Raw genomic sequence first — 72089 nt, forward strand, 5'->3', positions numbered from 1 at the left:
TTATCCCGAGTCTCAGACTGGGACGACAATGAGTTATGAGATATCCTTAGTCTCGGACTGGGAAGACATTTGTGTTTATCCCCGGGCCAGGAGTTGGCGAGACGATGGTGTAGTGGAGCCTCGGTCAGGGACCGGGACGACTATGTGGTTATGATGGAGAATTGGTAGTGGTATTTTTCCACGTGATTGCATCTGTTAATTTTGTATGTTTAATGTTGTGTGATTATCCTACTCAACCTCGTGGTTGACAGTGTATTCGTGAACAGCTGTGATGAAGCGTAACTGAGGAGCAAACTTGACAGGCACTTGAGTTAGCTGACTTGGGAGCTTATGGAGATGCGTGAGGACTCGACCAGTCTACTTGGAAGTCTAGATCGTATAGTTTTATTATTCACTTTATTTAATTTCCGCTGCGAGTTATAATTAATGTTAATTTAGTATTGGTTAAATTGTAATAAACCTTTATTCGCTAAATTTTAATCTAAAGTACTTTGGTTTGTTGTACTTTATTATTCACTACCTTCGGCAACCGAGATAGTAACGCTCTCATTTACTTGGGAGGCCTAGTTAAAGGCTTCTGAATAAATGTGGGTGTTACAACTTAACTTATTTGCTATCGTTTGTTTATACTATGCTTAAGTAACATGTATATATGACACATAATGTTTATTTATGCTATAAAAGAATGAAATGGTATAGTATATTTCACCAATGGATTGTTACTTGCTTTTTTTCATGGTTTCATCATATTTCAAGTATGAGGGATTTATTTTAAGCAACTACTGGTAATGAGTCGTATTCTTGTGAAAATTCCATAATGCTATGCCTTCTTGCTTGACTTATCTTTACACCATACTTGTGCCGTTTTGCCAAGTGTTGGTTAACTCATGCTCTTCTGCCTCTTTCATGCTGTTTTACCGGTTTCGGGGTGCTCGACTTCCGTTCTGTCGTTCGAGTCTTGGATGCGAAATGTTTATCGCTTTTCGAATCGGGTAAAGTATGGTCAGATTTAGACTAGGACCGTATATATTATAGTCGTCCTACTAGGAGGAATTAAGTCTTGGAGAAGTAAATGTCTTGCTTGGTTATGGTCATTGGCATATGTGTTTCTACACGAGAGTTTACGTCTTATGTGGTTGAATGAAAGAGTCTTGGTCCTATCGGACACTAGAGGTGAGATGCAAGCCTTCTAGTTGCGATATGATCGCCGGGACTGATGCTCCTATCCCTTCTCATGGTGAGATGCAAGCCATGAGTGTGCATGTGACATTAATAGCCACGTCCCGTGCAATGTTTGTTAGAAGATTTCCTAAGTAATGGCTATGATTTTCAACTATATGTATTGCGATGATTGAATACTCGTTTATCTATCTCACATGAATTAAGTACTAGTCTTGCATAATTTGGATATTAGCATATGTCATATTTCATTGGAATTCGTACTTGTGATTAACTAACCATATCTATGTTCTTTCCCTTACTTCACTTATTTAAATATGCCCATGACATGCTCATTTGCTATTTTATCTTGATTTCTCTTATTATTCTAATAAATGATCTCATGCTTATTTGTTCAAGTGAATTATGTCCCGTATTTATTATGCCTTGCCTTATTTGAGTTCTTTGTTATGTTCATTTTGATATAATATGGCTGGGGGAACCTTGAGTTACTCCCCACTGACTATGGCATTCATGTTTACATGAATGACAGGTGATAGTGTTGCTTCTTGGGGGGTGAAGACGTGTGAGCTAGCGAGCGTTTTACTTACAACGATTGACCTCCCTCGTTGTAGTTTAGAATTGTACATAGTTTTTATAATCGAGTTTTATTTAGGGATTAAGATCCCGCTCATCTTGCTAAGTTGTATTCTGTATAAAAGCTTTATTTAAACTCAATTTTTGGTTTATAAAGTGACTCCGTGGTTTTTAATATAAAAAGTTTTAAAACATCGCTTTTTCCGCTGCAAAGTTTGCATTTTCTTTTCGTAGAAATCTGGGGGTGTCACAGTTGGTATCAGAGCCTACGTTGCTCCCAACGCACACACGTGTACCCCAAACTTATTTTGAACTTGACTTTAAATAATAAATAAGAGATGGGTAGAAATAAGGACCTAAGTTGGTAGTCTCTTTGTGTATGCCTTGTGGTAGGTGCTAATATGTCTGTTGATTGTCAATTAATTATTTGTGTGCCATTGGATCAATAACCACGAGCTTACCCTTGTGGTGATCAAGTCTTGGTGCCTATTGACGGAGATTGAATATATGTTCAACCTTTTGAAGAATGCTTCTACCTTCCCGAAGATTCCTTCCTCTCTTAGAGTACCTCATCTTACCCTTTTATCTTTGTGCTTCTTTACTATCCGCAACTCTTCTCTCATATCTTGGAAGCTGCCTTTGTATCTTTTCTTCTTATAAGACCCCTTATGTACACCTTCATTTTTTTGTCTTTTGGAATGTTAACCTTGGTCAGATATTTTGGATTTTGAAGAGATTTTTTGTGGTTGACCCATAACCCTTTTTTGAGAGGTCGTGTTGTTGGAAAAGCTTAGGTAGTGTGGTGAGACATACCTTCGTGATTCTTTTGCCTAGTTGCTTGACATAAAGTGGGTGTGATCGATTGGTGGATTCCTTGTGTAAAATGTGAGTTGCATATGTTAATAAGGTTATGGAACTTGACTTTGTTAATCTTATTTGGGATTTGAAAGCTTAGTAGGTTGAGCGTTGTTACTTCAGGACTAAACATGGAGTAAAGTTTATGATGTGAGCTTGGAAGAAAACCCGTTTAGGATGTTGATAACCATACATAGATTGGTGTTGTCTTTTGAAGTTTGTTGGGTATGAGTATAACTTTGTTAGTAGTTTTGATCTTGTTTTTGTACTTTGTCTCATAGAATAGCTTAGATATAAAGTGGCGTAAGTGTTTTGAGGAAATCCTTGGAGGTAATGTGGTTATGAGATTTATTTCATTAGGAAGTTTTAGGAATCGTTTAAGATGATTTTGTTGTTTGTGATTTGAGTATGTGGCGTTTCCTTGTTGTCCAGTCTCCCTTTCTCTTTGACCATAAGCTTTACCGTTCATACCTCTCTTTATCGCTCGTTGTGCTTCCCTTGGGATTGATACTAGTGGCCTATAAAACTCTATGTTCTTTGACTCCTTGTTGACCTTACCGTGACTTTTTACCCCTAAAAATTCGTCAAAGTCCTTTTGTTGGTTAAGTTTGGGTTCCTTAGCGTGCTTTGTAATTATGGTGTCAAAGTTGTTTTTCATTTTGTGCAATTTGGAACCATTTTGATTTACCGGTTTGACTTCATTGTTAAAATTTTGTGTTACTTTGGCAAAAGTTTACTTTTTTTAAAGGTTTGAAAATGAACGTTTGCTTTCAATTTGGTAGGTTCTTAGAAAAATTTGATTCTTTGTCGAAGTTTAATGTTACATTTTCAAAAACTTGACTTCTTTTGGACTTTGAAAATGGATCTTTTCACTACTACAAATCCAGGCAACTACAACGCCCCTTCAACAACGATTATTCACGAAAATCACAATAGACGTTGTAGAATGTATGGCGCGAATTTTACTAAAATGAATTACAACGGGTATGGTTATAAAACCCGTTGTTATAAGTTTTAACAACGGGTTACACATGCACAACCGTTGTTAATAATTTGACGCAAAATTGACGCAAAGTTAGTGAAAAGTAATCACAACGGTTACTTTTGGAACCCGTTGTTAAAACTTATTTGACAACGGTTGTTGATTTACAACCGTTGTTAAAACTTATTTGACAACGGTTGTTCTTTATAACCGTTGTCAATACCTTCCATACTATAAACCACACAAACACAAGTCTGATACAGCCACAAAACACAAACCTTAATACACAAACACAAACCCAGCAGACAAACACAAACACAAACACAAACACAAACACAAAACACACTTTCTCATCGTCTCTTTCTCTCTTTCTCATCGTCTCTTTCTCTCTTTCTCATCGTCTCTTTATCTTCTCGCCGTCACTGTTGATTTCATCGTCTAATTATCAGGTAAATCTCTCTGTCACTGTTGGTTTCATCGTCTTTCATCGTCATTATTTTCTTTTTCTAAATATTTCATTTGCATGTGTATGTGTTAGTTTTTATCGACCATTATGTTATTTGTTTAAGTATTATTCGCTTAATTCGTCTTTCATCGTCATTATTCGCTTAATTAACAAAGATGAAGCAAGATGATAGAGAGGAATGCCGATAAACATAATTAATATATATATATATATATATATATATATATATATATATATATATATATATATATACATATACATATACATATACATATATATATACATACATATACATACATATATATATATATACATACATACATATATATATATACATATATACATATATATATATACATATATATATATATATACATATATATATATATATAATAAATACATAAATTAAAAAAAAATTACATTAATAAAAATACAATTCTTATATTTTCATAGAGGGTCTTATTCTCCTCTATGATATCCGTCCTCTCCTCCTTGGCTATTTGGAGGTTCCGTTCAGCAGTTGCTATATCGTCATATAGCTGCAACTGCTGCTGCTCCGTCAAGCCATCTTCTTTGGCGTCCTTCAGAATGGATCGAGCATCCGCAAGGTAGCTCCTGAAACTTTCCTCAATGCGGAGCAACCGGCGGATGAAACTGTTCTTGTTCTCGATCATAGTAAGAGTCTTAAGGATGATATCATTCATTTTGTTGGAGTTTGGGGTTTGTTTTGAAAGATTAAGTAGGGTTAATTTATTTGGAGTTTGTTTTAGCAGTTAGGGTTTAGAGATGTATATTGATGTGACCATAATTAGCGCATATTTAGCCCCCAAATTAGCCTTGTTCCCATGCATTTTAGTGCATATTTGGGTCATTTCTTATCTTTAGTTCTTTGTTTTGCATATTCTTTGAGATTTTGATCCCTTGGTAGGAAAGGAGTAAGAATCTTGCATTTTCATGGCAAAACGAGACTAAATTGATCGAATCCAATGACCAAGCATCAAGGAGAGACAAGATTAGAAGGCCTTTGTACATATTATAGTAGATGAGCAATGTTGAGAAAGGATCCTTGAGTCCCCAAGGAAATCCCCAAGGAATTTATGAAGAAAAGGGAGGAAAAGAAGAAGAAATCTTGCTGGAGAACAATCCGTGCGGATTGACTACAATCCGGCCGTCCTCCACCTGCACAATCCGTGCGGTTTTATCACAAGACGCTCGGGTTAGCTCTGCCACAATCCGCCCGGATTCATCCAAAGCCGCTCGTGTTCCACCGCCAGAATCCGCCCGTCCCGACACTAATCCGCTCGGATTCCTCTACAGCGCAATTTCGTCTTCTACAAGCTACAAAGAAAGAAGCCCTTCCTTCGAAAAATACCGACTCCTCCCTGCTCAATCTAAAAAGTGTAATTACTAGTTTAGCCCTTAGTTAACCCTAATGCATCCCCCTAATCTTCACTATAAATACCCCATTAGTCTAATTAGAAGAGCATGTTCTTCTTATCAATTTTTAGAGTAGTTAATACCAATCAAATCTCTCTTTAATTTTGTAATCAACAATTAATCAAGTTCTAATACAAGTTTTATTTCCTTAATCTCTCTTTTGTTCATCCTTTATTTTGGGTAATTGAAGATTATTTGGGTTATTATTGGGAGATTGACAACCTCTCAATCAAGCATCAAGTACTTCTTTTATCTTTGCTTTATTATTGGAATCATTAGTAGGTATAATTCTCTTAATCCCTTTTTAATTATTGTTAATTACTTTCATTTATTCATCATGTTTCATTTTGTTGGTATGATTGACAACCTTGCTAGCATGATCAACATGATAATGAGTGAGTAGTCTCTTAGCTAGGGTTAATGGGTGATTAGGGGAAACCAACATAGGGAATGATTCATGCTTAAATTAATATGCTTTCATGTTTTATTTGCTTGCTTGTTTTGATCTCAACTCATGCACATGTTATATTTGATGAAATGCTAAGCTTATAAATCCTTGCATTTACCACCATCTCCTATCTTTTCAATGAGACTTGTAAGACATAACCCAACTCGAGTCTCATTAGACCATGCATGTTGTTGAGTAGGGAAGACTAAGTCGACTTGTAGGTGTTGTACAATCTAATCGATTCAGCTCCAGGACCCAAACTTTCCTAGGATTGTAAGATATAACCCAACTCAATCCATCACAACAATAATTGCTTGCTTATAATTTGAGAACATGTTTGTATGATCAATTCCCATGATTCCCCTATGACCCCATGACACCCTAGTGCTTTTTAATCAATTGTTTACAACCCTTTAATTCATCTTGCTTGTTTATTTCCATTGATATTTTAGTTTAGTGACCTTCTACATCAACCCAATTTGTGACACCCCTAAGACACCACTAGTTGCAATAGAAATCTCGTTTCAATACCCGTCCATTGGGATCCGACCTTTACTTGCCTCGTTACTAATTGTAGAGTTGTTTGTGAAGCTATAAATTGTGTTTTGATTCGGACGTGACCCAACGACCACACCTTAAATTGTGAACACGAAACAGACCGATCAAAAATGGCGCCGTTGCCGGGGACGGTGTTTACTTGATTTAGATTTCCTTTTATTGTTATTAGTCGTGTCTTTCTTCGCCTTGGGGAAGTAAAACTCCTCAAGGTTTGTTCTAATTGTTTTCGAGTTATTTGATATTTTGCATGTCTAGAAGGTCAAAAGGTGATTTGTTACCTTTTGACCGTGAAATTGAAAGAACCTTGACGAACAATAGGAGATTTGCTAGGAGGAATTTGAGAGGTATTAGTGAGGTTGTTCAACCAACTATTGAGTTCAACAACCCTTTCGCAATAGAAGGAGAGGAGAACCCATTACACAATACCCCACAAAATCAACCTACAATGCCTAAATTCTCATCACATTCCGTACCCACCGAGGAGAACCTACCCAATGGTACTCCTACAACACAACATCTAACCGGAAATTTTATTGCCAAATCCGCCTTTATCCAATTAGTCGAAAGGAGCCAATTTGGGGGGATGCCTAGTGAAGACCCTCATTCTCATATGGAAACCTTTTGCGACTATTGTGATGCAATATCTCAAACCGGTGTGACTCAAGACCAAATTCGATGGGTCTTATTTCCTTTTTCTCTAATCGGCACCGCGAAACAATGGTTGAAGGGCTTTGACAAGGCCACTCTCGGAATAGATTCTTGGAAGAAGTTGGCTCTAGCTTTCTACAAAAAATTCTACCCACCGGAAAAGACTAACATGCTAACAGCTCAAATTACGGGTTTTAAGCAAAGGGATGAAGAATCTTTGTATGAAGCTTGGGAGCGGTTCAAGGGAATTTGTCGCTCATGTCCTCACCATGGACTTAGCGAATGGTTCTTGGTACAACAATTTTGGAACGGTTTATATGAAGATTCAAGGAACATTCTCAACATGGGATCAAATGGAATGTTCACCGAAGTTGATGACAATCAAACATGGAACAAAATTGAGGAATTGGCACAATCAATTTGACACAATCAATTTGAAGTTTGAAAAAGCTATGGCTAGACTTGAAGAAGTCTCAAAATCACCAAAGCATCATGTTAATGCCATGACGGCATCCTCATCAATCCCAAGTGGGATATGTGAGAATTGTGGAACTTTGGGACATGACCAAAGTGAATGTAGGGGAACAAATGAACAAGTGAATGCTTTCTAAGCATACAAGAGTGGTACCCCTTATTCCAACTATTACAATGAAAACACCAAATTCCATCCAAATCTCTCATACAAAAGCCAAAATGTTCAAAACCCTCAAACAACATACACTCCACCACCCATGAGAAACCAAAATCAAAGACCCTTTTACAATCAAAACCAAGGTTACCAAAATCAAAATCCATACAATCACCAAAATGACCAAAGTTTTGATGTCCAAAAAGTGGTCCTCCAAATGCAAAAGAATCAATAAGAATTTTTCACTCAAATGCAAAAACATAGTCAAGCAAAGAAAACCACCATCAACAACATTCTAGCTCACACCAAGATGTTGGAAACACAATTGACTCAACTAGCATCTTCAAGCTCACAAAGACAAAAGGGGCAATTACCACCTCAAAGTAATCCCCCAAGACATGAAACGGTTAGTGCCATTCACTTGAGAAGTGATACAAGGTATGAAGCACCGAAGAAGCAAGTTGAGGATGAAGTTGTGGAAGCTAGTGATAAGGAAGAAATTGTGCAAAACTCCAAAGATGGAGAATCATCAAAAGAAGAAATTTCAAAGAAAAATGAAGACAAGGTCAAGGAGAAGGAGCCCATTGTGATTAGACTTCCTTTTCCAAGTCGTCAAGCCAAGCCCAAATTTGATGACCAACATGGAAAGTTCATGGAAATTGTGAAGAATTTGGAAGTCTCAATTCCTTTCACGGAATTAATAAATCACGTGCCGACCTATGCGAAATACATGAAAGATATCCTCACAAAGAAGAAGTCAATCCGGAAACTTCAGACTATCGCCTTCACTAAGGTGAGTAGTGCAATACTTCAAGGGAGTTCACCTCCAAAACTAAAGGATCCGGGAAGCTTCTCGATACCGTGTACCATTGGCGACACAACGATCAACAAAGCCTTATGTGATCTAGGGGCTAGTGTGAGTGTTATGCCGTACTCGGTGAGTAAAAGGTTGGGGATGGGAGAGCTTAAATGCACCAACATCACACTCCAAATGGTCGATAGATCGACGAAGACACCATTAGGGATATGAGAAGATGTCCCCGTGCGAATTGGGAAGTTTTTCATCCCGGTGGACTTTGTCATTGTTGATATGGAGGAAGATTCCAACATTCCAATCATTCTAGGAAGACCTTTCCTACACACCGCGGGTGCGGTGATTGATGTGAAACATGGTGAGCTCACTCTAGAAGTGGGAGATGAAAGTATAACCTTTAATCTTGACAAGACTATGAGAGCTCCTCGTTTGCATGAACCGTGTTTCATGATCGATCATTATAGCCGAAAGGATGAGAGGAAGAAATCGGAACTCCAATGGAAGAAGAAAATTGAAGATGCTCCATTCAAAGAGCAAGTGAATTGTGACAAAGAGAGCTTGCAAAGCTTATCAAAATCAATCAAAGAAAAAGAGGATGGCCTCATTGGCCAAGAGAGGAATTTGGGAGAGTTGTCTCCATCAAATCAAGAGATTTTCAATGATCAACTTAATGAAGTTTGTGGTCTTTGAGACGACGAATTTGAAGGGATTTTTAATCCCTACATTGGTAATGCCATCAATCAAGACCGACAACAAGGGCCAAAGTCTATTGAAGAGCTCTATAACAATAATGAACAAGCTTTTGATTAGTTTTTCAAGGTGTTGAGCAACATCAACAACACCTTGAACATGCCCCCTTGACATCTCATCAAGAATGAGAGTTTGGTGGAGTCCTCCCTAAACCACCGTTTGTAAATATTTCTAACTCCCTAACTCGCATTTCAATTCTTGTATTGCATTTTTGTCGTCTTTGGATTTTTATTTACTTTGATCAAGATAATTGTCATGTTTGAGAGAAGTGAGAGAGGGACTAATAATTTCAATTGATGTGTAGTGCTTTAGCTTAGTGTGGGGATAGCAATTGCCTAGGCTATTCATGCCTTAGTAGTGCCCCCACAATGAAGAACACAAGATATAAAGAAGAACGGAAGAATGATAAGGGATATGCATTGTAGACGGATAGAACTGAATCCGGGTACAAAGGGGCCGAATCCGAGCAGATTCAGGAGAATCCGCCCGTCTACAGACAATCCGAGCGTATTGGGTAGAAGACGCACGTCCCTATGAGCTGGATTTTTGAAAGATTTTTGACTGTAAGAGAATCCGGGCGTCCTGAACTGCAATCCGCTCGTCTCTGAAAATCCGCCCGTCTTGTGAGGAAGACGCCCGTCTTCTCTGCTGAGGAAAACAAGAAAAATTCCTGGACTGAAATCCGTCCGTCTTCTGAAGAATCCGCCCGTCCCGTGTCAGCGAATCCGAGCGTCTTCTCTTAAAGACGCCCGTCTTTAGGCGAGTTTTTCTCAACCCAAAAAGTGCAGAATCCGCCCGTTTTGAATAGAAACCGCACGGATTGCCCCTGCAGTTCGAAGTTTTTCGGGCTTTATAAAACCCCTCCCACCTTCATTCATTCATTCATTCATTCATTCATAACACTAGTCAAAAACATCAAAACCCTCATCCTCTCCATCACAAAAACAAAATTCCTCAACTACATTCACCAAAATCAAATCAAATCATCCTTTTAATAACAAATCAATCACTCCTTTTTCAATAAAAATCAAAACCAAGCACAAAATCATCAACCTTTGAGTCGATTTTTGAATTCATAAAGGCAAAGCCTTTCACCTTTAAATCGATTTGGGTACACTACAAATTGAAGATTTTTCATTCTTTTCTTGGTTAATTCATCAATGGCAAGGACTAAGGGAGCAACAAAGGCAACAAAGGCACCAAAGGCTAAGACACTTTCACAAAGGCAAAAAGCTCTTCAAGCAAAGAAAGCATTGGCTATGGTGGTAGCATCCCCAAACTTGGAAGTGCAACAACAACAACAACCTTCTATGGGAGCAACAACATCTACGACTCCGGAAATTGATCAACTTTTGCATTATCCGGAGGTAACTTTTATTTCCGAAACCCATAGAGATACTTTTGCCAAGTTTGCTAGGAAATCATTTCAATCCACCAAGTTTATTTGTGAAGATACCTTAGATAATTTGGGTGTTCTTGAGCAAACTAGAGCCTTTTTCAAAGCAATGGGGTTGAAGAAATTGTTTGAATCAAAAGAATTGACATACCCCTTCCTTACCTTGGAATTTTTGAGTTCTTTGAAAGTCACCAAAGTTGAGACTAGGGAGAACCTCGTGTTTCGTCTAGCTAATGTTAGTAGACGCATTTCCTTTAGGGAATTGGGTGAAATTTTGGGTCTTAGTGATGAACCGAGTTATTTGAAGAATTATGGAAAGTATGACCTCGACCCTCTTTGGGAGGCAATTTCCGGAAGGAAATTTGAGGATTTTCATGCGAGTCGTGCTCTTTTAGTCCACCATTCGGGCATAAGGGTATGACACAAGGTCATAGGAAACACCATTATTTCAAGGAAAGATACCAACCATTTCACCAAACTTGATTTTATTCTTCTTGAATGGGCTTTGAACATTGGAAGAGTACACACCAAGCCTTTCAACTCTTTAAGGCTTTTGGTAGATAGATGGCTCAACATTGATTGTGGGAAGAAAGGCACTACCGTTATTGTCAATGGCGGCCTAGTCACTATCCTAGCTAAATACTTTCATCCTAACTTCAACAAGGATAACAAGTATAAAGCAAAGGAGGGTGGTCATCTTGTTGATATGCATACTATGATACACAAGTACAAGTGGGTTGCCCATAACCCTCTAGACACCGAGTATGGATGGCTCACTAGTGAGGCTAGATCGTTTACTTTGCCTTCAAAGATTTGTCGTCTAAGCGTCCACCGGACCAATTATCTACTTCCCCTTTCAAAAGAGGCCGAGTATATTATCCGACAACAAAAGGGTGAACTTGAAATGCCCTCCTCTTCCATTGTCACACCACCTTACCCTTTTGAGTACCAAGAGTTCAAGCCGGAAGGTGTTGAAGCAAGAAATGATTATTTGACTCTTCTCATGCAAGCAATGCACAAGCAAGCCTTTGAGGATCGGAAAAATGCTTACTTGGCTCAATATCCACCCCTCCTACACTTAGCTAGGCAAGGACTACTTGATCCATCATGTCCTTTGCCTAGTTGGGCGGATAGAGAAGTCCTATTTCCGGGTGCATCTAGGGTCGTTTCGGGTGACAATGAGGTTGTCGGTAATGAAGAGGTTGATGATAACATTGATGAGGAAGCAAGTTAAGAAGGAGAAGAGGATGGTGAGCAAGATGATGAGCAAGGTGAAGAAGAAAGTGAAGAAGCAAATGAAGAGGGAAGTGGCAATGTGACCACTTCTAATGAGGAAAGTGATGATGATGATGATATGATGGAAGATTAGCAAGCCTTGGAGGCTCCTATTCTCTCATGGTTTGTCTGTTTCTCTCTTTGTTTTAATTATTTTCTTGATCATTGGTGGAGTAGTCCTAGCACCATAGAGGACTCACACCTCGGTACCATTGAGGTGTTCACCTTTTATTGTTCCCACTTTCAAAATCCAAAATGACAAATTAGTTTCATGCATTGCATAGTGTGTGCATGAACTACACCCATCCTTGGACATTAGCAATAGTGTCTAACTCGGTTTGGGGAAGTTAATGCATACACAATGGGAGGTAATCTAAATTATCCTCTCCGTCATAACAAAAACCATGCATCATGTAGTGTAGACTAGTGTAGATTGCATTTAGTATAGAAATCATGCATCATCTTTGCATAATTTCCCATCATTTTGGCCATTGAGGACAATGCCCATATTAGTGTGGGGATGGGGAATTCTAACTTAATTTTATATTCCAAAATGATAAAAATTGAAATTTTTTGAAAATCATAAAAATTGAAAAAAAAAATTAAAAAGCCAAAAACATGTTTATTTCCTTTTGTAGTGTAGTCTTGTTTATATTATTGTATATATTGTGTTTGTTCTATCCTTGTTCACATTTATTGACTACGCCACATCCGAGACATGAGGATCATGAAGACCGCATGGTATGATCTTTCCAATCTCCTTTTTCCTCTTTATGTTAATGACTATGTGGCTTTATTTTGTTTGATGCGGTATAACAATGTGAACTTAGGACTTTCATTTAGTTTATATGTCATATTAGCTGATAGAATCACTTGCATTAGGATGTTTATATTAGTTGCATCATAGCATATAGTTGCATTTAGATAAAAGTTTTGAAAAATGCCTAATTAGGAACTTTGACAAGAGCAACTAAGCCATTACAAATACTTGTTCAACTTAAGACTTTGCCTACTAGAATGGTTGTAAAACACCCTAGATAGTGTCATACTAGTGTCTTTTGACCCATGACCCAAAGCCTAGTCAAGGGTTTGCATGTGAGTCACCTATCCAACCCCGTGATGCGATGTGGACTTGGTTAACTTGTCTAGGTGACCTTGATTGACCTTGTGGTAAGGCAACCCAAAAATATTTTCTATCAATAAGCTTGAAGTGCTCATTTCAAAGAATTTTGTCATGTGGAAGTAATTTAATGCCAAGGAAACCTCAAAAGTTATGAATTGTTGAATGTTGAAAAATTTAAATTGTTTTGATGGAGGCGTACCACTTCGATGTGCTTTGGAGCGGGATCCATTGAATTGGGCCCCCACACGGTTGTGAATTCGGCCGCCCAGAGACAGAGTGACTATCACCCCGAAAAGCTATTGTCTAGAGGTTAACCGGTTGCCTAATAAGCGATTGGCGAAAGCAAAGGACACTAGCCCGGAAGGGACAAACCCCATCTAAAATTTTTGAAATGTGAAAGTGAAATGAGGACAATTTTGAATACTAGTCATATCCACCCGTTGTGTATAAATATTTGAGCATTTCATTCCCAAAAAGCCTTTTTGTCAAGCCACTTTGTCGAGCTTGGGACGATCCATGACCTTTACTTTTGTAGAGAATTCGAGACTTGTCATGTCATATGCTACTAGCATCATAGGGATCATCATTCCACCACCATCCGATCGCTCTTGACGAAAGCATTTGGAAATTGAGGACGAAAGTAGTCTAGTTTAACACCATTTGGAGGTGATTTAGTGTCATCCTCTTAGCCTTAGTAATTTGTTGAACTAGTATTTGTGAAGGATTACATGCTCTTAAATTTGTTCCTCTTTAGTGCCTCCGCCGCTTGATGAGGAAGTGGCTATTCTTTTGTAGATGCATCCATTATGTGATTTTGTGTGCTTAATGTTTGGATGTGTCGCCATTTTGGCAAGACCCACCTTGCCTTGCAAGAAGGCATCCTACCTCATGGTTGTCTTGTTGTGAGTTGAAGGGGCGGAGTGAGACCCGCTAACTGTCTCATATCGGCTATGTGATTAGGTTGGTTTAAATAATGGTCCTAGTCTTTGTCACCTCTTTACTCGGGACGAGCAAAAGTTCGGTTTGTGGATATTTGATGTGACCATAATTAGCGCATATTAAGCCCCCGAATTAGCCTTGTTCCCATGCTTTTTAGTGCATATTTGGGTCATTTCTTATCATTAGTTCTTTGTTTTGCATATTCTTTGAGATTTTGATCCCTTGGTAGGAAAGGAGTAAGAATCTTGAATTTTCATGGCAAAACGAGACTAAATTGATCGAATCCAATGACCAAGCATCAAGGAGAGACAAGATTAGAAGGCCTTTATACATATTATAGTAGATGAGCAATGTTGAGAAAGGGTCCTTGAGTCCCCAAGGAAATCCCCAAGGATTATGAAGAAAAGGGAAGAAAAGAAGAAGAAATCTTGCTGAAGAACAATCCGTGCGGATTGACTACAATCCGGCCGTCCTCCACCTGCACAATCCATGCGGTTTTATTACAAGACGCTCGGGTTAGCTCTGCCACAATCCGCCCGGATTCATCCAAAGCCGCTCGTGTTCCACCGCCAGAATCCGCCCGTCCCAACACTAATCCGCTCGGATTCCTCTACAGCGCAATTTCGTCTTCTCCAAGCTACAAAGAAAGAAGCCCTTCCTTCGAAAAATACCGGCTCCTCCCTGCTCAATCTAAAAAGTGTAATTACTAGTTTAGCCCTTACTTAACCCTAATGCATCCCCCTAGTCTCCACTATAAATACCCCATTAGTCTAATTAGAAGAGCATGTTCATCTTATCAATTTTTAGAGTAGTTAATACCAATCAAATCTCTCTTTAATTTTGTAATCAACAATTAATCAAGTTCTAATACAAGTTTTATTTCCTTAATCTCTCTTTTGTTCATCCTTTATTTTGGGTAATTGAAGATTATTTGGGTTATTATTGGGAGATTGACAACCTCTCAATCAAGCATCAAGTACTTCTTTTATCTTTGCTTTATTATTGGAATCATTAGTAGGTATAATTCTCTTAATCCCTTTTTAATTATTGTTAATTACTTTCATTTATTCATCATGTTTCATTTTGTTGGTATGATTGACAACCTTGCTAGCATGATCAACATGATAATGAGTGAGTAGTCACTTAGCTAGGGTTAATGGGTGATTAGGGGAAACCAACATGGGGAATGATTCATGCTTAAATTAATATGATTTCATGTTTTATTTGCTTGCTTGTTTTGATCTCAACTCATGCACATGTTATATTTGATGAAATGCTAAGCCTATAAATCCTTGCATTTACCACCATCTATCTTTTCAATGAGACTTGTAAGACATAACCCAACTCGAGTCTCATTAGACCATGCATGTTCTTGAGTAGGGAAGACTTAGTCGACTTGTAGGTGTTGTACAATCTAATCGATTCGGCTCCGGGACCCAAACTTTCCTAGGATTGTAAAATATAACCCAACTCAATCCATCACAACAATAATTGCTTGCTTATAATTTGAGAACATGTTTGTATGATCAAATCCCATGATTCCCCTATGACCCCATGACACCCTAGTGCTTTTTAATCAATTGTTTACAACCCTTTAATTCATCTTTCTTGTTTATTTCCATTGATATTTTAGTTTAGTGACCTTCTACATCAACCCAATTTGTTACACCCCTAAGACACCACTAGTTGCAATAGAAATATCGTTTCAATACCCGTCCCTTGGGATCCGACCTTTACTTGCCTCTTTACTAATTGTAGAGTTGTTTGTGAAGCTATAAATTGTGTTTTGATTCGGACGTGACCCAATGACCACACCTTAAATTGTGAACACGAAACGGACCGATCAAATATAGTGAGATAATGGAAATGTTAGTTGAGATAATGCATGTATTTATACTAAGCAATTTGTGGGTTGAGTTGTTTTTTAATTAATATATATGTTAGGAAGTTGTGCCATAATCTTCATCATATATCTCAATGTTGCTTCAAATCTTCTTACTAACCCTTCTCATTCCATATTGTCCGTTCATATGCACAGTGATGACAGTAATAATGGATGCATCGGAATTATAACGGGCCGTAATTATGCATGCATCTAGTAATATTTAATTTAATTTTTTTTATTTTTTAAGAATAAACAACATCGGTTATTTATTAAAAAACCGTTGTCTTTAGTTATAACAACGGTTTTGTATATTACAACCGTTGCTATAACTTTCCCCCCAAAATTGAGTCACACTTTCCACAACGGGTATTTATACTTAAAACCGTTGTTAATAGTTTCAACAACGGGTTCCTTAAGAAAACCAACCGTTGTTAGAACCTTTTACAACGGACGCTTTAACAACGTCCGCTTTTTTATATAACAACGGTTTTTAACCGTTGTTATAGCCTGTATCTGTAATAGTGTTTACTTTCAATGTGGCTTTTGAAAAAGAAAATTTAAGTGGATTATCATTTTCATTTGGTTTTGACGTTGATGGAATGTTAGGACTCGTTATTAAAGACGTCTAATAACTTATCTTACGCTTTTCGGCGAATGATTTTGTTTTGAGCCGGTCTTTGACTTGGAAAGTTAGCGCTCTTGTGTGCACGACAAGAGCAATATCATTCCAGGGAAGGAGACTTATACTTTTGAAAACTCTCCATACATTTTTTTGGAAGAATTTTGATTTTGGATTTCTACAAATGATCTGGTATTTGACCTTGTCTTTGTTTTGGAATGTCGATGTTCTTGAATGCGCAACGAGAACACTTCCGTTCCTTTGACAAGAAACTTACGCGTTTGGAAGATTCTTCTTGAAACTTTTGAAGGAATTCTAATTTTTATATCATCAAACTTTGTAAATGTTTTGGCTGTTGATTTCGAAAACTCCGATTTTATCTTAATCACTTTTCATCTTCAACTTTCAAGTTTCGAGGGCGAAACTTTTAAAAAGGTGGGATGATTCTAACACCTGCACTTTTCGCAAAATGGTTTTAAAATATTTTAATCGCTTTATTTAAATTATTTTATTTTTGAAGACCAATTCCTATGAAAATATACTTTTAATCATATACTAATAATAATGATAATAATTTCCGTCTTGTGTTTATAGTAGACTTGAGATGTCTTTTCTAGTGAAAAATCGACTCAAATTGTGAATTGGGCCTAGTATGACTATGGACCAACCACTCACCGTTTTGTCTCCACCTAACCCCTTATCCTAAACCCTACCATCACTTTTTCCACCAAAAATCTCAGCAACTTCTCCACCTCCAACTTCTCCATTTTTACACATCTCAAACCTTCAACCTTAAGATGAGCATAAAATCTTCGTTTCTTATCGGTTTTCAACGATTTCGCGCCTATCTCTTCCTCTGCTCGTCCTGCATCTTTCGAGGTAAGAAAGGAGACAAATTTCTTCACCCATAGGGGCTACCGAGCCCTATTATTCACGGTACCCATTTTCTAATTTCGTTTATTGTGTGTTTAGTTGTGAATTCGGACAACCCGGAGTAGTTTTGAGTCGGAAGTGTGTTCATTGAAGAGCTAAAAGGTAACAGTGATAGGTTACTCGACATTATGTCAATTTTGTGTGTTTATATGTTTTAGTATACTCATATGTGTGTTAAATTTTGAATCTTTACATGTTTTACATGTTTATTGTTAAATAAGTTTGTATGTGAAACCTGTCTCTGCAATGACAGGCTCCACAATTGGATTAATATTCAAGGAAGCGGTTCTGGTACAGCAGAGGAGATGCTGAAACTTAGGCATCATTCTGGTTTTATTAGGAAGCTTTTGTGCTCGCCGGTGGTAGCAACACAGTACCATGTATGGTATGCACGTAATCTGTGTCCACTGGAATATAAGGTACTGCATCCTAAGGCTATCTTACAAGTTGTTCAAGAGGATGGCAGGCTGGCTATTCTTAAATATAAGTATATTAAGATGTCTCAGGTTGATATAAATTGGTGTAGAATGAGAGAACTAATGTAATAGGTGATGAGTTGTTCGTATTTGATCCTCCTTATGTATGGGATGGACTAGAAGTGTTGAATAGGTTGTACTATGGTTATACCCCTTTGGGGAGAGCTTAATATTACTTACATTTCCACCCAAAAAAAAAACGTTTGTATGAGAAACCATCTTGTGGTTGTTTGAGAAATTTCTAATCTTTTGGTTACATCAGTGTTTACATGGATGAATTGGGTTAGTTACATGGATGAATTAGTGAGTAAACCATCTTGTTCATGCTTAATATGTGTGTAAATTAAATCATGAAATTGTTAGTTTCTAAACTATTGAGTTGAAACTAATTGGGTAAAGTTGGTTGCTTGGATACGTAAACAGTTGATTTCTGTCTCAAAGTATACATATGAAATTCGTTTTTAATTACATGTTATTATTCAATTGGATTGTAATGATAAGATAAGATTGATTTGGGTATTAAGATGTAGTTTGTATGTGTCGCGGGAAGCAGCCCATTGCGGTTTCAGCCTGACCAGTTTTCGTGAAATGGCCATAACTCCATCGTACTTGTCCATTTTGGTCTTATGACCTACCGTTAGAACCGTATGAGGATAAGAAATCATATCCAATTTGTTTCACCTCATTTTTATGTCTAGAACTTGAGTTATGATCGTTTGAAGTTGACCGTTGTTTTAATCGAGTTCTAAACTTGTTGTTTTGAATTGGGGTTTTGGTTTCTTGATAGGTATGCTTATTAACCTTGACTCTAATGCTTGTGTATGATGTTCTGACACTTTGTGTTATCATTGGAGCCCTTATTTATGTCTCATTCACATGATAAACATCGGTTTTGGTTGTTAATCTTAAATGTGGTTTGGTTTGGGTTTGTTTACATTTTGCCTAGTGTTTCGCATTACTTAACTCATTTGCTATCGTTTGTTTATACTATCCTTAAGTAACATATATATATGATACATAATTTTTATTCATGCTATAAAAGAATGAAATGGTATAGTATATTTTACTTATGGAATGTTACTTGCTTCTTTTCATGTTTTCATCATATTTCAAGTATAAGTGATTTATTCTAAATAACTATTGGTAATGAGTCGTATTCTTTTGAAAATGTCATAATGCTATGCCTTCTTGCATGACTTATCTTTATGCCTTACTTGTGTCGTTCTGCCAAGTGTTGGTTAACTCATGCTCTTTCCGCCTCTTTCGTACCGTTCTCCCGAATTCGGGGTACTCAACTTCCGTTCTGTCGATCGAGTCTTGGATGCGAAACGTTTATCGCTTGTCGAATCGGGTAAAGTATCTCCCGAGAGTCTTGCCAGATTTAGACTAGGGCCGTATATATTATCATCGTTCTACTATGGACATGGGCCACCCGCGCCGCGCGCACCCGCGCTTTGGTTTCGAGGCGGCGACACATCTCCCATGGAACCATGGTTTGCCAAAGCAAGTCATGGGCTGTTACCGATTTGTGAGGCATTGAAACCTGGTCAAAGGTTGAATAAGCCTGCATTTGTGGAGTCGCCACCAATTTTTATGGAAAATTGGAATCGTTCGAATACTTTGCGTCATGTCAAGACACAAAGTAGTGACATGAACACTAATAACTCGTTACCCTTAGCATTCCATGTCTAGAATGACTCTCAAGATGCCAATGGGCACGGATGTCCAGAGATAACTGGAGTAAGGGGTGAGGGTACGTATTAGGAAGCTCTTTAATTCGAACACCTAATCCCGCCCGCCTCGATAGCGGCCTCTACTAATGATTAGGGAAATTATTCATATTTGATATGTCGTCGATGTAATGCATGAAATGCAACAAACATAGATTAATCCTAGCATGTGAAAATAGACTACGCCGGTTAACACGTGTTTTAGCAAACAATTTGGTCGAATTGAATGTTAGATTCAATACATGTGAATGCCATACAATTAAATCATACATAATAATAAATGAATTACAATAATTAAAATTACAAATATTAGAAGGATTATTTGACCTACGTCAAAAGCACGCTTGAAGACGGGATTTCGAAGAAGAAAATAAAAAGGAAAATGAAATTAGAATTAAAATACGAAAATACGTCAGATTAGAGGTGATAATACAAATAATAGTTGATTTAAACCGTAATTAGGAACTACGTCAAAGCGAGAAAGAGTTCAGGGGCAGAAACCTGTTGGAGAATGTGTCCTCAACAATAGTGCGATCACATTATTAAATCTCATAAAAAGAATACATAAGGGATGATTCAGTTATATAGTCATCTGATCAACATTAATCGGTAGTGATTGGCTAACTAGAGTTTGACATTACTGTCGTTTGACGGTGGTGATCAGTTGATCCCTTAAGGTCACACCTATAGGACGATTCCCAAACTGAAAAGTTAATTAATCGTATAATGATACGAATTAATTAAATCCCTAAATTGAACAAATTTATTTTATAAGAAAGAGTTATATATCTTATTGTAATGTGATTAAATAAGAATCAGTTTAGTAATTAATTTGTTATATTACTAAAATTGATTAATGTTTATGAAACATTTGAGATAAGAATAATTGGTTAGTTATAATTACAAAATGTTATAGATTATATTAACTAGGCTTAATGTGACCCATTTTATATACATGTAATTGTGAATTACTTGTTAATTTGTTAAATGTAATTTATTTAAATATATAATGATATTTAATTTGTTAAATATGCATTATTATACCTAATGACATATTACTTGTCACATGTCACACAAATTACAAATGACAAATTACAAAAGATAAAATAAAGTCTATTTTACCAAGAGGGTGCCGTTTTTAATTGGGTTGTTTATCGTTTTATAGTTTATTGTTTTTTAATTAAGAAGCATAATCATGACTACCCTAAACTAGACCTACATCTAGCCTTTCTTGTGAAGACAAAAAGTAAATTGAGAAGAGCAATTTTGGCTCCCAATAAGAGCAAAAACCGGTGCCCCCTACTACATTAGTGAAGTGTAGTTTTCATTTTATTCATTCTAATTTCTCATTACAACATCTATCTTCCTCTCTCATAAAAATAGGTTTTTATGCATAGAATTTGTTCTATCATCACAAAATACTATTGTAGTATTAATATTTATATTAGATCTAAAATTTAAGGTTACTAATAAACACTATGTAGTTAATAAGTTTATTAGTGTTTTGGGATAGTCTTGGGTGCAACTAAAAGGAGGCATTCTACATTTGAATGCATGAAGATTCTTGGAGGATGATCCATAATAGTAATAGCTCAAGATCTATCTTTGGAAGGAGTCCAAAACTAGTGCCCTTAAATTCGTCCATATCATGGAAGGAAATCGGTATTTCCTTTCTTATTTTGTTTATTTTGTTGTGCATGAAACTAGATCCACATAAATAGCTAAATTAAATTTTATGGCATGAAATTAGTTCCCTTATGTTGTATATCTGATATGAACATTAGGTCTAAAGTTGAATGATTATTTTGATTGATTTGATATATTTATTGATTTTTATGAGATAAAATCGATAAAAGGACAACTTTATTAGTCATAAAGACAAATTCAAAAATTTTGGTTTAAATTTTGCCATTTCCAGGTTCTGGAATTTTTTTAAGAATGTTCAAAATATTGATTTTTATTTTTCCATAATTTTTATGTTTAATTTGGAATTAAATGGTAAAAGTTATGATTTATAGGATTTATTAATGAAGTAAATTATAAATATTTTGTGGGCAAATTTTATTGCGTTTGGGAATCTTGATAATATTCCAGTATTTACAAAAATGTGATTTTGAATTTTTCCAAATTTTTATGATTTATTGGGAATTATTTCATAATTGTTATGATTAAGAGAAGTTTAATAAGAAATAATAGAAAACCAAGTTGAATTATTGTCAAAAATTGAGTAAAGACTAATTTTTGAGCCCTAAGTGAGTTAGGGTAATTAACTTGAGCTTAAATTTGATTTAAGTATTGATTTGTGATTTTATTAAGTTATTATCACGCATTTCCATAAACCCGGATTATATATACGATATAAGGTTTATATAGGGCGATTTGGCACATAATTTGGCATGATAGATACTTATTATATTGCTGCATATTTTATTTTTGAATGTCTTATTTTTTTATATAACTTTGAATTATGTAATTTTATCTTAGAATGGCCTTAGTGTTTAATTGGTATTACCCATAATAAAAGGGATTATCGATTTGGTTGTAATTTTGATGTGATTTCGCATCACCGTTTTGTAATTTAATAGATTTAAATTTTTATTACAAATGTATAATAGGAATAGCCATGTATTTTTATTATTATTTTGTAATTCCGGAGTTTCCTAACCACGAAGTCATTCGAAAAGGAGTTCCGGTCAAGACGGTGTTTTCCTTGAGAGGCGTGTCACATGAAGTTCAAGGGACCAATGGAGTTGATTTCCGAATTTGTAAATAGATTATTAGATTTTCTATTTTAGGAAGGCCATACTAGGAAATTTATTTATTGCTTATGCATTTTTCATTATATGTTGCAAGCATTGCCGAATCGCCATAAACAACACATGCATATCACATCGAGTAATCGACCGTGTCAATTATACTTATCGATAATTCAACTTTTAGCTCACTTTAAATTGATAGATAATAAATTGACAAGACCTTTACTTTTAAAAGATTGAGACTGATGTGACCATTATTGGAGTACATTTAGTCCCCGAATTAGCCTCGTTCCTATGCTTTTAATGCATAATTGGGTCATTTACTATCTTCAGTCCTTTGTTTTGCATATTCTTTGAGGTTTTGTTTCCTTGGTAGGAGAGGAGTGCAAACCTTGCATTTTCATGGCAAAATGGAGCTAAATTGATCGAATCTAATTACTAAGCATCAAAGAGAAGACAAGACTAGAAGACCTTTTGTACATATTATAGTAGATGGGCAATGATGAAGAAATCCTTGCATCCCCGACTAAATCCCGGAGGATTATTGGAAGAAGAAAAGAAGAAAAGGGAGCTGTGACTCAATCCGCCCGTCCAACAAAGAAGACGCCCGTCCAAGAGGAGGGGAATCCGAGCGTCTTTGCAGAAGGGACGCCCGTCCAACAACGCCACAATCCGCTCGTCCTGCCCAGCAATCCGCCCGTCCAGCCACCAGGAAATCCGCCCGTCCCGACACCTTGGACGCTCGGATTCCCTTACAGTCCCATACGTCCTTTCTTCATGCTCCATGAAAGATGCGCATATTTATGAAAGACCGGCAAAAAGGAGACCGGCATCTCTTTTGAGAGGAGCGATTCCTCAAGGACTTAATCGTCATTTAAGCCCTTAGTAAACCCTAATTTGTGTACCTAATCCCCACTATAAATACCCCATTAGTCTAATTAGATAATCATGTTCTTCTTATCAATCCTTAGTGTAGTTTATATCATTCTAATATCTTCTTAATCTTGTAATCAACTTCTAATCAAGTCTTAATACAAATCTCATTTCCTTAATTTCTCTTTTGTTCATCATTTATTTTGGGTAATTGAAGATTATTTGGGTTATTATTAGGAGATTGACAACCTTCCAATCAATCATCAAGTACTTCTATAATTTTTTGCTTTATTTTGGAATCATTAGTAGGTATAATCCTCTTTATCCCTTTTTAATTATTGTTAATCATCTTTATTTATTCATCTTGTTTTGCTTTGTTAATGTGATTGACAACCTTGTTAACATGCTGAACTTGATAATGAGTGAGTAGTTTTCTTAACTAGGGTTAATGGGTAATTAGGGGAAACCAACATAGGGGATGATTCATGCTTAATTTAAAATGTTTTCATAGTTTATTTGCTTGCTTGTTGTGATCTCAACTTATGCACATGTTATGTTTGATGAAATGCGAGCCTATGACTCCTTGCATTTTTTACCCATCACTTACCTTTTCAATGAGACTTGTAAGACATAAACCAACTCGAGTCTCATTAGACCATGCATATAGTTGAGTAGGGAGGATTAAGTCGACTTGTAGGTGTTGTACAATCTAATCGATTCGGCTCTGGGACCCAAACCTTCCTAAGATTGTAAGATATAAACCAACTCGATCCATCACAACAATAATTGCTTGCTTATAATTTGAGAATATGTTTGTATGATCAATTCCCATGAATCCCCTATGACCCCATGATACCCTAGTGTTTTTTTATCAATTGTTTACATCCTTTTTTAATCATCTTGCTTGTTAACTTTTATTTCTATTTAGTTTAGTGATCTTCTCATCTCAACCCCAAATCGTGACACTCCTAGACACCGCTACTTGCAAACGAAAATCCTACATCAATACCCGTCCCTTGGGATCCGACCTTTACTTGCCTCTTTACTAATAGTAGAGTTGTTTGTGAAGTTATAAATATTGTTTTGGTCTAGGTGCTCTTAACAACAAGTAACCGAAAACTAAATCTCCAAGGGAGTCCGACCAAAAATGGCGCCGTTGTCGGGGACGATGTTAACTTGATTTGATTTTCTTAGATTGTTATTAGTTGTGTCTTCCTTTGCCTTGGGGAAGTAAAACTCCTCAAGGTTTGTTCTAATTGTTTTCAAGTTGTTTGATATTTTGCATGTCTAGAAGGTCACAAGGTAACTTGTTACCCTTTGATCACGAAATTGAATGGACTTTGACAAACAATAGAAGACTTGTTAGAGGTACTTTGAGAGGTATTGGTGAGGTTGTAGAAATTCAACCAAACACTATTGAGTTCGTCAACCCTTTTGCAAGAGAAGGTGAGGAGAACCCAACACAAAATCCAACACGAAATTAACCCACAATGCCTAAATTTTCATCACATTCCGTACCAACCGAGGAGAACCTACCCAATGGTACTCCCACACCACAACACTTAACCGGAAATTTCATTGCAAAATCCGCATTTATCCAATTAGTCGAAAGAAGCCAATTTGGGGGGATGCCTAGTTAAGACCCTCACTCTCACATGAAAACTTTTTGTGACTATTGTGATGCGATTTCACAAACCGGTGTAACTCAAGACCAAATTCGATGAGTCTTATTTCCTTTTTCTCTAATCGGCACCGCAAAACAATGGTTGAAAGGCCTTGATAAGGCTACACTTGGAATTGATTCATGGAAGAAGTTGGCTCTAGCTTTCTACAAAAAATTCTACCCTCCGGAAAAGACTAACATGCTAAGAGCTCAAATTACGGGTTTTAAGCAAAGGGATGAAGAATCTTTGTATGAAGCTTGGGAGGGGTTCAAAGGAATTTGTCGCTCATGTCCTCATCATGGAATTAGTGAGTGGTTCTTGGTACAAAAATTTTGGAATGGTCTTTATGAAGACTCAAGAAACATTCTCAATATGGGATCGAATGGTATGTTCACCGAAGTTGACGATAATCAAACTTGGAACACGATTGAGGAAATGGCGGTCCATAACTCACAATATAGTAGACCTCGCAAGGCTACTAGAGGAGGAAAGCATGAGGTGGACTCTATTACTCAATTGGGTGCTCAACTTAGTGCTCATATTGATACCATTAACTTGAAGTTTGAGAAGGCTATGGCTAAACTTGAAGAAGCCTCAAAATCACCAAAGCGTCATGTTAATGCCATGGTATCATCTTCATCAATCCCAAGTGGGAAATGTGAGAATTGTGGAACTTTGGGACATGACCAAAGTGAATGTAGAGGAACAAATGAACAAGTGAATGCTTTTCAAGCATACAAGAGTGGTACCCCTTATTCTAATTATTACAATGAAAACACCAAATTCGACCCAAATCTCTCATACAAAAGCCAAAATATTCAAAACCCTCAACCAACATACACCCCACCTCCCATGAGAAACCAAAACCAAAGACCTTTTTTCAACCAAAACCAAGGTTACCAAAACCAAACTCCATACAATCAACAAAATGATCAAGGTTTTGATGTTCAAAAACCGGTCCTCCAAATGCAAAAGAATCAACAAGAGTTTTTCACTCAAATGCAAAAAGATAGCCAAGCAAAGGACATCACCATCAACAACATCCTAGCCCACACAAAAATGTTGGAAACTCAATTGACCCAACTAGCATCTTCAAGTTCTCAAAGACAAAAGGGGCAATTACCACCTCAAAGTAATCCCCCAAGACATGAAACGGTTAGTGCCATTCACTTGAGGAGTGGTATGAGGTATGAAGGACCAAAGAAGCAAGTTGAGGATCAAGTTGTGGAAGCTAGTGACAAAGAAGAAGTTATGCAAAACTCAAAGGAAGGAGAACCAACAAAAGAAGAAGTTTCAAAGAAAAGTGAAGAGAAGGCCAAGGAGAAGGAGCCCTTTGTGATTAGACTTCCATTCCCAAGTCGTCAAGCTAAGCCTAAGTTTGATGACCAACTTGGAAAATTTATGGAAATTGTAAAGAATTTGGAAGTCTCGATTCCTTTCACGGAATTAATCAATCACGTGCCGGCCTATGTAAAGTACAGGAAGGACATCCTTACGAAAAAGAAGTCGATCCGGAAGCTTGAAACTATCGCCTTCACTAAGGTGAGTAGTTCAATCCTTCAAGGGAGTTCACCTCCGAAACTTAAAGACCCGGGAAGCTTCTCTATACCGTGTACCATTGGCGACACCACGATCAACAAGGCTTTGTGTGATCTAGGAGCAAGCGTGAGTGTTATGCCGTATTCGGTTAGTAAAAGGTTAGGGATGGGAGAGCTTAAATGTACCAACATCACACTCCAAATGGCCGATAGATCGACGAAGACACCGTTAGGGATACGGGAAGATGTTCCCGTGAGAGTTGGGAAATTTTTCATCCGGTGGACTTTGTTATTGTTGACATGGAAGAAGACTCCAATATTCCGATCATTCTAGGTAGACCTTTCTTGCACACCGCGGGTGCGGTGATAGATGTGAAGCACGTAGATCTTACTCTAGAAGTGGGAGACGAGAGCATAACTTTCAATCTTGACAAGGCCATGAGAGCTCTCCATTTGCATGAGCCATACTTTATGGTTGATCACTATAGCCGGAAGGATGATAGGAAAAAGTCGGAATTCCAATGGAAAAAAGAAAGTCGATGATGCTCCATTCAAAGAGAAAGAGAATAGCAACAAAGAGAGCATGAAAAGCTCACCCATGACAAGTGAAGAGGATGGCCTCATTGGCCAAAACAAGAAAGGAGGAGAGTTGTCTCTATCAACTCAAGAGATTTTTAATGATCAAGTAGACAAAGTTTGTGGTCTTTGTGATGATGAGTTCGAAGGGATATTCAATCCCTACATTGGTAATGGTATGAACCAAGACCATCACGGAGAATAACAAGTGCAAAGATCTATTGAGGATCTTTATCATGACAATGAACAAGCTTTCGACTACTTCTTCAAGGTGTTGAGTAACATCAAGAACACGTTGAACATTCCCCCTTGACATCTCACATTAGATGAGAGTTTGGTGGAGTCCTCCCTAAACCACCATTTGTAAATATTCTAACTCCCTAACTTGCATTTCAATTCTTACATTGCATTTTTGTCATTTTTGGATTTATATTTTTGTGCCTTGATCAAGATATTCATCATTTTGAGAGAAGTGAGGGAGGGACTTATGATTTCATTGATGTGTAGTGCTTTGACTTAGTGTGGGAATAGCAATTGCCTAGGCTATTCATGCCTTTGTAGTGCCCCCACAATGAAGAACACGAGCATTGAAGAATGAAAATGACACGGGTTATGCAAAGACTCCACGGATGGACCTGAATCCGTGTGAACAGGGAGGAATCCGAGCGTCTGATCAGGGAATCCGCTCGTCTAGCAGAATCCGAGCGTCCAATGCTATAATACGCTCGTCTGGCTGAGCTGGGGAATTCAAAAAAATGGTATGTCACCAAATACGAGCGTCCCAGTGAAGAATCCGCTCGTCTGATAGAAGACGCTCATCTTGCAGAGAAGACGCTCGTCTTTATGCTGTTGAAATTTAAGGAATCACCCTGTAACAGAATCCGAGCGTCTTCCAAAGAATCCGCTCGTTTCACATTGAGGAATCCGCTCATCTTTGGACAAAGACGCTCGTCCCATAACATCTTTTCCTAAAGCAAATCGTGCAGAATCCGAGCGTCCCAGACCCCAATCCGCTCGTCCCTACTGCTGTTTTCAAAATTAACGGGCCTTTTAAACCCTTACTCCCTCATCCATTTTCATTTCTTCTTCATTCAAACACTACCCTCAACACAAAAACCCCAAAAACCCTCATCCTCCACATCAACAAAACAAGATTTCCTCAACCAAATTCAACAAAATCAAATCCAAACTTCCCCACAACAAAAATTAATCACTCCTTTTACAACAACAATTCATTCAAACACAAAAATCTTCAACATTTGAGTCGATTTTTGAGATACAAAGCAACATTCTCTTATCTTAAATTGATTTGGGCATAACTAAAAATTGAAGATTTCAATCTCTCTTTGGTGTAATCAACAATGGCAAGAACTAAAGGAGGTAACAAGGCACCCCCAAAGAAGACACTTTAAAAAAGGCAACAAACTCTTCAAGCAAAACAATTGTCTAAGGCATAGGTAGTTCATGATGAAGAGTAATATCCGTATAAAACCCTTAAATTATAGGACTATAACGTAAATTTAATATGCGATTTATGGTCATAAACGAAAAACAACAAAGAAACGATAAAGCATTAGAAATAACCTCGGGTCCTTTGAGATGTGGCCTAAGAACAGAAATCAAAGTAGATTTCCTCCTAATCGATACACCCAAGACCGTCTGAGACTATGCCCTTGTGCTAGAAATGTATTCTCTAATTGCCTTGCAATATTGAGAGAATTTGTTGTGAGTTTCTTTAGATGTGAGATCTAGGTTTTGAGAGAAAAATGTTCTCAAAACCCTAAAATTTTTGCAAATGAATGATTCGGTTAGAAAGGAGGAGAAGCTCTCCTTTTGTTCCCTCATTCGGCCAACCGTGAGCCTACATGGGGAAGTGGGCTTCCACTTCCTCTTAATTTTACCTCGTGGTCCGGTTTGTAAAATGCTAAATGTATATGACACGCTTTTATTATAAATCGTCATCGGTTATCGGTTATTAAAACATCAACTAATAACACGGATTAGTTGAAATATTAATACATGTCCGACAAAGACAATATTGTATAATTAATTCAATATACATCAATTAAATATAATCGTTAATATTTAATTTACGAATTAACTGTTTAATTCGTTTTAGCCATTACCATTTAATCTGGATTAAATAATTATCTCAACATCGCGTTTGACTAATTATTAGTCAATGACTCCGACTAACTGCTTAGTCAACTTTGGCATCAACATGACTGTATTTTCATACCATCACATCTCTCAAACGTATCCTATAGGTGTGACTTTTAGGGACCAGTTGATCACCGCCATCTGTATGACAATAACGTCAAACTTATCTAGCAAGCCAACCGTTATTGATAAACGTGGACCAACTGATTATAATACAAAAGTATACCCTTTGATCCTTTTAGAGATTTATAAGTCCTTGCACTAACTGTAAAGGACACCAGCCCCAACAAGCTCCCACTTGTCCGTACAAGTGTATGTGCAATGACGTTATCCGCACTAATTGGAGGACACAGCTCCAACAAACTCCCACTTGTCCGTACAAGTGTACGTGCGATAACCGATTCTCATATTCATTTAAAATTTCTCCCACTCAATGTAAAACAATTTGCAGATCCGGATCCGCAAAGGTTGTATTTTACAATCGATCTGTATCAAGAGTGGTTTCCCCGACTAGAGAGTAACTTAACTGATAAAACGAATTCGTATTCGAGCATGGCCATGTATTTCAGTTACAGCTCCTCAAGTGGCCCTGAGAAATATCGAGTACCTGATAAAGGCTGAATATTTCCTACAACTCGACTCCTTCCGATCTAAGCACAGCATGAAATGACCAAGAAAAAATCTACTTGGCCCCCTGTTACAGATGACCGTGAGAAAGAAACCAAAGTCACCCAAAATCTGCCTTAGTCTCAAGAGACAGTCGATAGTCAAAAGAATCGACTCTTAGGATCACCATGGAGGTCCTATCCACGACCTGGCACCGAATGTTATAAAACATTTAGGACTCCACGTCGATGTCACAGTTGTGTCCTACGAGATATCCGTATAACTCGCCTCTGTGATTGGTCAGTCAAACGTTTGACTTATGGCTCGTTGAACCCACCATCAACCAACGTCACAAAATAATTACCTTGAGTTATCAGCTCACGTGGGCAATCAAGGACCAAAAATATAATGTTTGTTCAGTTCACTTTGTGGTGTTCAAAATTGTCGTACAAAACCACATGAAAAACAAAATATATAAATATCAAAACGATGATGTCGTATAGAGTACATAAGGGAATGAATCTAATCCATAAAAGAGTACTACAACTTAGGAACACGTTTAATTCCCATGGAATTAACATGCCCTTCATGCTTATCTTGTCGTAATGGTTTAGTGAGAGGATCTGCTATGTTATCATCTGTAGCAATCTTTTCTATCACTACTTCCTTTTGCTCCACGTAATCTCGGATTAGATGAGCTTTCCGTTGTACATGTCTAGACTTGATGCTAGACTTTGGCTCCTTAGCTTGGAAGATGGCACCTCTATTGTCGCAATAGATGGTGATCGGGTCATTCGAACTAGGCACTTCAGATAGTCCTTGTAAGAATTGACGCATCCATATCGCTTCCTTTCCAGCTTCAGACGCGGCATAGTACTCGGACTCAGTCGTAGAATCTGGTGTAACACTTTGTTTGGAACTCTTCCAGCTGACTGCAGCGCCATTAAGAGTAAAAACGAATCCAGACTGAGATTTTGAGTCATCTCGATCCGTTTGGAAGCTAGCATCTGCGTAACCGGTTGCGCATAGCTTTTGATCGCCTCCATAAGTCAATGCCCAATCTTTAGTCCTCCGTAGGTACTTAAGAATGTTCTTGACAGCCATCCAATGTGATTCACCTGGATGTTATTGGAATCGACTTGTCATACTCAATGCATATGCCACGTCTGGACGTGTGCATATCATGGCATACATGATTGATCCTATAGCCGAGGCATAAGGAATCCGTGTCATGCGCTCTTTCTCTTCCGGTGTCTCTGGTGCCTGAGACTTGCTCAAATGCACCCCTGGAGCCATAGGAAGAAACCCCTTTTTGGAGTTAGTCATGCTGAATCTCTCTAGGATCTTGTCTATGTAAGACTCCTGACTGAGAGATAACATCCGACGTGATCTATCTCGATAGATACGGATGCCTAAGATTCTTTGTGCCTCACCCAGATCTTTCATCTGGAAATGGTTTTTCAACCATACTTTTACCGAAGTTAAGAGAGGTATGTCATTCCCAATCAGGAGTATGTCATCGACATACAATATTAGGAAGACAATCTTGCTCCCACTCGACTTGATATATAGACATGGTTCCTCGACCGATCGAGTAAATCCATTTTCTTTTATCACTTGGTCGAAACGATGATTCCAACTCCTTGAAGCTTGCTTAAGTCCATAAATGGAACGCTTAAGCTTGCACACTTTCTTAGGATGTTCTGGATCGATGAAACCTTCGGGTTGTACCATGTACAACTCTTCCTCCAAAAAACCGTTTAAGAAGGCGGTTTTCACATCCATCTGCCAAATTTCATAGTCATGAAAAGCGGCAATCGCTAAGATAATCCGAATGGAACGCAACATGACTACGGGTGCAAACATTTCATCGTAGTGCAAACCTGGCACTTGGGTGAAACCTTTAGCAACTAGTCGTGCTTTATAGATATCTTGTTGACCTTCCACATAATGCTTTATCTTGTAAAGCCATTTGCATTGAAGGGGACGAACCTTAGCAGGTAAGTCAACAAGATCCCATACGTTGTTCTCATACATAGAGTCCATCTCGGATTGCATGGCCTCAAGCCATAGCTTTGAGTCAGAACTAGTCATGGCACCTTTATAGGTTGCGGGTTCACTACTCGTTAAGAGTAGAATGTCATCTATGTCATGTTCCTCGACCATACCAATGTATCTGTCCGGAGGAATAGAGACTCTTCCCGACCTCCTAGGTTCCTGAGGAATATTCACCGCAGCCGGGATTGAAGGAATTGGTTCCTCCAATGGTTGCTCGGTATTTGGTTCTGGAATCTCCGACAGGTCGAAGGTTATATCACTCTTTGCATTCTCGAGAAATTCCTTCTCTAAGAATGTCGCACTAGCCGCAACAAAAACACGTTGTTCGGTTGGCGAATAGAAGTAATGACCAAGTGTTCCTTTAGGATAACCTATAAAGTATGTCTTGACCGATCGCGGGCCGAGCTTATCCTCGTGTCTCCACTTGACATAAGCCTCGCAGCCCCAAACCCGTATAAAGGACAAGTTAGGGACCGTTCCCTTCCATAGTTCATATGGAGTCTTGTCAACCGCTTTAGACGGACTTGTTAAGTATTAGAGCAGGTGACGAGAAGAGCATAACCCCACAATGAGTCAGGCAACACGGTGTGACTCATCATGGATCGAACCATATCAAGTAGAGTTCGATTTCTCCATTCGGACACACCATTCAACTGAGGTGTTCCAGGTGGAGTTAACTGTAAGGCAATCCCACAGTCTTTAAGGTGTTGATCAAACTCGTGAGAAAGATACTCGCCACCACGATCTGAACGTAGTGTTTTAATCTTTCTACCCAGTAGGTTCTGTACCCTATTCTGGTATTCTTTGAATTTCTCAAAGGATTCACTTTTATGCTTCATTAAGTAGACATAGCCATATCTACTTAAATCGTCCGTGAAAAAGATGAAATACCTATAGCCTACTCGTGCGGTGATTGACATAGGTCCACACACATCCGTATGTATGAGTCCTAATAGGTCAGCAGCGCGCATTCCAACACCTTTGAAGGAAATTCGAGTCATCTTACCAATGAGACATGATTCACACGTGCCAAATGATTGAAAATCAAAGGCCGAGATAGCTCCATTCTTTATGAGCTGTTTTACGCGTTTCTCATTAATGTGTCCCATACGGCAGTGCCATAGGTATGTTTGATCTTTGTCACCGACCTTTAACTTCTTATTCATTACGTGTAATATTTCGGAGGTCTGATCTAAAACATAAATTCCGTTCATGGAGACTGCCTTGCCATAAATCATATCGGGTAATGAGAAAATGCAAGAATTATTCTCTATTACAAATGAAAACCCAAGTTTGTCAAGTGCAGAAACTGAAATAATGGTTTTAGAAAGACTGGGTACATAATAGCAGTTATATAAAAATAACTCAAATCCGCTAGGAAGCTGGATCATATATGTTCCCCTTGAGACGGCAGCCACTCGTGCTCCATTCCCGACACGCAGGTCCACCTCACCCTTTACGAGGGGTTCGATGTTTCGGAGCCCTTGCACATGATTACACAGATGAGAACCACAACCAGTATTATCTAGTACCCAAGTTCCGTAACTTGCGTGGTTAATCTCAATCATATGAATAAAAGTAGAAGAGGAAGAAAACATACCAACAGGTTTAACACGACCTGCTTTTATGTCCTCATGGTAGACAGGACATGTACGCCTCCAATGCCCAGTCTTGTGGCAATGATGGCATTCCATGTTTTCGGTCTTGCTCTTTGTCGCGCCTGATGAGTTACTTGCCTCACCAGGCCCACTCTTACCTGACCCTGACTTCTTGAACTTCGGTTTGCCTACTGCTAGGTCTGCCTGAGATTTGCCCTTACCCTTGCCCTTGTTTGACACAACGAGAACATCCTGTTTCAGGCTCCCACTAAACTTCATGTCCTTCTCGGTCTGTACGAGAAGGGAGTGCAGTTCATGGGGACTTTTCTTCAAATCATTCATATAGTAATTCGCTCTAAAGAGCGCAAAACCATCGTGGACTGAATGAAGCATGCGGTCAATCACGATGTTCTCGCTGATTTTACAATCAAGCGCCTCCAGTCTCTCGACATTCTCAATCATGCTGAGAATGTGTGGGCTAACCGGTTGGCCCTTCTGGAGTCTCGCATCAAAGAAGCGAGTGGTATGCTCATAGGTCACGATTCTCGGTGCTTTCGAGAATTCCTTGGTGAGCATGGTGAAAATCTTGTTTGCACCTTGGGCTATGAAGCGTTTCTGCAAATTGGATTCCATTGCAAAAATGAGTACGTTTTTAATCGCACCCGCTTCCATGACGAAGTCGCTATACGTGGAGACCTCGTTAACTCGAGCCGTGGCGCCTGGGGCTGGCGGGAGGGGCTTAGTCAGATACTTGAGCTTCCCGTCAGCAGTGGCAGCATTCCGTAATGCCACCTCCCATTCCGCGAAGTTTGATCCATCATTCTTCAGTCTAGTAGACTGATTCATCTGATTCATAAAGATCCGAAGCCAGGATTCACGGTCCAATGTGGCACTTGGCATTGGGTCATCGAGGATGCCAGCCATTATGTTATTAGCAGTTTTAAAAGGTGATCTACGCTGAAAAAGAAAGAAAAACAAAAACGAAATAAGCAACTCATCGAGGTGATTTAAGTCTATTTAAAATTCATTTTAATCGTGTAGACTCATTGCACTTGCATAATTGATCACCCTCAAGAATAATACAAGTGATCCCAAGACTCAATTTCCGTAAAATGATAAGCCAACTGTTTAGCTAGTTCTTCCGTAAGAACTCTTGGTCGATAGATTTCCGTAAATTCTATCTATAGTCCACCATAATAACAGGATCGTACGAGTGACCATAGTGTTGAGATAAAATAAGTCAATCAGTTCCAACTTACCCGACGTAGAAGGGGTCATATTATGCCTACCGACGAAGAAGGGATTCATTAGAGTTTGACCTATAAAGACTATTCTCAATTTTTGGTTATACGAGGAAGATCCCATCAACTTAGTTTTAATTCATTTTAAGTGAACGAATAACTAGCATTACGTGAATGAATTAACTTAGGTGATGGCTTAAAATGATCGTGTGACATAAGAATGTCAAAGAAAACTAACGCGTGACCTCTATATGAGTCAGTTTTCATGCAATTATTAGGTGGTTTGGTTTTAGGCGGAAAATGATGTAATCTATCGTTATGATAAAATAAATAAAAGAATGCAATACGTAAATAAAAATTCCTAGTGTGGCCTATCCTAGTAAAAAGAACATAATACAACTTTGGAATCCACCGTTGGACCCGAGAAGCTTGTCTTGATGTTCCATCTTTGTCCATGCAGCGGGAGTGAGCATCCGATCTCCATCTTTGGTCTTCTCAAAATTACAATTAAAATTTACAAAAATAAACCTATTTACATTCTAAATAAAAACTGTAATTACAAGGGAAAAATCAAAATGGAGATACGAGATCTCAAAATACAACCAAGACCGTGTTCCATCATTACGGTAACACGTTCTACTAAGGCCACACTAAGTTACAACCGTTTGTAAAATTAAATAAATACGTAATGTAAGCATTCAAAACATTCAAAATAACGATAAATAAAATGCATCAACTAAAATAAAATTTATTAGTGACATAATTCCGTAATTATGTTAAATTTATCCAAACCACCTTTAATGATTTAAATTATGTGACAAAACCGCTTTAATCAACTTAATTTTAATCCGTGATAATTCGTTACTTTAAATCGTTTTAAAATAACTAAATGGTACGTGAGTGAACCGTTTCACTATCAAGCGAATGCATAAAATCCGTATTATGCATAAAACATGGCCGAAAAACAAAGCAAATTTTTTTTTTTCTTCACGGCTGAACGTGAACAGTACCAAAAAAAATTTTTTTTTTTTTATAATGCTGCTGATTGCCGAGAGCAACAAAAGAACAAAAAAAAATTTCTCGGCTCAAAAAACGTGAGCATCAATTAACAAAACAAAACGATTTGTTAAAACCCAATTGCAATTTAATCTAATCCGTATAGAATTGAAACTACAATTGATACATCTTTAACATATTGCAATAATGATCGATTAAAATTACAATATGCAAAGAATAAAAAGAAAACAAAAGATCGTCTGATCCAGCAAGAAAAACGTGTGGCACGCATTTCTAGGCAAAAAAAACAGAAAACAGGCCGAGAAAGGCCGCACGGTTTTCCAAAAAAAATGGCCGAGACAAAAAAAATTTGTGCCGCACGAAATTTTATGCAAACAATTTATCGATTCAAATTCGTTTGATGAAAAACACATAGAAAAATTTACGTGGCCTCGCTCTGATACCACTTGAAGGGTAATATCCGTATAAAACCCTTAAATTATAGGACTATAACGTAAATTTAATATGCGATTTATGGTCATAAACGAAAAACATCAATGAAACGATAAAGCATTAGAAATAACCTCGGTTCCTTTGAGATGTGGCCTAAGAACAGAAATCAAAGTAGATTTCCTCCTAGTCGATACACCCAAGACCTTCTGAGACTATGCCCTTGTGCTAGAAATGTATTCTCTAATTGCCTTGCAATATTGAGAGAATTTGTTTTGAGTTTCTTTAGATGTGAGATCTAGGTTTTGAGAGAAAAATGTTCTCAAACCCTAAAATTTTTGCAAATGAATGATTCGGTTAGAAAGGAGGAGAAGCTCTCCTTTTGTTCCCTCATTCGGCCAACCGTGAGCCTACATGGGGAAGTGGGCTTCCACTTCCTCTTAATTTTACCTCGTGGTCCGGTTCGTAAAATGCTAAATGTATATGACACGCTTTTATTATAAATCGTCATCGGTTATCGGTTATTAAAACATCAACTAATAACACGGATTAGTTGAAATATTAATACATGTCCGACAAAGACAATATTGTATAATTAATTCAATATACATCAATTAAATATAATCGTTAATATTTAATTTACGAATTAACTGTTTAATTCGTTTTAGCCATTATTATTTAATCTGGATTAAATAATTATCTCAACATCGCGTTTGACTAATTATTAGTCAATGACTCCGACTAACTGCTTAGTCAACTTTGGCATCAACATGACTGTATTTTCATACCATCACATCTCTCAAACGTATCCTATAGGTGTGACTTTTAGGGACCAGTTGATCACCGCCATCTGTATGATAATAACGTCAAACTTATCTAGCAAGCCAACCTTTATTGATAAACGTGGACCAACTGATTATAATACAAAAGTATACCCTTTGATCCTTTTAGAGATTTATAAGTCCCTACACTAACTGAAAAGGACACCAGCCCCAACACATGAGGCAAGGTTGGAAGTTCAACAAGGTCCCCCTATGGAAGCTACAACATCAACAACTCCGGATTGAGCAATTATCTAATTATCCGGAGGTAATTTTCACTTCCGACTCTCATAGGGATAAATTTGTTCTCGTTGCTAAGAAGACCATTTTGCCTACAAAATTTATTTGTGAAGATGCTTTGTCAAAGTTGGGTGTTCTTGAACAAACCAAAACCTTCCTTGAGGCTATGGGATTGGGTAAATTGTTTACCATGAAAGAATTGACATACCCCTCCTTCACATTGGAATTTTTGAGTTCCTTGAAAGTTACAAGGGTGGAAACTAGAACCCACATCGAGTTTCGTCTTGCAAATGTCAATAGACGCATCACTTTTGGTGAATTGAGTAAGATTTTAGGCCTTAGTGATACCCCGTACTATCACAAGATCCCCGAAAAGTATGACCCCGCTCCTGTTTGGGAGGCAATTTCCGGAAATAAATTTGTGCGCTTTCATGATTGCCGTGCTCTATTCGTCCACCATCCGGGCATTAGAGTGTGGCATAAGGTCATTGGGAACACTTTGATAGCAAGAAATAGCACTAATCATCTTACCAAGCTCGATTTTGTTCTTCTTGAGTCGGCCTTGAACATAGGAAGGGAATATACTAAGCCATATAATGCTCTAAGACTTTTGGTTGAAAGATGGCTTAATGTCGATTGTGGTAAAGAGGGCACCGCTTTTATTGTGAATGGAGGACTAGTTACCTATTTGGCCAAGCATTTTGACCCAAACTTCAACAAAGAGAAAACTTATGTGGCGGTCAAAGAAGGCCATCTCATTGATATGGACGCCATGATTCACAAGTATACATGTGTCAAGCATGCTCCTCTTGACACCAAATATGGGTGGTTAACCAAAGAAGCTAGGTCCTTCACTTTGCCTTCAAAGATTTGCCGATTGAGTGTTCACCGACCCAACTACCTTCTTCCACTCTCTGAGGAGACCGAGTATATTATTCGATAACAAAGAGGCGAGATTGATGAGCCCTCCTCCTCCATTGTCACACCACCCTACCCATTTGAGTATCACGAGTTCAAACCCAAGGATGTCGAGGTAGGAAATGATTACTTGACTCTACTCATGAGGGAAATGCACAAGCAAGCTTACAATGATAGAGTGGATGCTTATAAGGCCCAATATCCGCCCCTCCTACATGTAGCTAGGCAAGGACTTCTTGATCCATCATGTCCTTTTCCTAGTTGGGCGGATAGGGAAGTTTTCTTTCCTAGCACCTCTAGTGGTGGAAGACCGGGTGGAGGGGAGGATGTTGTTTATGAGGGTGTTGATGAAGAAGGTGAAGAACAAGAGGTTTAAGAGAATGTTGAAGAAGAAGAAGCTCAAGATGAGGAAGGATAAGAAAGTGAGGAAGAGCAAGGAAGTGAAAGCGGGAGTTGAGATGATTCCACTTCTATGGAGGAAGATGATGATAATGATGATATGATGGAGGATTAGCAAACCTTGGAGGCTCCTACACCCTTTCACCCCTCTTATGGTTTGTCTACTTCTTTTGTTTTCTTTATTGTATTTTGATCATTTGATTGAGGAGTCCTAGAAACATGGAGGACTAACACCTTGGCTCCATTAAGGTGTTCTTTTTATTGTTCCCACATGAGAAATCCAAAATGACAATTTGTAGTTTCATGCATTGCATTCTGTATGCATGAACTACCCCGAAATTCAAGACATTAGAAATAATGTCAATTTTGGTTTGGGGAAATCCATGCATACGCATCGGGAGGTAATCTAAATTACGCTCTCCGCCATAACAAAAAAACCCATGCATCATGTAGTGTAGCTTAGTATAGCTTGCATTTAGTTTACAAATCATGCATTATACTTGCATAATTTCCTATCGTATTGGCCATTGAGGACAATGCCCATACTAGCGTGGGGATGGAAAATTCTAACTTGACTTTTATTCGAAAATCCAAAAAAATCAAAAAATCAAAAAAATTGAAAAAATTGAAAAATTGAAAAATCCAAAAACATGTTCATTTCCTTTGTAGTGTAGTCTTGTATATATTGTTTGTATATATTATGTTTGTTCATCCTTGTTCACATTGATCGACTACGCCACATCCGAGACATGAGGATATAGAAGACCACTTGGTATGATCTTTCCAAACTCCTTTTTCCTCTTTATGTTAATGACTATGTGGCTTTATTTTGATTGATGCGGTATAAACAATGTGAATTTAGGACTTGCATTTAGATTATTTGGCATACTAGTTGGTAGAATCATATGCATTAGGTTGTATAAATGTTAGTTGCATCATGGCATGTAGTTTGCATGTTGGAAAATTTTGTGAAACCGTCTACTTGGGAAGCTTGACAAGTGTATATAGGCCCTAGTAGATGATTTTTCTTCTTAAGACTTCGCTTGTTAGAGTACTTGTAAAACACCCTAGGATGTGTCATGCTAGTATCCTTTGACCCATGGATTAAGGCCTAGTCAAGAGTACCTTGTGGTGTGATAACTCCTTGGCTACCGTTTATTCCAAGGTGACCCTTGAAACCATGCAACCATCATTCATCCATGTTCTACCATATTTTGTCAAATATAAGGCACCCTCGTTACTAATTGGGGTGACTTTGAAAATGTTCAAAAGAAAAATGCAAAAAGATGAAAAGTTGTCAAGTATTGAAATGCCAAAAATCAAAAGAAATGGCAAAAGAAAGTGTTCTCAAATGTTATATGCCACAAGAAATTGGGGGAAAATCAACAACAAAGCAAACTCCTAAACGAAACTCAAATACTATCGATCCCTCTATCCATCGTATCCATTTTTGTGCATGGTAGAGAGGGGACGACCCTTCTTCTTGTCTAGGCAAGAGGGGGAATTCCGCGATCCCCCAGTGTTTCAAACACCATAGGGAGTCTATTCTTGACAAAAGCATTTAACGACTGAGGACAAAGGTACCCTAGCTTGACACAATTTGGAGGTGATTTATTGGTATCCTTCTAGGCTTAGTAGTTTGAAGAAATTGCATCTATGAAGGAGTGTGTACCCTTGAGTTGCTTCCCTTGTAGATAATTTCCGCCACTTAGATGAGGAAAGTGGCTATTCTTTTGTAGATGCATCCATTACTTGATTTTGTGTGCTTTAATGTTTGGATGTGTCGCCATTTTGGCAAGACTCACCTTGCCTTGCAAGAAGGCATCCAACCTCATGGTTGTCTTGTTGTGAGTTGAAGGGGCGGAGTGAGACCCGTTAATTGTCTCATATCGGCTATGCTATTAGGTTAGTTTAAATAACGGTCCTAGTTTAGTCACCTCTTTACTCAGGACGAGCAAAGGTTCGGTTTGGGGATATTTGATGTGACCATTATTTGAGCACATTTAGTCCCCGAATTAGCCTCGTTCCTATGCTTTTTAGTGCATAATTGGGTCATTTACTATCTTTAGTCCTTTGTTTTGCATATTCTATGAGGTTTTGTTTCCTTGGTAGGAGAGGAGTGCAAACCTTGCATTTTCATGGCAAAATGGAGCTAAATTGATCAAATCTAATGACCAAGCATCAAAGAGAAGACAAGACTAGAAGACCTTTCGTACATATTATAGTAGATGGGCAATGATGAAGAAATCCTTGCATCCCCGACTAAATCCCGGAGGATTATTGGAAGATGAAAAGAAGAAAAGGGAGTTGTGACACAATCCGCCCGTCCAACAAAGAAGACGCCCGTCCAAGACGAGGGGAATCCGAGCATCTTTGCAGAAGGGATTCCCGTCCAACAACGCCACAATCCGCTCGTCCTGCACAGCAATCCGCCCGTCCAGCCACCAGGAAATCTGCCCGTCCCGACACCTTGGACGCTCGGATTCCCTTACAGTCCCATACGTCCTTTCTTCATGCTCCATGAAAGATGCGCATATTTATGAAAGACCGGCAAAAAGGAGACCGGCATCTCTTTTGAGAGGAGCGATTCCTCAAGGACTTAATCGTCATTTAAGCCCTTAGTAAACCCAAATTTGTGTACCTAATCCCCACTATAAATACCCCATTAGTCTAATTAGATAATCATGTTATTCTTATCAATCCTTAGTGTAGTTTATATCATTCTAATCTCTTCTTAATCTTGTAATCAACTTGTAATCAAGTCTTAATACAAATCTCATTTCCTTAATTTCTCTTTTGTTCATCTTTTATTTTAGGTAATTGAAGATTATTTGGGTTATTATTGGGAGATTGACAACCTTCCAATCAATCATCAAGTACTTCTATTATTCTTTGCTTTATTTTGGAATCATTAGTAGGTATAATCCTCTTAATCCTTTTTTAATTATTGTTAATCATCTTTATTTATTGATCATGTTTTGCTTTGTTAATGTGATTGACAACCTTGTTAACATGCTAAACTTCATAATGAGTGAGTAGTTTCCTTAACTAGGGTTAATTTGTAATTAGGGGAAACCAACATGGGGGATGATTCGTGCTTAATTTAATATGTTTTCATAGTTTATTTGCTTGCTTTTTATGATCTCAACTTATGCAAATGTTATGTTTGATAAAATGCGAGCCTATGAATTCTTGCATTTTTTACCCATCACTTACCTTTTCAATGAGACTTGTAAGACATAAACCAACTCGAGTCTCATTAGACCATGCGTATAGTTGAGTAGGGAGGATTAAGTCGACTTGTAGGTGTTGTACAATCTAATCGATTCGGCTCTGGGACCCAAACCTTCCTAGGATTGTAAGATATAAACCAACTCGATCCATCACAACAATAATTACTTGCTTATAATTTGAGAATATGTTTGTATGATCAATTCTGATGAATCCCCTATGACCCCATGACACCCTAGTGCTTTTTATCAATTGTTTACATCCCTTTTTAATCATCTTGCTTGTTTACTTTTATTGCTATTTAGTTTAGTGATCTTCTCATCTCAACCCCAAATCGTGACACCCCTTGACACCGCTACTTGCAATCGAAAATCCTACATCAATACCCGTCCCTTGGGATCCGACCTTTACTTGCCTCTTTACTAATAGTAGAGTTGTTTATGAAGTTATAATTATTGTTTTGGTCTAGGTGCTCTTAACGACAAGTAACCGAAAACTAAATCTCCAAGTGAGTCCGACCAGAGACTGAGCCTTACCAAATAGTCGGAGCCCATGAATCTCCATTTCATATACGTACAATACCGTATTGAAATATTATACCGGGGTGCTTGCTTTGACGTTGGGTGAGTGGGGTAATAAATAGTTGTTACACTTCGAAAATTTGGTTGATCTCGACGAAAATATTTTGCGACCGTAGCCGCAATAGGTCCGGGCTAAAGATGAACTTAACCTAAATTCATCGACCGAGAGTTCTAATTATTGAATCGGTTAAGAGGGTTAACCCACCAAGTTGTATTAGTAAAGGTTGTAGTGTTGGAAATCTATATCTCATTATACAACATATTCATATATGTTACTATTAATTTAGTCATAAAATTAATTTACAAATCTTATGCATGCAAACAAAATAGAAGTAAAGAAGAGATCATTGTTCTTACTATATGATTTCGGTTTTATGGGCACCAACAAGATCTCCTTCTTGTTAGTTCTTGAGCTATCCAACAATGGATGAACAAGATTCAAGTTTAGAATCTCTCCCAAAAGCATATACCCAAGGAAACCTCTTAAAAACTAAAATAATATGATCTAGTATTATGATTAGTCTTAAAAATTTTGACAAAAAATATTTTTGTTCTCTCTTGTTTTTCGGTTGAGAGAGAAGAGATTAGTGAGTTTATTTCTCTAAAATTTTCACAAATTGTAGAGAGTAGGATAATTTTTTTACACTAGAAAAATTCTATGTAGAAAATGATGAATAATGATAGATGAGGAAAAACCCTTGTCTATTCTAGGTGGAAACCGAATGGGGAAGGAAAAGGACCCAATGCATGGCCAAGATGCTCTTCACAAAAGCAATTAGGCATGCAAAGCTAGTCTTTTAGGTTAATCATCATGTTTTCCACTTAACATAAACAAAACACAATATTAACCTTATTCCCTCCATTTTTTTCGGCACTTATAAAATGGGAAGTCCATTTTATATTTTGTCATTCGTCAATTTGTCATATGTTACATGTTACATGTTACATGTTACATGACATGTCACAATGTAATGTATTTTTATCATATTAAAAATCAACGTATTAATAAAAATACGTCATGTACAAAAATCGACTTAGTAATTCATAATTACTTGTACCAAAAATGGTTTATCAAATTATAAATACGTCTTGTATTTATAATAAATTATTCATTCAATTTCAATTTCAATTGTTTCGTAAACAATAGTTTTATCTAAGTAATAAAACAATTGGATTACTTAGACCGTATCTAATTTAATCGAATTACAATAAGACACATTAACTTTACTTACAAAATCATCCGTCAATTTTAAGCAATTTAATTAACTCGTATCGGCATACGATTAATTAAATAATCAACTAAGAGTATTTCCCTATATATGACCTAAGGGGATCAACTGATCACCACCGTCGCACGATAGTAATGTCAAACTCTAGTCAGCCAATCATTACCGATATGTGTGGACCAGGTGACTGTAAAATATTACATCCCACATGTATTCTTAAAACGAGATTTAAACATATGATCATCAAGATCAACAGTTGTGATCGCATTATTGTCGGAGGACACATATTCCAACAATCTCCCACTTGTCCTCGACAAGTGTGCGTCACCAATTCTCTTGTCCTATTACTATCTCCCACTCAATGCAAGGTGTCTTTCAGGCCGTACTTGCAAGTGATCATATCGAGAGTGGTTTCCTCGATCTGGAGAATAACTGATTGACCGGAATTATCTACCATAGATACCTTCCGAGCGTGGCCACGCATTTCCAGTTCATTACTCCTCGAGTGGCCTTGAGATATTATTATAACCCTGACAAGAGGTGGACAATTCCTATTGCACTTATTCCCTTCGACTAGCCACAGCCATCATAACCCAAAATATGCCCATTTGACCCCATTTACGAAGGTCGTAATAACACAAATCAAAGTTAATCTGAAACTGTGCCATATTAGGCGAACAGTCTTTAGTCAAAAGAATCGACTCATTAGAATACTATAGTAGCTCTCGCCACGACCAGGCTATATAAATTTGCCAGAACTCTATAACCGCTCATAAGGCCCGACAAAGTGTTCCTAACAGTCTGCCTATGTGATCGACTAGTCATCGCACATGACTCTATGGCACTTGAACTTGCCATCAATCGCATCACAGTCTAGTCACTTCGAGACGTCACCTCATACAAGTGACTATGGGCGAATACCATGTTAATCCGGGTTCACTTTAACGGGGTTCAATATTGTCTCCACAACCCGTTTGGATGTAACAAAGTGATTATCACATATGAATAGTCAATACCTGATTACTATTTCATATTCTATAATCTAATTTGATCTTTTATGTAGTTATTAATTTCAATCCAATTGAAATGACATGACTCATCATGTTAAGCCTATGAAAAGGCTTTGGTTAGTAGGTTTGATCAACTTCTTGTACCTAACTCAACCTTACTACATACTCGTTTTCCTTTGTAATGTATACATTTTCATTACAAAACTTTTGAGTACGTGTTGAGATCCAATCAAGACATAGGCCCTCTAGCCTTAGAATAGCTCCCACTGTTTTCACAGTGTGCGGGACTCATCCTTCTTGCAAATCTCATGATTGCAAGTGTACTTAATTTCCGTTTTAAATATTTCTCATTGTTCTTTATTGCCTAGAACGGTTCTAGAAAATCTATTTCTTAGATAACATAGCCACAATGGTATCTTAACCATCCTAATGTATTTTGATTATGGTTTTGTCGGAAACCATGCGCAATCTCAATTGTCAATTGTCATTTGTGTAACACCCTTACACAAAATTGCATCAAAAACACTTTGCATTACATCCTTAATGCTGCTGCAAGCACTTAAGGGTAATCTTTATGGCTTACTTGGTAACTATTACTTAAATTCGATTTGAAACAATTCATCATACTCAAAGTATATGAAGTGTCATACATCATTTCCTATTTAATTGATTTGCCAGCGGAAACAAATGAAATCAATTAAATATGTTCAACTCTATTGAACTAATCATGAATCTTACCAACATAAGACTTTTATTTGATGCTAATATCATGTGGATTTATCTCCATAAATCTGGATATTAAAGATGTATTATATTACTCCAAAAGTCTTAAATCATTCCCAATGATCAATATGTCATCCACATATTAAACTAATTAAAAATTACCGTAACTTCCACTAAACTCCATGTATAAAAACAAATTCTCGACTTATCGAGAAAAACATTTATAACATGATAAAAACGTTGATTCCAACTCATTGATGTCCTACTTAAGACCCTCTCTTAAGTTTCACATTATTTTAGGATGGCAAGAATCTACAAAACTCATAACATGTATCGAATACAATCCTTCTATGAAGAAGTGGGTTTTAGATTCACTCGCTATATATATATATATATATATATATATATATATATATATATATATATATCTCATAATGAAACACAATCCCTAAGAAGATCCAAATAGACTTAAGCATTTCAACTAGTGCAAAACCCTTTGCTACCAATCAAGCTTTGAAATCTCTCTTTATTAGTGCAAAACCCTTTGTCACTAATCAAGCCTATTATTTCGGATTTTCATGGCTCTAAGCCTTGTAATGAGTTGTGACTTAAACATTCTCATGTAAGTCATATGTTCATTACTTTCCAGCAGTAATCAACTTGAATTAAACAATTTCTTTGTAAGTTGCAAGCTCTTTACTTTCCAAAAGTAACACTAATTCATCATCTTCAACAAGTGATGACTTTAACCTCCTAGGTTTTGAAGAAACAACGTCTTACACAAAATGTCTCATGTAGCCAAGAAAGACCAGTTTCTTGCGACATAACATTCTTTGTGGCTCTTGATTAATTTCTCCCACTCTGTCTTCTAGAAATAAACTTGTATTTTAGAAAGACAGCTTCACGAGCCACAAACCTGTTGTATTCGTGATTATAATAAAGAAAAATGAGCATTTGTTTCTTTTGAAAACTTACAAACATGGTACCCTACCAATTCATATCTCATATGATTCGTTTTAGATTTAGTTGAAAAATAATTTAGACAAAATGATAAAATCCCCAAAAGGATCAAGTAACTCAAAGTAACTTGATTGAAGTCCAAACCATATCGAATAGCTTTTGATTTCTTTATCCAACCACACATTATCTCATAATGCGCGCTAAGAGAGATTAATTTGTGATACTATGTCACATTTCCTTTGGCTTATATCAAAGTCTTCACTTTGATAATCCCATCACGACTAAATCGTGATTCCGGGAACTCTTTGAACTTCTTCAAAGATTTCTCTATTTACCTTATTAAGTGAACACATTAGTGTCAACCTAGATCGTTGGTAAAAGAAAAATGATCAACCTCTTTTGGATCAATAATTTACAACCTCGATCTCCTTTTCAACCAAAAGGCACGAGACATCTTGCTTTGAATACAAGATACGCATATACCATAAGATCTAATGGTTTCAAGAGTACTCGATAACTCTTTGCGTTCATCATTCCAGAATTTAAGGTTTAATCTTTGGTTACCAATTTGAGTCTTGCATCATCTATATGATGTATCATTCTAGTTTGGCTTAGAATATACATATACACCTTGATAATGGGCTAGTCATACATCAAATCGTGGTGTATAGGGTCACAAAAGTGAAACCTCTTTTTATCTTAACAAGTTTATATTCTTATTTAGAATTTATGCACTTAATAGTCATAATTAAGTACAACTATAAACCCAAAACTAGATTGATTACACAATGACTTTATCTCTCGACATTATTTGATGCTAGTCGTCATATTATAATCATCTTATGTATCGAATACAACGATGAAAACCTCCACGGGTTTCTACTATTGACGAAGTAGTACTAGCAAAATTTATATTAATCAAATGAACATTTAAAGAAGATGGTCCCATTAGATGTCCCACAACTAACTTGTTGATCCTTCAATAATTTGGGATAGTTTCCTTTCTAGTGTTCAACATTTAAGACAGTGGAAACTTTATCGGTCGGGATTGATAGGTTTAGTTTCGTTATTCTCAATAACTTTACTTTTAACATAACCTTGTATCAATTCCATTCTAATTTTACTTCTTTGAACCTCATCCCTTTCTTAACGGTTTAAGAGAAAGCTCCCACTCATTTCAATGAGTCTTTCCTAAGAGAAGCAAAATTGAAATTCATGAAGACTACTCTTCAATTTATTCGTTTAGTCTTAAACTTTCATTGAAGTGGTTGCGGTAGTTTGGTCAATTTTGATTTCAAACAAATCTAGTTACCAAAATGATGTAACGTTTCAAAGTACTTAACTCAATTAAGCATATGAGAAACAATTCATTGTAAGTAGATATATGTTAGTCAAGAATCAAAAACCCTTTTGATCACGAATAACTTTCATCTATACTCTTCACAAGAGATCCTTACAATGGATAATACGAGGTTTTTAGAAGAAGAAATCAAATTTTGTCTTTAGTTACGATGTTTTAATGGAGTTTTGAATAAAAATCGAAATGATATCGTATATGAATTGTGGTAAAGAAATAGAACAATATGATAACGGAATAGTGGAAAAAGAAAAACATTTGTCGTTACAATAATACTTGTAAATAATTTAACAAGTAAAGCAGTTATATAGTGACCTCTACCCAACTATTATAAATGATTCCAAGATCCAAATTCATATTAACTTGGGCACGGTAGGGCCGATTCATCCCTTATCAATATAACTCGGTGGATTAACTCATTAATCGATTCTACTTTTAGAACTCTTCGTCGATAAAATTACATTAATATTTATCTTTAGCCCGGAACACCTGCGACTACGGTCACGAATACTTCCGTTGAGCTCAATCCAAATTTCGAATAAATGTGTCCATGATCCAAATCCACATCAACTTGGGCACGGTATGGCCGATTCATCCCTTATCAACATGAATTCGGTGGATAGACATTTATCACCCACTTCCCCTACGTAACAAGGTTTGTACCCCGGTAGGGCCGAGCGCACTCCCTCATGAAATAGGTTTTCATGGTTTCTACTTTTTGGTAAGGCTAAATCTCAATTGTTTATTTTAGCGAGAGGTCATGTCAATTTCTTATCTATCACGTTTTAAGTGAACTAAAGCGGTGAACTACGATAATTGTAATTGACACGGTCGAAATACTCGATTAAACGATAATGCATGTTTTAGTTATGGCGATTTAGCGATGCATGCAACATATAAATAAAATGCAAAGCATAAATTAAAATCCTATTATGGCCTTCCTAAAAAAGTAAATCTAATAAACTATCACAAATTCGGAAACCAACTCCTTTGGTCCGTTGAACTTCGGTCTTGGCACGCATTTCAAGGCAACACCATCTTTAATGGATCGCCTTCTTGAGTGGCACCGTCTTCAAGAATCTCCGGAATAAATAAATTATATAACAAATTACATAATTTCCTATTATACATTTGTAATTAAAATAAAAATAAATCTATTAAATTACAAAACGGTGATACGAGATCACAATAAATTACAACCGAATTGATATTCCCATACATTTCGGCCAATACCAATTAAAAACTAAGGCCATACTAAGCAAAATTACATAATTGAAAAATTACATAAAATAAAATTATGACAATCATAAATAAAATGCAGCATTATAATATGTATGAACATGCTCAATTTTATGCTAAATCGCCTTTAAGGAGCCAATATCGTATATTAATCGTTTTTTACGGATTTGCGTGATTTAACCTTTTAAAAATCACAATAATTACATAAAATCATATTTATGTATTAGTTAATTACCCTAACCATCTTAGGACTCAAAATTAGTCTCAACTAACATTATTGACAATAATTAACTTATATTTCCTAATATTGTTCATAAATGAACTCAAAATTTCAATATAATGCTATAAACTTCAAATAAATCATAAAAATTTCAAATAAATTTGAAATTTGAAATTTTCAACTCATGAAAATCCTGGAAAAATACCATGACACTCATAATGTTCAAAAACTTAGGTTAAAAATTTCGAAAATTATCGAGGAAAAACAATGTTACGGTTTATCAGATTTATCAAATATAACCTTAAAAATATGAGAAAAATTATTTTTATCAACTTTTCAATTTTAGGTCTGAAATAGGTGATAAAATGAAACATGTGACATTTTTCCTTAGTCATGAAGTATGTTTTAGCAATTTTTACTAATTAAAGTCACTATTTATGTGATTTTTCATCAAAAATTCATAAATCATGCATAAAGACTTCATTATAGCCAATTATTTTACACACATCTTTTAAAACTGCATGTGACAACATACTAAATTTCTATGGACATATTCGAAATATTACTCATATTAACCTATTTTTCATTTAAATTCGATTTTTATCATGAAAAATCCATATTTCGAGCATAAGAACTCATAAAATTATGAAACTTTACAGGTCATCTAAAAATAATATATGTGAAAACATATCCAAAAACTACTGGAAAAAACAAAGTTTAGCTAATTTTAGTCCAAAAATGACATTTTTATCATAAAATCACATTTTAATGCCATTATTATATAAAATGAACAATAAAAATCCATAAATTAACCAAAATATCCTAAATACATTTTAGGACCAGAAACTTTAACATGCGTGATTGATTTCATGATATATCATAATAAATACAAGTTTTTAAGTTTTATTTGTTAATCGTATAACTCGGAAAAACAATAACCGATTTGCATGCAAACAACCTAAGGCTCTGATACCACTTGTTGGAAATATATATCTCACTATACAACATATTCATATATGTTACTATTAATTTAGTCATAAAATTAATTTACAAATGTTATGCATGCAAACAAAATAGAAGTAGAGAAGAGATTATTGTTCTTACTATATGATTTCGGTTTTATGGGCACCAACAAGATCTCCTTCTTGTTAGTTCTTGAGCTATCCAACAATGGATGAACAAGATTCAAGTTTAGAATCTCTCCCAAAAGCATATACCCAAGGAAACCTCTTAAAGACTAAAATAATATGATCTAGTATTATGATTAGTCTTAAAATTTTCGACACAAAATATTTTTGTTCTCTCTTGTTTTTTGGTTGAGAGAGAAGAGATTAGTGAGTTTATTTCTCTAGAATTTTCACAAATTGTAGAGAGTAGGATAGTTTTTTTACACTAGAAAAATTCTATGTAGAAAATGAATGAGTAATGATAGATGAGGAAAAACCCTTGTCTATTCTAAGTGGAAACCGAGTGGGGAAGGAAAAGGACCCAATGCATGGCCAAGATGCTCTTCACAAAAGCAATTAGGCATGCAAAGCTAGTCTTTTAGGTTAATCATCATGTTTTCCACATAACATAAACAAAACACAATATTAACCTTATTCCCTCCATTTTTTTCGGCACTTATAAAATGGGAAGTCCATTTTATATTTTGTCATTTGTCAATTTGTCATATGTTACATGTTACATGACATGTCACAATGTAATGTATTTTTCACATATTAAAAATCAACGTATTAATAAAAATACGTCATGTACAAAAATCGACTTAGTAATTCATAATTACTTGTACCAAAAATGGTTTATCAAATTATAAATTACAACGTCTTGTATTTATAATAAATTATTCATTCAATTTCAATTTCAATTGTTTCGTAAACAATAGTTTTATCTAAGTAATAAAACAATTCGATTACTTAGACCGTACCAATTTAATCGAATTACAATAAGACACGTTAACTTTACTCACAAAATCATCCGTCAATTTTAAGCAATTTAATTAACTCGTATCGGCATACGATTAATTAAATAATCAATTAAGAGTATTTATCTATAGGTATGACCTAAGGGGATCAACTGATCACCACCGTCGCACGATAGTAATGTGAAACTCTAGTCAGCCAATCATTACCGATATGTGTGGACCAGTTGACTGTAAAATATTACATCCCACATGTATTCTTAAAACGAGATTTAAACATGTGATCATCAAGATCAACAGATGTGATCGCATTATTGTCGGAGGACACATATTCCAACATGTAGAGGGACCGTTGTCCCACAATCGAGCTAGTATGGATTTGGATCTCGGAGTCATTTATTATAGTTGGGTAGAGGTCACTATATAAATGCTATACTTGTATTAATATTTATAAGTATTATAACGATGAATGTTGTATTTTTCCACTTTTGTTGTTTTTAATGTTGTTCTATTTCATTACTCCTACTCATATGCGATATTATTCCATTGTAACACGAGTCTCCGCAAAACCACTATTGCTAACGATAAAAATCTCTTTCTAAAAGTGAACCATATCATAGATTGTGGACTAGCTCCATAGGAATTGTTCTATTCCATAGAACTCGATAGGAATCGTCCTATGAAAATATAAGATTAACATCTTAAATTCCTTACATACCCATATATATGAAATCTCTTATGAAGAAGAATAAATAGAAGTAGTAATTAGTCAAAATATATTTTGATAATTCTTCTATGCATCCATGGTTCAAAAGTCTTATTGCTCAACCTAAACACTTGTCATCAAGCACTTAAGTTGTTAAGAATATGACAATGTTAAATTGGTAAATTGATTTGCTAGAAATTTTGATTGACCAAATACCACAATAAGAGTTCATCCTTGTGAAGGATTAACTAGAAATTTATACGAAGATAAGTCTTCATCAAATAGAAATTCTTGAAGTGAGTGGGAGCAATATGAAGTAAATTTCCTATCTTAATTGTTAAGGATAGAACTAGGATCGAAAGAGAAGGAGTTAGACACTAAAAAAGAGACAAACCCCAATAAGTAAAGATCAAGGAAGTTGGTCGTGTGACTCCAACATATTCCTTCCTTAATATCTATGACATTGACATTGCATTATTGCCAAATATCACATCCTGAGTATTTGATACAAACTTATGGATTTCATCATATTTGGCATTATCGTGTGACGACCAGCAAGAATAAGTTCTGAAATTTGCATGAATTGAACTAGGGTAGTTATCATTTCATCCATAAACATTTGAATGTGGTAGTGTAGTCATTTTAGTTTTGTATTTAGAAATGTACCTCAATAATTATCATGATGTACAATATGTCTAAATAAGAATTTAATTTGAGTTTGCACAATAGGTAAAGGGTGTTACCATTATGCAAATAAAACAAGAGTTGTAGTCTTACATACCACGATTAAGTTTATGGTGAGACCATACAAATCAAGATATTTATGTTCAAACTAAAAATAAATGTCATATATACAAGACTCAAGTTGGTGACCCCTATCTCCTCAATTCTCGATTGAAAATTTCATTAAGAAACTAGTTTTGACTAGTCTCCCAAACCATTTGATTGGGAATCTTTTGGTGTGTGCAAATCTTGTATTCAAAGCAAGTTAATTCATGACTTTTTTAAGGGAAATGATTATGAATAGAGCAAGATATTTGCCCTATTTACACTTCAATGTGTATGGTCAAATATATTTTCAATCAGAGAAGGTCATTATTACTTCTTCTCTTTTACCGACAAACTAGGTAGATACTATGTATCCACTTAATGAGGTAAGAAGAGAAATTCTTTGAATAAATTCAATGAATTCTTCTTATGAAGTATACAAACCAAAGTATTAGTACCTTGTTTAGGGTGAGAACCATGAAGTAATGACTTTATTTTACACCAAATAGAGAGTGATATGGTATCACAAGATCACTTTCATAATCACACCCTATCAAGATAAGGTGTATTAGAAAGTTACAAAGAATCCCATGCGATATGATTGAATCTTTACTAAAAAGTTGGAGATAGTTTCTGATGCAAATTTGTCTAGCATTTTTTAATTTTTTAATTTTTTCCACTAAACCAAAATATAGTTAAAGCAATCAAGTACAATTCATATGAGATATGGTTAGGCCTGGCACCTAAGTTGTAGCTTGTTTCGATAGTAATCATATGCACTCTCTCTTCCTACATGATCACGAGAACGAAGGGTTTGTGGCTCGTGATGCTGTCTATTAAAGATGGGGAGTATTTCTTAAAGACGGAGTGGGAGAAAATGTTCAAGAGCCACAAACTGAGAATAAGACATAGAAAGATGTTCCTTCTTGGTCAAAATCAGTAATTATTTCTTCGAAATGTAAAGTGGACAGGAGTCATGTTATTTTTGAAAGTAATAAGCCTGTAACTTATTAAGAGGCTTTATCTAATTTCAACTCCGCAAAAGTTCGAAATGAGAATAAACTTGAAAATGTTTATTTAGCTTGGTTGGTTGGTGACAAAGGGTTTTGCACGCAACAAAAACGCTTTATTGATTTCGGATATGATTTGACAGTTGGATTTCAAAATCATCTTGCATGAGTTTTTGAGAATCGCAACTATCCTAAGGTAGGATGGAAACTTAAGAAAAAATCTTAAGTCAAAGTCAAGGAGTTGAATGATATATTTCAGTCATGTGATAAACTTTTCTCGAATTGTCAAGTAGTTCTGTTTATACATGGAGTTTAGTGGGAGTAATGTGGTGGTACGAGTCTTATATGTAAGGGACATATTGATCATTATGAATGATGGAAGACTTAGGAGAAGAATAATACATCTCTAAGGTATCCACACCTATAAAGATAGTTCTAAGAGGATATTAGCATTAAATGAATATTCTTATGTAAATAAGAATCTTGACAAGTTCAAAAGTATTGAACATGTAGAAATTAAATCCACGTGCTTCCGCTGCATGATTAATTCATTATGCTAAGAAGTATCACCATTCTTAAACTTCTTATACTTGGAGTATGACGAGAAGTTATAAATTGAATCATTGAGAGAAGTCTCTATATAGCCACATAGTTCATTAGTTAGTACTCAGGAAGTACTAAAGATATGAAGCTAAGCATTTAAGATTGAGATGGATTTATATGCAAGGAGTTACACAAAAACCATATTCTAAACACATAAGGTTGGTTAGAGAACCATCTTGGCTATATTATTTAAGGAGGATATCTGCTAGGAACATTCTAGGCAGTTGAACAAGAGATATACACAATGGAAATTGAGTACACTTGCAATAATAAGACATGCAAGAAGGAAGGCATGAAATTAGGATTCGGTTTTATGAATTGGAAGAACTATGGTAGTTTGTTCCAATAACCGAAGGTCCTATCCCTACACACTGTGAGGATAGTGGGAGTTGTTCAAATGCAAGAGAGCCTATGTACAGATTGGATCTAGACACGTATTCAAAGAAGTTCTTATAATACAAGATTATACACAAAATGGGAAATAGTATATAATAAGGTTAGGAAAGTGCAAAGTGTTGCTAAGACTTACTAACCGAAGCCTTCTTATAGGCTTAGCATGATAAGTCATGTCATTTCAATTGAATTGAGATGATCAACTATATACAAAATTAAGAATGAATCATAGATTATGTAGTAATTGATATTGTATCATTTTTACATATGTGATAATGCATTCATCACATATTCTGAGTAAAGTAGTTGAAGCTCAATTTATTCATTTCAAAGTTCATCATTTTGAATCCAATTTGGTTTTCTTTATAAGTATGCTGTATGGGAGCAATAATGCTTCTGACAGGGAGCAGTTATGGGATGGTTTGCAAAGATCCTCAACTACTGATCCTTGGATTGTGCTTGGGGATTTTAATGTGGTCAGGGACCCTACTGAAAAACTTAGCAATACTCCTCCTGTTTTGCAAGAAATGACTGCCTTTAATAATTGTCTATCTCTCTGCCATCTAGAAGATATTGCTAGCTCTGGTTGTGAGCTAACTTGGACTAATAAGCAAGAGCCTTCTACTAGAGTTTGGTCTAAGCTTGATAGAGTTCTTGTTAATCCTAGCTGGATCTCCTCTTTGCCAAACTCTTTAGCCCATTTCTCCAAATCTGGGATTTCTGATCACTCTCCTGTTATTGTTTATGTTTCTGAGGATAGGAAGATTAAGAAGAGGTTCAATTTTTTGAATATTTGGGTTGATCATCCTGACTATATTAGCACTGTTGCTGAGGCTTGGAAAGCTGCTAAAAAAGGTAGCCCTATTTTTTGTTTCTTTGAGAAACTCAAGTCTGTTAAGCATGCTCTATCACAGCTTTATCTGAAAGATTTCTCCAGCATTACTGTTAATGTCAAAGAGGCTAAGGCTAGCCTGACTGACTGTCAAGCTAGACTGGCTATAAATCCTTTCTCTGAAGAACTTATACACGAGGAAAAGATTAAAATCCAGGAATATAGCAAATTCAAGGCTGCTAAACTTAGCATATTATCTCAGAGAGCTAAGATAAAGCACATTCAGGAAGCTGATAGTAGTTCCAAATATTTCTTTGCTAAGATTTCAGCTAGAAAGCATCAGCAACAGATTGGTGCAATCAAAGATAAATCTGGTATGCTTCACTTGGAGCCTGATCAAATTAACATAGCTTTCCAGGATAATTATATTCATTTGTTGGGGCATAAATCTCCTGTTCAACAACTTAATGCTGACTTCCTTGCTAAGGGAGCCACCATTTCTTCTTCTGAGAGTTCTGACCTAGATGCTTCCATTTCTTTAAAAGAAGTCAAGGGTGCTGTTTGTAGTATGGACAGTAACAGTAGTCCAGGTATTGATTGGTTTTCTGCTGGTTTCTTCAAATCAGCTTGGGCCATTATTGGCTTGGACTTGGGTAATGCTGTGCACAGTTTTTTCAAGACTAGCTTCATGCCTAAGCAAGCAAATTCGACCGTTCTCTCCCTTATTCCTAAGAAGGCTGTTCCTAGCTCTGTCCTGGACTATAGACCAATCTCTTGCTATACTGTATTCTATAAGGTAATCAGTAAGATCCTTGCTAACAGGTTCCAGAAAGTCCTTCCTTCTCTCATTGGTAATGAACAAGCTGCTTTTATTAAAACTAGAAGCATTTTTTAGAACATTATGGTCTCCCAAGCCTTAGTTAAAGGTTATAGCAGGAAGAATATTTCCCCTCGTTGCTTGATTAAAGTAGATATTAGAAAGGCCTTTGACTCTTTGCAATGGTCTTTCATATCTAATGGTTTGCTGCTGTTTGGTTTTCCTCCTATGTTTAGAGGTTGGATCATGGGTTGCATTTCAAATCCCTTGTTTTCCCTTAAGATTAATGGAGAGCTAACTGGTTTCTTTCAAGGCAAGAGTGGCATTAGGCAGGGTGACCCCTTGTCTCCTTATCTCTTTGTCTTGGGGATGGAAATCCTATATAGATATCTAAGAAGAATCTGTGACAAGCCAAATGTCTCCTTTCATCCCAAGTGCAACAGTAATAAGCTCACCCATATTATATTTGTGGATGATCTAATGGTATTCATTAGAGGTGATGTCCCATCTGTTTCTACTATCTCTAAGACTCTCCATGAGTTTGCCCTCCTCTCAGGATTGCATGCTAACACTGAGAAGACTAGTATCTACTTTGGTGGAGTTTCTGAAACAGTTAAGGATCTCATTCTCAGTTCTACTGGGTTCTCTGAAGGAGAATTTCCTTTTAGGTACCTAGGTCTCCCCTTAAACACTTCCAGACTAACCAGTGATATGTTTGACTCCTTCATTATTAAGATACAGCAAGTAATGGAGCATTGGTCCAATTGATTCCTGTCCTATGCTGGAAAACTAGAGTTGATCAATTCAGTTGTGTTTGGACTTCAAAATTTTTGGTGCTCCAGTATCCTTCTTCCACATACTATTAGTGCTCACATTAATAAAATTTGTAAAAATTTCTTCTGGGGGATTCCTAAGGGTAGTAGAAAGATGGTCTTTAAAAGCTGGTTTCAGATTCTTCCCCATAGTCCTCAGGTGGATTTAATATTAAATATTTGGAGCCTTGGAATTATTCTCTCCTGTGTAGATGGATCAGGTCTATTTCAGAACCTGATCAGGGTTTATAGGTAAAATGGGTGCAAAAACATATTCTAAAACATGATGATATCTGGCATATCTCTTCTAAGGTTCATTTCCCATCTAGTATCAAAGGCATTTTGGCTGCTCGAGATAGATTGGTGGGTTACCTGGATCTATTTCTCATGCCCAGCATCTGTTGTGGTCGGACTCACTTGGAGGTTTAGTTTTCGGTACTTGTCGTTAGGAGCACCTAGACCAAAACACAGTTTATAACTCCACAAACAACTCTACAATTAGTAAAGAGGCAAGTAAAGGTCGGATCCCAAGGGACGAGAATTGAGATGAGATTTTCAATTGCAACTAGTAGCGTCTAGGGGTGTCACAATTTGGGGTTTGACGTAGAAGATCACTAAACTAAATAGCAATAAAAGTAAACAAGCAAGATGATTAAAAAGGGATGTAAACAATTGATAAAAGGCACTAGGGTGTCATGGGGTCATAGGGGATTCATGGGAATTGATCATACAAACATATTCTCAAATTATAAGCAAGCAATTATTATTGTGATGGATCGAGTTGGTTTATATCTTACAATCCTAGGAAAGTTTGGGTCCCGGGGCCGAATCGATTAGATTTTACAACACCTACAAGTCGACTTAATCTTCCCTAACTCAACTATATGCATGGTCTAATCAGACTCGAGTTGGTTTATGTCTTACAAGTCTCATTGAAAAGATAGGTGATGGGTAAAAAATGCAAGGATTCATAGGCTCGCATTTCATCAAACATAACATGTGCATAAGTTGAGATCACAACAAGCAAGCAAATAAACCATGAAAATATATTAATTTAAGCATGAATCATCCCCCATGTTGATTTCTCCTAATTACCCATTAACCCTAGCTAAGGAAACTACTCACTCATTATCATGTTGAACATGCTAGCAAGGTTGTCAATCATACCAACAAAGTAAAACATGATGAATAAATGAAGATAATTAACAATAATTAAAAAGGGTTTAAGAGAATTATGTTGGAATAAGTGTCCTCTGACAATAATGCGATCACAACTGTTGATCATAATGATCACATGTTTAAGTCTCATTTTTAAAGAATACAATTGGGAAGTATTTTTTACTGTCAACTGGTCAACATATATCGGTAATGATTGGCTGACTAGAGTTTGACATTACTGTCGTGTGACGGTGGTGATCAGTTGATCCCCTAGGTCATACCTATAGGGCAACACTCTTAATTGATTAATTAATTGATCGTATAACGTTACGAGTCAATTAATTTAATTATAATTGACGGATAATTTTGGAATTAATATTTACGTATCTCATTGAAATTGATTAAAATGAGATACGGTCTGAGTAATCGAATTGTATCATTACTCAGATGAAATTATTGTTTAAGGAAACAATTAAATTTGAATGAATTATTATAAATACAAATTCTTGTGATTTATAATTGGTAAATTATTTTGGTACAAGTAATTATGAATTACTAAGTCGATTTTTGTATATGACGTATTTTTATTAATACGTTGATTTTTAATATGTTAAAAATACATAACAAATTTATGTAACATATGACATGTGACATATTGACAATTGACGAAAATAAAATGGATTCCATGTTATCCATATGTGCCGAAAAGATGAGGAAGATTAGGCAAATATTAAGTTATTTTATTGTGGTAAACAACATGATTACCTACTAAACTAGCCTTGCATACCTATTGCTCATTGTGAAGAACAACTAGGGCATGCATTGGCTCATTCCCATGCTCTCATCCAACCGGTTTTTGGGAAGAAAACCCTTGTGGTTTTTCTTATTATTTTACCTAATATTCACTAAGATAGAGACTAGTGATTATTCATTCATTCATCTCACAAAAATAAGAGTTTTTAGAAAGAGAAAATGTCCTCTATAATTCCTCTCTCTCAACCGGTTTTGGGAGAGATACCAAATAATTTTTGGGTCAATTTTTCTTATAAAATTAATATTATCTAGTATACATTATATTAATTTTAATTAAGAGTAAGCTTTGGGTATAAATCCTTGGGAGAGATCCTACACTTGGGTCTTTGTTCATCCAAAAGGAAAGCTCAAGAACAAAAGAGAAGGAGATCTCTTTTGTGCCCATATGAACCGAAATTCCAATGTAAGGATGAATGTTTCTTCTTTATTTTGTTAAATTGTTTGCATGCATAAGATCATTTGTTAATTTTATGACAAATTAAAATGGAACATATATGAATATGTTAGTATATAGATCTACTTTTTCTTCAATCGGTATCAAGAGCCATGGTTGTTTGCATGCAAATCGGTTAAAAGTTTTTCCGAGTTATAAAGATTAACATATAAAACTTGTATAATTTGTGTTATTAAGATATATCACGAAATTAATTTATGCATGTTAAAATTTCTGGTCCTAAAATATTTTTAGGATATTTTGGTTATTTTATGGATTTTTATTGTTCATATTACATAATAATGACATTAAAATATGATTTTATGAGTATAAATGTCATTTTCGGACTAAAATTAGCTATACTTCGTATTTTCCAGTGATTTTTGGATATGTTGTCACACATATTATTTTGAGATAACCTGTAAATTTTCATAATTTTTGGACTTTTTATGCTCAAAAAATGGATTTTTCATTATTAAAATCGATTTTAGGTAAAAAAAAATAGGTTAATATGAGATAAATTTCGAATCTAGTCATAGAAATTTAGTATGTTGTCACATGCAATTTTACAAGATGTGTGTAAAATAATAGGCTATAGTGAAGTCTTTTTGCATGATTTATGGATTTTTGAAAAAAAATAGCATGAATAGTGACTTTATTAGTGAAATATTAATAAAACATACTCTATGACTAAGGAAAAACATTATATGTTGCATTTTATTATCTTTTTCAGATCTAAAATTGAAAAGTTAACGAATATAATTTTTCACATGTTTTTATGATTATTTTAGTTAAAACCGATAAACCGCAACATTGTTTTTCCGGATAAAATTCGAAAGTTTAACCTAAGTTTTTGAACATTATGAGTGTCATGGTATTTTTCCAGAATGTTCATAAGTTTAATTTCAAATTTTGAATTTATTTGAAATTTTTGTGATTTATTTGAAGTTTATAGCTTATTTTTGAATTTTTGGTCCATTAATGAACAATTTTAGAAATATGAGTTAATTATGGTCAAATAATTAGTGAAGACTAAATTTTGAGTCCTAAGAGGTTAGGGTAATTAACTTATGCATAAATATGAATTTATGTAATTTTTGTGATTATAAAATGTTGAAATCACGCAAATCCGTAAAAACCAAGTAATATACGATATTGGCTAATTAAAGGCGATTTAGCATAAAATTGGGCATGTTCATACATATTATAATGCTGCATTTTATTTATGATTGTCATAATTTTAATTTATGTAATTTTTGAATTATGTAATTTTACTTAGTACGGCCTTAGTTTTTTAATTGGTATTTCCCGAAATGTATGGGAATATCGATTCGGTTGTAATTTTATTGTGATCACGTATCACCGTTTTGTAATTTAATAGATTTATTTTATTTTAGTTACAAATGTATAATAGGAAATTATGTAATTTGCTATGTAATTTAATTTATCTCGGAGTTCCCAAAGACGGATTTCTTCAAGATGGTGATACATAAAGACGGTGTTACCTCGAGATGCGTGCCACAACCGAAGTTCAAGGGACCAATGGAGTTGGTTTCCGAATATGTAATAGCTAAATAGTTTTTCTTTTTTAGGAAGGGCATACTAGGATTTTTTTTTTTATGTTTTGCATTTTATTTATATGTCACATGCATCGCTAAATCGCCATAACTAAAACATGCATCATCATCTAATCGAGTTTATCGACCATGTCAATTACAATTATCGTAGTTCACCGCTTTAGTTCACTTAAAACGTGATAGATAATAAATTGACATGACCTCTCGCTAAAACAATTAATTGAGACATAGCCTTACCAAAGAGTAGAAACCATGAAAACCTATTTCGTGAGGGAGTGCACTCGGCCACACCGGGGTACAAACCTTGTTACGTAGGGGAAATGGGTGATAAATGTCTATCCACCGAATTCATGTTGATAAGGGATGTATCGGCCACACCGTGCCCAAGTTAATGTGGGTTTGGATCATGGACACATTTATTCGAAATTTGGATTGAACCCAACAAAAGTTTTTGATAAGGGATGTATCGGCCACACCGTGCCCTTGTCGGATGTGTTTTGGGCTAAAGATAATTGTTAATGTAATATTATCGACCAAGAGTTCTAAAAGTAGAATCGATTAAACGTTAATCCACCAAATTGTATTGATAAAGGATGAATCGGCCCCACCGTGCCTAAGTCGATATGAATTTGGGTCTTGGAATCATTTATAATAGTTGGGTAGAGGTCACTATATAAATGTTCATATCTTGTTTAATTTGTTTACAAGTATGATTTAAAAGACAAATGTTAATATTTCCTTTCCTCCATACTTGTAGTGCATTACAATGAATCCATCAAACGCTACCGCACCGATAACTATTGAGTCATACCACAATGTTTTTGACGATGTTTGCTCCAACAATGATTTCGACACTACTAGAGAACTTCATTTTGGGATAGGTTCGGATGGAAACCTTAACTTCATCACTTCTTCTAAACCACCTACTACTACTAGACCTCGTGTGAGCCCGTCTCAGGAAGACTACCTCATACAATCTATAGGGTCTTTGTCTCTGGAAGATAAAGATGTCAAAACTAGTGGGAGCTCAAGCAATCAAGTTCTTGCTTAAAAGGGCAAAAAGTTCAAGAAGAAGGGAAAGAAAATCAAAAACTTCAAGCAAGTTAATGATGAGTGCCATTATTGCTATGGCATGGGACATTGGCTTAGGAATTGTCCCGTATATTTGCGAAATATAAGGGAAGGAATCATCACTCCAAAAGGTAAAATTCCTAAGGAAATTTATGTTATTGATATAAATTATACTTCCACTACGACATGGGTACTAGATACCGGTTGTGGTTCTCACCTTTGTAATCATTTACAGGGTTTAAGAGATGTGGAGAGGCTTAGCAAGGGAGATGTGGATCTACGCCTTGGAAATGGAGCTCGAGTAGCGGTCGAATCCAAAGGAACTTATGTTTTAGCTTTGCCTAACGGATTTGAGTTGTATTTACATAACTGTTTTTATGTGCCTACACTCTCTAAAAACATTATTTCAATCGCCATGCTAGACATGGACGGTTTTTGTTTTGTCATTAAGAACAATCCTTGTACTATTTCAAGGAACGACTTGGTTATAGGCCAAGCTTCCTCTATCAATGGCATTTACATTTTAGAGACCTCGAATCCGACTAATTATATCTATAACATTCAATCAAAGAAACTCAAATCAAGTGATCCAAGTGAAGCGTTCATTTGGCATTGTCGATTAGGTCACATAAACGAGAATCGCATCAAAAGATTAATTTCGACTAATGTGATTACACCATTTGACTATCAATCATATGGTACATGCGAATATTGCCTACTTGGCAAAATGACTCGTAATCCTTTTAGTGGTAAAGGGACGCGAGCTAGTGAACTATTGGGACTCATATACACCGATGTATGTGGACCAATGAGTATCACCGCTCGTGGTAATTATGACTACTTTATTACCTTCACCGATGACTTAAGTAGATATGGGTATATCTATTTGATGAAGTACAAAAGTGAAGCGTTTGACAAATTCAAAGAATTTCAAAACGAAGTAGAGAACCAATTGAACAAAAGGATTAAGGCACTACGATCCGATCGTGGTGGAGAGTATCTTAGCCTTGAATTTGATTCACACATGAAAGAACGTGGTATTATATCACAACTTACTCCACCCGGAACACCACAACTTAATGGTGTTGCCGAAAGGGGAAATCGAACCCTACTTGATATGGTTCGATCCTTGATGAGTCAAACCGAGTTACCGAACTCGTTTTGGGGATTTGCGATTCAAACCGCAAGTAGATCTTTGAACAATAGTCCCACTAAATCCACCGAGAAAACTCCATGTGATATGTGGACGGGAAGGGTTCCAAACATATCCTATATGAAGATTTGGGGATGTGATGCTTACGTCAAGTCTAAGAACGACAACAAGCTTGCCCCAAGATCCGAAAAGTGCATCTTTGTAGGTTACCCCTTAACCTCACGAGGTTACTACTTCTACAAACCTCAAGATAACAAAGTGTTTGTGTCTTGCGAGGCTGTCTTCTTAGAAAGATAATTTATTTCTAAGAGACAGAGTGGGAGAAATTTTGAACTTGATGAAGTTCAAGAGCCACAAACCGAGATGGAGACGCAAGAAGATGTTCCTTCGTCGTCTAACACGGTTGTCTGTCCTCCACTAAGAAGAACGAGTTGTGTTATACGCCATCCCGATCGATATGTGGGACTTATCGAAGAAGATGGAACGCTCGATGTGTTGCTTATAGAAAGTGACGAGCCTGCGACCTACAAGATTGCAATCTCTAGTCCAAATTCCTCCTTATAGCTTGAAGCCATGAAGTCCGAAATGGATTCTATGCATGAAAATCAAGTTTGGGACTTGGTAGATTTGCCTAAAGGGGCAAGACCCCTTCAATGCAAATGGATATTCAAAGTCAATAATGGCATAGAAGGACATGACGATGTCTACAAAGCTAGGCTAGTGGCAAAAGGATTTACCCAAGTCCAAGGTCTCCATTATGATGAGACCTTCGCCCCCGTAGCCATGCTTAGATCCATACGGATTTTGTTAGCGATTGCCGCATTTCATGATTATGAAATATGGCAAATGGATGTCAAAACCGCTTTTCTAAATGGGCATTTAGAAGAGGAGGTGTACATCATACAACCCGAAGGTTTTGTTGATTCTAAAAATCCTAACAAAGTGTGTAAGCTTAAGAGATCCATTTATGGTCTTAAGCAAGCATCTAGAAGTTGGAATCATCGATTTAATCATGTAATAAAAAAGAATGGTTTCACTCGAAGTGTTGAGGAACCATGTTTATACATGAAATTCAGTGGGAGCAATGTTGTGTTCCTAATCTTGTATGTCGATGACATACTACTCATTGGAAATGATATTCCAATGTTGTCTTCTGTTAAGAAGTGGTTAGGTAACCACTTCCAAATGAAGGATTTAGGAGAGGCACAACGCATATTAGGTATCCGGATCCATAGGATAGATCCAAGAGGATATTGGCACTAAGTCAAGAGTCTTATGTTCATAAGATTCTTCGACGGTTCAGCATGGAAAAATCCAAAAGGGGTTTGGTACCTATGGTAAACGGGACAATATTGAGCAAGACTCAATCTCCCTCCGAACCCCATGATGTTGAACGCATGAAGACGATCCCTTATGCTTCCGCTGTCGGATCAATCATGTATGCCATGATATGCACACGTCCTGATGTCTCGTATGCTTTAAGCATGACGAGTAGATATCAAGGAAATCCAGGTGAGAGTCACTGGATAGCCGTCAAGAACATCCTTAAGTACTTGCGAAGAACTAAGGATTCTATCCTAGTGTTTGGAGGAGACACTGAGTTGCGTGTTGATGGATACACGGACTCAAGTTTCCAAACAGATAGAGATGACTTGAAATAACAAGCTGGTTTCGTTTTCATGCTCAATGGTGGTGCCGTAAGCTGGAGAAGCTTCATGGAAGCTGTAACCGCGGATTCTACAACGGAGGCTGAGTACATTACAGCATCAGAAGCTGCTAAGGAAGCTGTTTGGAACAGGCAATTCACGGAAGGTTTAAAAGTAGTACATACTGCCAATGATCCCATCACTCTCTATTGTGATAATAGTGGGACGATCTTCCAAGCTAAGGAGCCAAAGTCTAGTAATAGATCTAGACATGTACTTAGAAAATATCATGTGATAAGAGATTTCATTGAAAGAAAGGAAATTGCGATTTGTAAGGTTGGGACGGATGACAACATTGCCGATCCGCTCACCAAGCCTTTATCGCAGGCTAAGCATGATGGACATGTTGCGTCCATGGGACTTAAACGTGTACCATGTTTTTGCTAGATTTTGAAATGAAATAAGAGTGTTGTTTTTGTTCATGTTCACAATCACATTTGTCTTTTATCTTTAATTTATATATTGTTACATCCAAACGGGTTGTAGTGACAATTAAACCCCGTTAAAGTGAACACGGATTAACATAGTATTTGCCCATAGTCACTTGTATGAGGTGACGTCTCGAAGTGACTAGAGTGTGATGCGATTGATGGCAAGTTCAAGTGCCATAGAGTCATGTGAGATGACTAGTCGATCACATAGGCGGACTGTTAGGAACATTTTGTCGGGCCTAATGACCGCTTATAGAGTTCTGGCAAATTTATATAGCCTGGTTGTGGCGAGAGCTTCTATAGTACTCAAATGAGTCGATTCTTTTGACTAAAGACTATTCGCCTAAGATGGCACAGTTTCAGATTAACTTTGATTTGTGTTACTACGACCTTCGTAAATGGGGTCAAATGGGCATATTTTGGGTTATGATGGCTATGGCTAGTTGAAGGGAATGAGTGCGATAGGAATTGTCCACTCCTAGTCAGGGTTATAACAATATCTCAGGGCCACTCGAGGAGTAATGAACTGGAAATACGTGGCCACGCTCGGAATGTATCCATGGTGGATAAATCCGGTCAATCAGTTATTCTCCAGATCGAGGAAACCACTCTCGATATGATCACTTGCAAGTACGACCTGAAAGACACCTTGCATTGAGTGGGAGATAGTAATAGGACAAGAGAATTGGTGACGCACACTTGTCGAGGACAAGTGGGAGATTGTTGGAATAAGTGTCCTCCGACAATAATGCGATCACAATTGTTGATCATAATGATCACATGTTTAAGTCTCATTTTTAAAGAATACAATTGGGAAGTATTTTTTACTGTCAACTGGTCAACATATATCAGTAATGATTGGCTGACTAGAGTTTGACATTACTGTCGTGCGACGGTGGTGATCAGTTGATCCCCTAGGTCATACCTATAGGGCAACACTCTTAATTGATCAATTAATTGATCGTATAACGTTACGAGTCAATTAATTTAATTAAAATTGACGGATAATTTGGGAAGTAATATTTATGTATCTCATTGAAATTGATTAAAATGAGATACGGTCTGAGTAATCGAATTGTATCATTACTCAAATGAAATTATTGTTTAAGGAAACAATTAAATTTGAATGAATTATTATAAATACAAATTGTTGTGATTTATAATTGGTAAATTATTTTGGTACAAGTAATTATGAATTACTAAGTCGATTTTTGTATATGACGTATTTTTATTAATACGTTGATTTTTAATATGTTAAAAATACATAACAAATTTATGTAACATATGACATGTGACATATTGACAATTGACAAAAATAAAATGGATTCCATGTTATCCATATGTGCCGAAAAGATGAGGAAGATTAGGCAAATATTAAGTTATTTTATTAGTGGTAAACAACATGATTACCTACTAAACTTGCCTTGCATACCTATTGGTCATTGTGAAGAACAACTAGGGCATGCATTGGCTCCTTCCCATGCTCTCTTCTAACCGGTTTTTGGGAAGAAAACCCATGTGGTTTTTCTTATTATTTTACCTAATATTCACTAAGATAGAGACTAGTGATTATTCATTCATTCATCTCACAAAAATAAGAGTTTTTAGAAAGAGAAAATTTCCTCTATAATTCCTCTCTCTCAACCGGTTTTGGGAGAGATACCAAATAATTTTTGGGTCAATTTTTCTTATAAAATTAATATTATCTAGTATACATTATATTAATTTTAATTAAGAGTAAGTTTTGGGTATAAATCCTTGGGAGAGATCCTACACTTGGGTCTTTGTTCATCCAAAAGGAAAGCTCAATAACAAAAGAGAAGGAGATCTCTTTTGTGCCCATATGAACCGAAATTCCAATGTAAGGATGAATGTTTCTTCTTTATTTTGTTAAATTGTTTGCATGCATAAGATCATTTGTTAATTTTATGACAAATTAAAATGGAACATATATGAATATCTTAGTATATAGATCTACTTTTCCTTCAAATTATACCTACTAATGATTCCAATAATAAAGCAAAGAATAATAGAAGTACTTGATGATTGATTGGAAGGTTGTCAATCTCCCAATAATAACCCAAATAATCTTCAATTACCCAAAATGAAAGATGAACAAAAGAGAGATTAAGGAAATGAGATTTGTATTAAGACTTGATTAAAAGTTGATTACAAGATTAAAGAGAGATTTGATTGATATAAACTACTCTAGAGATTGCTAAGAAGAACCTTCTAATCTAATTAGACTAATGGGGTATTTATAGTGGGGATTAGGTACATAAATTAGGGTTTACTAAGGGATTAAATGACGATTAAGTCCTTGAGGAATCGCCGGTCTCAAGAGAGACCCCGGTCTCCTTTTCGCCGGTCTTTGAAAAATATGCGCATCCTTCATTTGAACAAGTAGAAGACGGATTAGCTGTCACACAATTCGAGCGTCCAGGGCACGGGACGGGCGGATTGTGGGTCTTTTGGACGAGCGGATTATTGGGGTGGACGGGCGGATTGTGGTGGTTCTGGACGGGCGTCCAGCTGAGGAAGACGCTCGGATTGCCAGTGCTGGACGGGCGGATTGTGGGCAATCCGCTCGGATTCTTTGTCAGCTTCTTCCTTTCTTCCTTTCTTCTTTTCTCTTCATAAAATCCTTGAGGATTTCCTCGGGGATGCAAGGATCTTTTCTCATCTTTGCCCATCTACTATAGTATGTACAAAGGCCTTCTAGTCTTGTCTTCTCTTTGATGCTTGGTCATTGAATTCAATCAATTTAGCTCCATTTTGCCATGAAAACGCAAGGTTTGCACTCCTTTCCTACCAAGGGATCAAAACCTCAAATAATATGCAAAACAAAGGACTAAAGACAATAAATGACCCAAATACGCACTAAAAAGCATGGGAACAAGGCTAATTCGGGGGCTAAATATGCTCAAATTATGGTCACATCATGTTGCAAGGATGGATTTCTGGTTCTAAGCTCCTTTTGCAGCAGGTTTATGGATTCTCTAGGAATGCTCCTGCTGCTGGACTATGGACTAAAGGGCTCTTACATACTCGTATTGTTCCTAGTCATAGAATAATTTGCTCACTTGCTATTCAGAACCAGCTGGCAACTATTGATAACCTCAAGCTTAGGGGAATGCAGTTTGCTAATAGATGCTTCTTATGTGAGCATGAGGAGGAATCTCAGGTCCATTTGTTCTTCCAGTACTCCTTCTCTACCTCTGTTTGGCACCAGGTGCTGTTATAGATGGGTCACACTCGAGCTGATACTTCTCTTGAAGATGAATTAACTTTTCCTAGCAAAGGAATTAGGGACTGGCAGAAAGCATGGTTTGATGTCTCCCTTGCTGCCTCTGTTCATCAGATTTGGACTGAACGCAATACTAGGATTTTCCAAGGGCATACTCATCCAGTTACTTGGATTGTTAGGAGGATAAATTTTTTTGTTATTGTTAGAATGTTAATGTGGAAACATCAATCTCAATATAGTCTTATAGAGGAGAGTATTTGTACTTGAGGTAGCATAGTTAGCTTGCTCTTCTAGTGGATAGCTTTTTTGCAAAAAAATCCTTTGTAATTTCTTTTCTTTATGAAATGAAATGATAATTTTTTGCGCAAAAAAAAAAAAAAAAAAAATGCGTTCATCATTTGAGTCTTATATTAAACTCTTTTATTACTTTGTTATATCCAAATAGGATGTATGGACAACGTTAAACCCTATTAAAGTGAACTGGATTAACATAGTATTGACCCTAGTTGCTTATATGAGGTGACGTCTCGAAGTAACTAGAGTGTGATGCGATTGATGGCAAGTTCAACTGCCATAGAGTCATATAGGATGACTAGTCGATCACATAGGCAGACTGTATGTTACACTCTGTCGGGCAGTGACCGGTTATAGAGTTCTGGTAATTTTTATAAAGCCTGGTCGTGGCGAGAGCTACTATAGTATTCTTTTGAGTCAATTCTTTGACTAGACATTGTTCGCCCAAGGTGGCACAGTTTCTGAGTGACTTTAATTTATGCTCTACGACTTTCGCAACTGAGGTCAAATGGGCATATTTTGGGTAATGATGAGCTGTGGTTATTCAAATGGAATAGTGTGATAGGAATTGTCCAGCCCCTTGTCAGGGTTATCTAAAATCACAGGGCCACTCGAGGAGCAGTGAACTGAAAATGCATGGCCACGCTCGGAAGGTATCTACGGTAGATAACTCCGGTCAAACAGTTACTCTCCATATCGAGGAAACCACTCAAGATATGATCAAATTCAAGTACGACCTGCAAGACACCTTGTATTGAGTGAGAGATTGTAATAGGACAAGAGAATTGGTGACGCGCACTTGTCTCGGCAAGTGGGAGATTGTTGGAGTATCTGTCCTCAACAATAGTGCGATCACATTATTAAATCTCATAAAAAGAATACATAAGGGATGATTCAATTATATATTCAACTGATCAACATTAATCGGTAATGATTGGCTAACTAGAGTTTGACATTATTGTCGTTTAACGGTGGTGATCAGTTGATCCCTTAAGGTCACACCTATAGGACGATTCCCAAACTGAAAAGTTAATTAATCGTATATTGATACGGATTAATTAAATCCTTAAATTGAACAAATTTATTTTATAAGAGAGAGTTATATATCTTATTGTAATGTGATTAAATAAGATTCAATTTAGTAATTAATTTGTTATATTATTAAAATTGATTAATGTTTATGAAACATTTGAGATAAGAATAATTGGTTAGTTATAATTACAAAATATTGTAGATTATATTAACTAGGCTTAATGTGACCCATTTTATATACATGTAATTGTGAATTTCTTGTTAATTTGTTAAAAGTAATTTATTTAAATATATAATGATATTTAATTTGTTAAATATGCATTATTATGCCTAATGACATATTACATGTCACATGTCACACAAATTATAAATGACAAATTACAAAAGATAAAATGGAGTCCATTTTACCAAAGGGGTGCCGGTTTTAAGTGGGTTGTTTATGGTTTATTGTTTTTTAATTAAGAAGCATAATCATGACTACCCTAAACTATACCTACATCTAGCCTTTCTTGTGAAGACAAAAAAGTAAATTGAGAAGAACAATTTTGGCTCCCAATAAGAGCAAAAACCGGTGCCCCCTACTCCATTAGAGAAGTGTAGTTTTCATTTTATTCATTCTAATTTCTTATTACAACATCTCTCTTCCTCTCTCATAAAAATGGGTTTTTATGCATAGAATTTGTTCTAAAATCTAATATCATCACAAAATACTATTGTAGTATTAATATTTATATTAGATCTAAAATTTAAGGTTACTAATAAACATTATCTAGTTAATCAGTTTATTAGTGTTTTGGGATAGTCTTGGGTGCAACTAAAAGCAGGCATTCTACATTTGAATGCATGAAGATTCTTGAAGGATCATCCATAATATTAATAGCTCAAGACCTAGCTTTGGAAGGAGTCCAAAACTAGTGCCCTTAAATTCGTCCATATGATGTAAGGAAATCGGTATTTCCTTTCTTATTTTGTTTATTTTGTTGTGCATGCAACTAGATCCACATTAATATAAATTATAAGTAATTTATAAAATGATTAGATGAGTCTAATAGGGGTTAATTAACCTAACAAAACCAACCCAGAACAGGCGCAACATCTTCTGCGTCTTCTGGAAGAGGCGCAACACTTCATGCGTCTGTTCTAGAGCCGGGCTCTGGCTATGAAGTCAAAGCCGCAACATCGTTATCGTTACTTGGTAGATTTAGGATGAATTTATCGGTATTAGACTCGAATAGAAGTGTTTTCACCGATTATATGTATCTGGGCAGGTGATAAAACGAATCAAAACGAGAAATTACAGCGGTTTACATGATTATGATTATACGATGAACTCGTGTCGTAAATACAAAAAAGGCGCGACTTGAGGTTAGGTTAAGACGAGATTAGACAATTAAGATTCGAAAGAAAAATTATGTATCAAGTTAGGATTTCAGGACCTCGACATGAACTAGTCGAAACCCGGAAGAATTGATTTGAATTAAAACGGCGAAAACCCGCAAGTATTAAATTACTCGGGATTAAAGACAAATTAAGCATTGTAATTTAAATGAGAATTGTTAAAAATATGATTTATATACTGAAACAACAAAAAGAAAACAAAGAATAACGAACGAAATAAAAAAAAGATAAATTTGCAGGAGGTCGAGGAAGAAGAAGAAGAGTAGGAGCAGCGGGCAACCTCTGGAAGAGGCGCAGCAAGGTTGCGATCCTTTGAAGAGGCGCAGCTGCTGCTGCATTTCTTCTTGACGTGTGACCTCTGCCGTTTCATAAAAAAACGGTTTCAAAAGATGGATTTTAAATCGGTTTTCGAACGTGCTTTTGATATAGATCTACATTAATTGATACAAAATAAAAGGGTACAATAATAAAATGGGATTTACACCCTCAGACTTATATGTTTGACGAAACGAGATTAACTAAAGTTATCATTTTAGTGATTGCTCGACTCGAATATGCGTGGATAGTGCCCTCGTTAGAGGATTTAGTCGATTGATTAGGTTGATTAAAGGTGGAGTTGGTCAAATTGGTCGGTCTATGCAACGTGACTAAGACTCAGAATGATCTTAGCTTATGTGGTCGATTGATCAAGCACGTAGGCGTCGAAAGGCAATAGTGTAGTCTAGAATGCAAAGAGAGAGAGGGAGAAGGGGCGGA

The 72089-nt window shown here is 36.4% G+C and overlaps 2 non-coding genes across 2 annotated transcripts; both read right to left on the reverse strand.

Annotated features, from left to right (window-relative positions):
* Positions 1-7318: 7318 nt before the first annotated feature.
* On the reverse strand, positions 7319-7425 carry LOC141624352 (small nucleolar RNA R71). Its single transcript, XR_012534158.1, has one exon. It is a non-coding gene; the product is annotated as a small nucleolar RNA R71 (small nucleolar RNA).
* A 17783-nt stretch (positions 7426-25208) lies between these two features.
* LOC141624045 (small nucleolar RNA R71) lies at positions 25209-25315 on the reverse strand. Its single transcript, XR_012533857.1, has one exon. It is a non-coding gene; the product is annotated as a small nucleolar RNA R71 (small nucleolar RNA).
* Positions 25316-72089: the final 46774 nt, after the last annotated feature.

This window comes from Silene latifolia, chromosome X (genome assembly GCF_048544455.1).
Source record: "Silene latifolia isolate original U9 population chromosome X, ASM4854445v1, whole genome shotgun sequence".
Lineage (NCBI taxonomy): Eukaryota > Viridiplantae > Streptophyta > Magnoliopsida > Caryophyllales > Caryophyllaceae > Silene > Silene latifolia.